Genomic DNA, 72,089 nt, shown 5'->3' with positions numbered 1-72,089 from the left:
AGCAGACACAGTGCTAAGCTGGAAACATGCAGTTTACTAGGCTTTGTGCCAGCATCATACTTCAAAACCTTTGAATACTGATGTAAAAGCTGAATTCCTTCCTATTCATTTTCTTCTTCACAACCAAATATATTTTGATCAATGTTAGAACTCTAAAGAGCCAACCATTTTTTACTCATTAAAATCAAATGTTGCTGTCGAGTGACCCTGAAAGTAACCACTGAAAGCATACTGTTCATGTTTTCAGCTCCTCATAAAGTTTGAAAAATGCATATTGTTGACATACTTCCAGATCTATTTAAAATTACACGAGGGAACTGACACATTCTCATTTTGCCCCACTAGCGGCAAGATAGTCAATAATCTGTCACTTTACATGGTGTATAAACCAATTCTGCATTACAAATGTGTTCAATAGCATTTGAAACGGCAACATGGTACTTTCGGTAGTAAAAAGTGATACACTACAGCTTCTTGCATCAAGTTGGAGAAAGCAGATCACAGAGACATAAATAAAAAGGGATGGTGCAATGTTATTCTGACAGGTCCTGGCTCTCAGTGCAACTATGAGAACAAGAGCAGCCTCGTATAACATTTATGATGCACACATGGCATATTCCATGAAATTCAATGCTGTATTGGGGGTGTAACAGATAATATATTCTGAAATAATGCAAAAGCAGTTACCATGGAAAAGCATTCAACCACATTTCCAGATATTAATCTTCAGTTCATTTCTCAAAACTGTTGCCCCCCCCCCCCCCCCCCCCCCCATGGCTATGGATGCTTGATACACATTCATCCTGCAATAAAGACCCTAAAGGCCATATTACATGCCAGGTATGCATGGCCCTATATGATTGTTGTGTGATGAAATACAAATTTGAGGTTTCTCCTCACTGAATAACAACAACATTCTATAACTATTAAAGCAAGCCCAACTAGCTTGAGTATCTTCAAGAGTGTACTCAGATCAGTTTGTAGGATATCTTTTATATTTCATCTCCTCTTAGCCAAATGTATGAACACATACTGCTTTCCATCTTTAAACCAGACAACTCTGGTTCAGTTTGCTTTTCACATGAGAAACACACTCTTTGAATAGTAAGCATCCATAAGACCCTCCTTGTTATTTCACATACACAATACATATTTTGTCTCCCTGACTAAAACTTCTTTAACTTTGACAAGATAACTCTAGATGCAACTGATCTTGCATTCACTCCTTCATCTCCTCTTCCGACTTCCAGTTTGGAGGCGTATCCACGGCGTAGTAGTAGTGACCTTCGCCCCTTGCCCGCATCAATCGCCTGACCTCCCGCTCCTCTCCCCTAAATAGGAGAGATTAAAAAGAGAATAAACAATTTTTACAAAATGAACCAATTGACAATCAGTGTGAACAATTATGAGGACATGAGGAGGAAAATGCAACACTGCCATAGGAATGTGGTTAGTATGACAACTGATGCAGGGACTAATTACATCAGTGTTATTTTTCTGCTAAATACAAGCATAATCCGAGAGCTTTACGCCTACAAAGCACTGAGTTGGGAAAGTTTTGGGTCTACACTAGACTGATGGGGAGAAAAAGGTCAACTACAGTTTTTATGTCTTTCTAACGACTTCTGGTTTTTGGAAAGGTACATAGGTGTTAAATGTGATAAGAGTAATTCTAAACTCGTGTTTGAAATGAAAAGAAGAAGAAAGTGTAACTAGCTTCAATGTTACTGGATTTATGATTTATGCAGGGTTCGAAATTGGCGATGGTCCGCTGGCCATTGGCCACCCAAATTCACGTCGGACTAGCTAAAAATCATAAAATTCTGAAGTTACTAGTCCGTCTGGCTAGCCAAAATATTGCTTCAGTTTTAAAAATTGATTCTAAGTAGTCCGCCTGGCTAGTTAAAAAAAAAAAGTTAAATGCGACCCCTGAATTTTATGAAGCACATACATTGCATGTGCGGAAAAAGGGAAGGGTGAACTATAAATGGGGCTTACCGCATGTAAAACTCACTGTAGCAGTAACTTCATGAGCAACAAACAGTCTGTCTCTAAGTGATTATTGATATGGTACTCTGGAAGTGGAAGTACTTGCATGATAAACTTTACAAGTTTAGCTATAAACCATGCTGAATTTCACACGATTCTGTCGTTGAAGCCATTGAGCACGCTACATTGTATTCCTATAGCTCACCATGACAATAGTGTGGTGTAAATACAGAAGCACATTCTGTGCCTGCCAACACCTTTTCATGTGCAGAAAACAGAGATGAGCTTCCACACCTTTCCACCATTCCATGCTGCGTGAAATACATGTACAAGTACCATGGGTTACAGAAAGTCTTGTCAACAGTAAGAACCAGGGGCCTGTGTCATTTACAATCCCTGCCAGCTGCAATAATTGCAGTTACCATGACAGCAACCAGGAAACAACCAATCAGAGCCCCATTTCATACAAGATGTTAGGATAGCAACTCGTTTGCTGGAACGACAACTTCCAATAGCAACAGCCAATCAGGAAGCTGGATTCTTGTCGTTATCATGACAATTACCTTTCAAGCAAGAGTTGCTATCATGTCAACATTTTTATGAAATAGAGTACAGATGAGAGCTCTCATTGTGTTGCCACATTATTCAACAGCATTTGTTGCAACTCACGATCATTACTGCACACACACTTTGAAGCAGGCCCTTGGTTTTCAAGAGAGGAAAACTTTCGGCTTACCTAGCCTTCATCTTCTCCCCTTCAATCTCCATGTAGTGGGCCATCTTCTCGTAATCCTGCTGGGGGCTAGGATACAGATTTCTTGATAGCCATCGGGTTATCGGATGCTGTCGAAAAAGAGAAACTCTAATTTAGTGTACACGCAATGGTAGAAATGATGAATTTGTGCGCTGTTTAGATATTTCACAAAACACAACCACACCAATACAGTCACATCAAATGAATATTTTACATCAAAGAGATATATTGATGGTGATTATGATAATGACAATCAGCATTATTTCCAATCATCATATTGAAACATAAACATACAGCAACAGCCAAAGAAAGCTTTGTTCCAGCATCACTGTCCATGGTAGTTTTCACCATAATCGCCTCACCAGGGCTCACTCACTTTAAGTTTCCATTCAGGGTTCTGCAGCTCCTAATATTCAGTAGTCTAATCGGTTTGTTGGTTAGGCTGGAAATGTACACTGTCCACATGCCAATACAAGAGATGTTCTTCATTTGTTAGGAGTGTCTTCTTGTTTCTTATATCAAGTTCATAGAGACCTTGCCAGATGCATAATGCACTATACCAGAAAGATTACACTATCATCATCCAGATCAGAAGAGCTGCTGGTAGCATGTAGTTTGTGAATGCTTCCCATGCACCATTTCTTAAGCCCCAGAGGTCCTTCTGCAAGCAGACATAATCTTTACCTTGTGGTATTCCCAGTGCTTTGGCTCATATCCCTCAGGAATTTCTGCATACTCTGCTTCTCCTGCAAAATGAGGCAAAGATCAGTTGTAGTGCATGGTACACAATAGGTATGCTGGACTTTAGCCAAGGCTTGGTGCTGCTTTTCCCTAAAAATGTGCTTGAATCCATGGACTTAAAGGAATATGAAACCTGAATACAAATGTGGATTGAGTGAATGCAGCAATATTAGCAGAAACCATTACTAAAAGTTTGAGGAAAAAATCTGACAATCCATTTACCAAAATGTTACGAATTTGTAAAGTTTCTGTGCTGCCATTGCTGGGTGAAAAGATTGCAACAAATTGTTAGGTCACGTATGGAAAATTATATACAGAAAATCAAGAAAATTCTGACAGCATATTTTTACTTTTCTAGAATAAAGAGCACTTGGCTTTCCTGACCTCTTACATAAAGCAGGGGAAATTACATCCACCATCACACACTAACGTCAGTAACAGAGCCAGGGAATATATACTTTTCATCTTTCTTTCTTTTTTTTTTTCCAAAAAAAAAATTGCAGTAAAACAAGAAGAAAATAGCAAGCCTTGGTAGCCTTGGGCTTTACCATCTCCCAAGTAAGGTGCTTCGGCATATACAAATATCATTTTAAGTTGCACATGTCTCATCTCAGTCCTCACAAAAAGAAAGAAAAAAAAAAGAAGATGATAAGACCTCCCAATATTTGCTGATGTACAATATTGTATAGCTACACCAATGCTGGGATCACACCCAATGTACAGCAAAAGGTTTGTATGGTAATTAATAGGAGTAGATAAAGGCCTACTGGTGAAATATTTACGCCATGCACCAACATTAACATAAAATGAGTACAGTGGACTCCCATTATAATGAAGTCCTTGGGACAGTCAATTTTCTTTTGTTATATTGAAATTTCATTATGACCAAACAAATAAACAATAAAAATACATTGAGTGGATAATGTTGTGGCCTGAAATTTCACTTCGTTGTAACCGGGATTTTGTTATAATCATGTTCGCTATATTTGTATAACGGGAGTGCACTGTACTGTGTTTGCTGGTATGATCTTACCAATGAAGACATTGACCAATGTTGCAAATGTGAGGACTGGTACACCAGTCAGCAGAAAATAGAATCTCTGTGGAGACAAAACAGAAATTATGAGAAATATCAGGCATGGTGAGGGCTTGGGGTTTGGGAAGGGTTAATTTACAATGTCAGTCTGCTTGTCACATAGGCCTGAAAATTCAAAAGTATCCAGGTAGGAGCCACACAAGCAATACAAATGGTGTGAGAAGACAGACAAGAAGAAAAGAAGCATAGCAATGCATGTTGTATGAAGACCCATCACTAATTCTACAAAGTAATTCTTGTTTGTTAGACTGCATTACAGATTATATACCATTCTCATCAATATTTACAAGATTTTGCAATGGCCTTCTGTTGTGCACGCCTGGGAAATCACATAATCAGCAAAGAGAGTATCCAGCAAACAAATCTAAGTTAAATTTTGCTAAACTATTTCTTTTCTCATTTGGTCAAAGCACTTTAGGTCTATCAGGTCATAGCATCTACTTTCACTTCCAGAAACACCAGCATTACTGCCTACACTGACCACTTTGGATCAGCAAAGGAATTTCAACTGACATCATAGTTTGCTGCAACTGAATAGACTTGCTTGTAAACTTCATCTGTCATTATTTCTGCCACTGTCACTGACCTTTACTATGACATTTCACCAGCCTCTATAGTTTGCAAATACACAAGAATAAAAAATAATAATAATAATAAGATATTGTCACAATAACACAAAAACAGCACCAATTCCTGGATGGCTATAAAGCTAATTGCACTCCTTTGAATAATGACAGCATGCAGAAAAAATATGGGGATATTTTCAAAGACTGATAGTTGTGACGGTGAGTATACAGACACTTATTAAGTACATGTAAAATTTCATACACAAAGAGTACAGCTGCTCTATATTTCTTACCGCTGCTCTGAGAAACCTAGTGTCTGTGTATCTGGAAGATTTGATGTACATTTTTGGAGTTCCGCCACCTGCCATCCCTCGAACGACAATGTCGTACACTGGAAAAGACACATAATGAAAACACAACAATATTAATAAGTAACATTCAATAACTGACCTACATTTCCAAAAACATGGATATAGATTTGACCATTTACTCAGGGGCCTACCTTTGACAATACTGCATACCTTCCTTATATTTTGAGCTTTTTAATACTAGCAACAAGCCAGGGTGGTTCACAGAAAACATACGGTATGTAAATGTATGGAAGGATGCATCAGTATTTGAAGAGGGTGAAGTGTCTTTGGGGGGTCCTTTCACTCCTTTTCCTACAGTATTTCAGGTTCCTGGAAACTCTATGGCCCGAATTCACGAGGGTGGTACAAATGAAACCATGGTTTAAACCATGGAGCGCCAAGTGTCGCATGGAATATTTCATTAAGAAATTGGTCATTTCATCGACAAAATGACCGTTTCGTTAACAAAATCATCATTTCGTGGACGAAATGTTCATTTAGTTACAAAATGTTGTCATTCGGTTACAAAATAATCATTTCATCGACGAAATGACTGATTTCGTAACGAAATATTCCATGCGACACTTGGCGCTCCATGGTTTTTGTCCATGGTTTAAACCATGGTTTCATTTGTACCACCTTCGTGAATACGGGCCTATGACTCCACATGGTCTCTGGTACCAGCTATACACGCCTTTGAATATTTCATTTGACCACAGTGAATGAGCTGTAACTAATGGATGGTCAGGTCTAGTGCATTTGCAGCAACATTTGACTCACTTGCTAATTTCCTGTATTCAGTATTATTATATAATTTTTTTGCATGGTGCCTGAAATATTCCATTTCTTTTCTTTCTTTTTTGAGGATGTTGGGCAAAAGTCTGAGTATGTTTCTATGACATGCTAAAACCCCTCATGGAATAGCTCTGGGGCCTGAAGTCTCGTGCATCACATGGATTCAGAATTGCACATCTCATTACCTTGAAGCTTTGACTCATTACTTTTACATTTAGAGTACAATGTACATGACATCATAAGGGTTGGACTAGATATGCATTGCCAACTGTAATTGTAGGTGCATAGGGCAAGGATAAAATAAATAATCAATTACAATGATGGTTTTATTGATGAGTATTGCACTGACCTCACCAGACATGTACTTGACAGGTGTCATAATCAAATATCTCTAAAGTAAAGTTCAAGTTCTTTCAATTTTAAAATGGGCCTAAAGTCGGTTGAGAAATGCATGCCATCTGTCTGTCTGTATGTTTGTGTGTGCGCTCTAGGAACATCATTTCTCAACCAACTTCATCTTCATTTAACTTGCCATGAATCATTCGTACATTGATATTTACTTTTACTCACAGTGTAGCTCCCACTGCACTAACTAACATGGCATGGAAGATATGCCATACGCCGCAATCATGACCGCTACACAACACGACGATCCACGGAGTAGTGAATCTCGCACACCGCTCTGTGCGGTGAAGCAGATGGCCGGGTGATCAGCCAATCAGCACGTCAGTTCACGGCTTTCTATGGCCAAGTATGGGGATTTTTCTACGTGTGGCTATGACAAAATGAATGACAGTGAATGGTGGGAGCTGGAGCATGGAGTCAGCTCAGGATAATGCCTCGATCATAATAATCATGCCACATTCATCGACATAAAACACACACACACACACACACACACACAAACATAGCATAGCACCGTGGCAGGTCGTATATAGCAGATAGCCTGGGCCTGGCCCAGCACTTGGCAAAGGCAAAGCCCTCTGCTCTGGCTTGGCAAGCACAAATTCAAAGAAAACATGAATCCCAATATGTGGGACCGATATATGCAGGGATAAAGAAGAAGTTCACCGATTTGTTACCGCTAGAATTACTACAACCCATTTAACCGAAACTACAGAAAGAGAATTACTCGAAGAATTACCTTGAGAATTTGATGTTTTGCATTTTGGATGGATTGCACTTCGTATAACAGGTGAATTTGTGCGTGCAATCAGCAGGTTTCGACACAACATTCGTCCACCAACGAGCGCCATCTTGAAAATGTGAATGGAGTTAGTCTTGGTTTCAAACCTTTCCTTTTGTTCGCTTACGGAGTTTTGTATCGCATGGTGGTACTTGAAGACCACAAAAATAATAATAATACAAAAAAAGGGGGTGAAAAAGAGCATCGCGCATGTAACAAATACATTCAATAAGAACACGAAAGTATGTCAGTCCTTGTTAAATTTCATTGTCATATTACAGAGTAAAGTAATTCAAACACAGAGAACATTGAAAATTTCTTCGTAGTGCCTCAGGACAATAAAGGAAGTAGGCCTAATTACGCTACATAGTATGATGAATATACACTGAAAGTAAAATTCACCTGTCTTTGATAATGAAATGCACAGTTGGTCACCAAAATCTAAAGTAAGTCATTTTCATGGTCAGTGTTTTTAGATATTCCCCATTCCCTTTGAAAATTACCATGTATCAACCATTACCTTTCAAATGTGAGAGTAATATCTCTGCTCTATGTGGTCAATGCATACATCAGACAAGAAACTATCAAATGTTTTTGAATATGTACCCCCAACCCTTTGGAATTCCTCATTATTCCACCATTTCAATATATACAAATTCAAAGACTGTTCCAACCCACCCCCCACCCTGTGAAATGTTATAAGAAAAGGAAGTTTTATTAATTTATGTGCTAGTATACATTTTAGATCTATCTATCTCTCTTTCTTTCTTTCATTATTTCCTTCTTTCTTTCTTTCCTTCTTCCTTCCTTTCTTTCTTTCTTTCTTTCTTTTTTCACCTCTATACTAAGTCAAAACTTGAGTCTAGAGAATTCTTATGCAGTATGTCGCCCTCCGCCCGCAGTTTGAAACTGGCCATAACTGGTATAGAAAAAAAAAATGTAACTGATTAGTGTTCTTATACCAATAGTTCCTGACAGAAATATATATGGAACATGTAAAACTGGTATGTAGCAAGCTGAAATTATACTGTGATTTCAGTGCACATAATGTATATTATACTATAATGTTCACATATGTATGAATGTAGATATATAATTATATAATGAAAAGTTTGATCTCAAAACAAGTCAACTTCATTCCTGTTGCTTTAATTGAGATATTTGCAATTAAACCTGCAAAGAGAAAATAACATTTTGGATATTTGCAACCGTAACTTCATATTCCTTGTTATATAACAAGTGGGGTATCCCTGTAAAGGTTTTTTGTCCTATCTGATGACGGGCATACTATAAAATGTATTTTAAAAAATGAATGAACTTACCTGTTTTGCAATCAAATTCTTCACATTTTATATAAATATGAAGAGTTTGTTCGCAAAAACCAAAGTCCATTTTTGAAGATTTTGAAGTACGGTCTCTGTCATAAAGTACATATTGGTCTCTACATATAAAGGAACATTTTTGAAGTTATGGTCAAAAGAAGCAAAAATTTTCTTATTATTCTCTTTGTTTTTCTTGACCTTTAATCGCAAATATCCCCATTTGGCAAATATGGACTTATCGGTTTTTGCAAACAAACTCTTCGTATATAAATGTAAATGTATAAATATATGAATATATATATATATATATATATATATATATATATATATATATATATATATATATATATATATATATATATATATCGTCGTGCGCATGGCAGATTGTCGTTAGCGCGCTTCCCTGCGCCTGGCAGATTGTCGTTACAGCGTGGGAGTGCGCATGGCAGATTGTCATTAGGGTGTGGGAGTGCGCGTAGGGTTAACAACATTCTGCCATGCGCACGGAAGTGCTCTAACAACAATCTGCCATGCGCACGGAAGCGCGCTAACGACAATCTGCCATGCGCACGACGATATATATATACATACTTACATACATACATACATACATACATACATACATACATACATACATACATACATACATAAATGCACACACATTTTCATACACACCTGTGCATAGAAGTCACAAACTCTAGTCCAGGTCCATTTGTCATCATACTACATAGCTTATGAAATACACCTTATACCTTGCATATTCTCTCACTCATATGATATGGCCTTTTTAAAAGAGCAAGAAAACGGAGACAAAACACTTAAGGTGCACATTTCCATTTCTGAAATGTATTTTTTTATATATACATTTGCGATAATAGGAATACCTGACCAAGTCTTTTAAGGTGAAAAAAATAAATGTGGTTTAGAAATATATGAACTATTCTAGATAATTTGCCCATCTTGATAAAAACCCCTAGTTTTGTTTTCTCCAAATTGTAAGGGAAATGCTACTTCACCAGTACGTGTGTAATATGATATCAGTATATACCTTCAGTTTGTTTTTGTTTTTGTTTTGTTTTGTTTTTGTTCAATTTTATGCATGTACCCGATATAAACAATTTTTTTCCCCTAATGGAGCAAATTTCTTTCTTTGTTTTGGCTACTAAAATCAAAATACGCCACACAAACTAAACAATGTATCCCATTGCCATGCATGTATCATACTGTACGACTTTCCACTGTTCTTTTTTATCTTGCTATGTGTATGCATGTTACATGAAATCTACATGAACTGTACATTTGTATAAACCACACATCACAATCACCCAGAGCACTATGACACCAAACTATGAAATACAAGACATGCCAGCTATCTGTGAAATATATTCAAATAATTTACTTGAGTAATATACACACATTTAGAAAAGGGAAAACGTACTGGAGAACTCCAGGAAAAAAAAAAAGAAAAAAGAATGGAATGTTGTCGAAAGGCCAAAGAAATGTTCTGAAACTTGACCATCATTCAAAGTGATATACATGTATGCCATACTTTCCATCATTGATCACCATTTAAATGAGGTCTGACATTGTTGTGAAAAGTCCTCTTCTCCCGTTATAGATATAATCATATGTACACATACTCCATTCTTTGTTCCCCCTCTCTCTCTCTCTCTCTCTCTCATTCTTTGTTCCCCCTCTCTCTCTCTCTCCCTCTCTCTACCTCATTCTCACTGCCTCCAGTCAGTCAGTCTGTCACTTTCACATCATTACTTTTGGTGATACACACAATATTCAATCATCCCCAAATGACAGAGAGAATTACAGGCATTACAATAGTGTGAAAATAATTAAATAAATATACATCAGTTGAGATGAGTGAAATCATGCTATCAATGTACACGATGATACTGCTCTCTAAACATCTATAGATCAAGGCTTCATTATTATTATAGTAAATATCACTGGCTACTGATCTACATGCTGGCATTGCTCTAACGAGAATTCTTAATCATCTTTGCAGCATTGCAAACATTTCTTATGAACAGTTATATAATCATAAATAAACTATTATACATTCCTTTTCTCAGGAGAGCAAATTTCCAAGAAATATAACGTCGCTGTGGCGACAAGACCTTGTATCTACAAAATGTCAAATGTTCAGGAGAGCCAAAAAACATGGCTGCCAAAGCACTGTGGCGAATGGGATAGCCTTTCCTTTGACATGCCGTGGTGGCTTCATTTTTGGAGTAAGACAGTTGGGATTTGGACAGGACATCACTTAACACATCATTTGACCATTAATCCAAAAAAGTCATTTTCGGCAAAATTGCAGATACAAGGTCTTGTCATCCCAACGACGATAGGCATGTGACATACAGCGTATACAACTGTTACTCTCTTAAAATGTCTACCGCCAAGTATAAGTTAATAAGAATGAATAGTACTCGAAGCAGTAATTTGATGGGTTCACAGCTTTGTGTGATATGAATAAAGCGCAATGGGCACTACCACACACGTTAATCATGACACAAAGCCATTATGCAAAGGCTCACTTTGATGGCAAGCACTTGTTTCAAATACTGTAAAAGTGGATATATTCGCGCTCGGACGGGTAAGATGAGTTTCACGTGTTTTTAATTCCGCGGAATCGGGTCAAAAAATACTGGGACGTGCGGTATACAAAAATATTTGAGTGCCCTTATTTTTTTTTTTTTTGCACTAGCTTCTGGTTGCGCGAAATGCATGAAAATTTCCACATCGCGAAAATTCCCACTTTCACAGTAGTTTGGGGTCATGCAGAGAGTATATGAACGAACACATACATGTACAGAGCTCTTTGATAAAGTTCATGACTAGCTTTTCTTTGTTCATTAATTCATCAATTAATACTGGCATAAAATCATTGTACCATCTACCACAATTCGTCTGTTCAGCTGTATCCTGTTTTTGCATCTTGGTTTGCCCCTCTATACAAATTTTTCTTTCCAAAAATTCAACATCATAGATAATCCTTGGATTTCATTTTTCAATGTCTGTTGCCATGCAATTGATCACAAACTGTATTGTGTGCATGAGACATACAGAGCTAATAGGATTGGGGAGCTCCTAAGTCCATCTAAAGAAAAGAGAGAGTATCCCATTGTATGTATTTGCCCCTCAGTTATTTCCAACTGCATGAAGGATCAGCATCCACAACAGCCACCTATACTACACATAATATTTACGAGCTCTTAACAAAAATAATGTGCAGACATACATGGAAACCCCCTTGTAACAGGTCACAAGAACCTCCAAATTGTATCTATTTATAACTGGTACCTCGCTGTAACTGTATTGAGAGACCAGCTAAATACAGTTATAATGTCATATCTGCCAACATTTCAAGATGAAATATCTTACTCGTGGATTGCAAAAATCTTATTTTATATGCAAACTGAAGTTAAAAATCTTACTTTCAGTCAAATCTTCAGAAAATACACATGAAAGGTATATCTAAGTATTTTTTCAAAATCTTATTTCTCTGACAGAAAATCTTATTTTGCTATTTTTAATGTAAAAAATCTTACTGAATCTGATAAAATCTAATTACTTGGCAGGTATGCAATGTGTGATTGGGGCCACAAAGTTCACCTCCTTAAAAGCGTTTACCTCGTTGCAAGTAAGCATGATTATATGACGGGGTTTCCAGTATACGCACTGGAAGGATCGAACAGATACGGAATGACTGTTCTATGCATCTGAACATTTCTACATCCCTTTTTGACTGATAGCTCCAGTGCCTTTCAAAAACTCTGTATCACACAATGCTGTCTGAAAGAGATTGCTTGGTTTAAATTGTCATAGCGGCATTTGAAAAAAAACTAGAAATGTCGCTACGGCGACTGATGCCTCCGCCATAATGCATGATTCTCCCAATAGGTGTATAGTACAATGTCTTGACAATGTGTGATGACGGTTTCACATAACTGGCAAAATATTGAAATAACAGGTTTGTCAGAAATATCTTGAATGTTCACTTTCCACGAACTGGGTTTGCTATAATTGTCTATTAAAGAGCGCAGGTACACATATTTGGGGAATTGAAAATTTTTACTTGACTTCTGACCGACCTCATTATAAGTTTATGCATTGAGTATAATTTTCAAGGTATGAAGAAAGAGTGTAATTACAGTACAAAATATTTTTTTTTTCATTTAAACCTGACCTTTGACCCTTAACCTTTGACTTTTGACCTTCTGGCTGGAAATTTCCAAGAGAATCTCCATCAAGTAATACATGTACATATATTAAACACTTTTAAAACTAATAATGCAATCATTGCATATACTAGTATGAGGGAAATACAGAAGTAACATTTTGAGGAGTTGACCTTGACCTTTGAACCCCTGACTATTGACCCATGACCCCTAAATTCCCTAGATAATCCCTGCCAGTCAGTACATGCATATGTACCATGTTCCATGAAGATACATTGAACCATTTGCGAGAAAAGTGATATTGCAACATTTTCACCTAACCTTTGACCTTTTGACCTTTGACCTTATGACATGAAACTCTCTCTGGAGAATCCTTACGCAGTAGTACATGTCTACACTAAGTTTCAAGAAAATAACTGCGGGCATTGCATAGATATGGGGGAAATAGCAACATTTTTAGCATTTGACCTCGACCTTTTGACCTTTGACCTCTTGTCAATGTCACTAGAATCTACTCAACTAATTGTCCCATCATACATCATCCTTGGACCAAGTTTGGTGAAAGCTGCTTCATCCAGTTTTGAGTTATCACATAAACAGATAAATTTTAGGATTTGACCTTGATCTTTGACCTTTGACCTCTGTCCGATTTCACTGAAAAACTAATCAAGTAATTGTCCCATCATACATCATCCTCCAACAAAGTTTGGTGAAATTTGCTCCATACAGTCTTGAGTTATCGCGTAGACGGATACAATTTCATGATTTGACCTTGACCTTTGACCTTTGACCTTTAGCCGATTTCACCCAAAATCTTATCAAATCGTTGCCCCATCATACTTCATACTTGGACCAAGTTTGGTAAAATTCCAGTAAATATTACTCAAGTTATCGCGTAAATGAAAGCGGACGGACGTACGGACGTACGGACGTACAGACGTACGGACGTACAGACGTACGGACGTACGGACGTACGTACGGACATACGTACGTACGGACGGACAACCCGAAAACATAATGCCTCCGGCACCACTTCGTGGCGGAGGCATAAAAATCAAATTCAAGAGGCAAATGAGGTCTTTGCTAGATGGTCAACAATACTTGAATCAAAATACTGTACAACCACAAATTTTTGTGTACATGAAACTTTCCTGGATTTTGCAAGCATAAATCCCGAAAGGTACCAGTCCCCAATTTACACAAGTTTCATGCCGCCAATGTTTCTCGATTTACAGTACAAATGGCAGTGAATGCAGTACTCATGCGTACACCAAATTGTGAATATATCAAGTCAAAACAAAGGGAGATATATTGCACGGGCAACATTTTGAATATTGCTCCAGCAGTTATCAGGCATTGATATTGCGGATGCCAAAGTCAGTAATCTTTCAACTAGCGCCATTACATTTATGAATCATGACCCCTGAGAAAGTCATACAACAGCAACACTGAAAATTACTCTACATTCAGCATCTGGAATGAGCATGTTGATGAGTAATGATATTGATGAGAAGCAAAGATAATGTCACTTGACTAAACCTGGATGACCTTGTTCTTTTTATTTTGTTTGAAAAGAAATATAATAACCGAAACGTAAGCATTTGAAGCCATCAGAGTCATTATGTGATTTCTAACACAAAGCCACAAATCCATCTTCTCGGCCATGGAGTCAAAACCAAAGGTTTGAGAGAATAAAAAAGCAAACAAGACAATAATAGAAAGAAAATTTGTAGACCAATTCTTGTGGTAGTACTTGGTACTCTCCAGTAGAGAACGTTGAGAGTGCATCGTATTAAATTGTATATCATGTAATTTAAAGGCTCTCACACACAGAATATGCAATCCTATCATATTTGTCACCTTCAATATTAGCAACATTTCAGCGTGCTTAGAGTCACCCGTATAAAGCCCCATATAAATGCTTAGTATTATTATTAAAAACAAAAAACAAAAACAAAAATGAGTTGATTCGGGTGGGCGTAGTTATCCTTCAGTAAAGTGACCATTGCAAGAGTATGCTCACATTTCCTTAAGGCCAATGCAGTAGTTTGGTCTATTTTCCTTTTTCTTTTCCTTTTTTTTTTGTTCAAAATAATTTTGATTACAGTTATAACCCTTTTGCATACAATACTATGTCCAAGGTGAGAACAAATAAAAGGTGAATCATGGCCCCAAACCCTTCCATACTAACACTAAGAGCAAAGTACATTTCAACATGCATGTAGTTTATACTCAAAATCACTACTTTATGCTACAGTATACAACAACATTGCCTCTATGGAGAGTAATAATCATTGTAACTCACTTTTAACTTGTCATTTCAATACATCCACATTATATATGTCATACATGCTTCAAATCAATGTAATAAGGTAAAAGATTAAATCATTACATAAACCAACATTTCGTTTTTAATGCAGCATGTTTGAGAAATTATGGTCATTACGCTAATCTGCAACAAATACCTTTAAAATGCTGTTTCACTTTCTAATCAGTGAGCTCTGGTTATGATCTCACAAAGTACAGTTGTAGTTGTTCATCTTTGATTTCAGTCAAAATTATCTCTACCTCCGATCTCCGAGCATGACTCAACACTCAGCTGGGAGACAATCTTTATTCATTCAAGTTCTATACACCATCTGCCATCTATGTGGAGTGTGAGATATACAGGGACTAAAAAGAGGTTTCTAGCGAATAATTCTCCTGGTATCACATCACAATTTGCTATGAATTTTCATATAACTGCTAAACAAATCATCATTATTTTTATTATTATTATTATTTTTTTTTTTGTGTGTAGCAGTTTTTTTCCATAGATGTGTACACGACACCATTTGAAATATCACTCATCAGCTGAAATTGGTAATCAAATTCGAGCTTGAAAATTATTCCCTGGGTCTCAATTCTTGAGTACAGTAAGTCTGATATTGATTTCTAGCAAAGGATGTGTAATCCCACCTAATCTAACCCTCTTAGAACTCAATGGCACTGCATGCAACCTAATTGCCATACACTGTAAGTTACGTCGAGTTAACCATCTAATTTTATACAGATTGGCCTCAATGATTCAGTAGTTTACACGTTCATCCCACAGGTTAGCATACATTGCAACAGAATGAATATGCTCATACCTCAAGTACCTCTGGATATATTTGAAAAAATCATAAACTACAATTATAAAAAAAAAAAAGTTTATTTGAAGATTATAAAAGTACAAAGATATGGCACATCTGCGTTGATCATTTCCTGAGAAGCATTCCCTAATACCAGACATTCTACACTCTTTGACAAGATAAAACAATGTCAATGAAATGAGCTGAATCATGAAATCAAAACTTCCACTCAGTCATTATAAAATTGTGTTTGATATAAAAGTATAAAAAATCAGATTTGTAATTCAAAGATCTCTTAGGTTTAATAACCCCAAGCATAATTCTCTCCATATAAAAGAAAAAGTTATGTCTTACAAATTCATTGACTTATTTCCACTCTCAATTTGCTATGTTGACAGGATGAAACTGACTACAGTGTATGTTTGAAGATGTCACTCACAAGTACTTTAAAAAAAGGGATTATAAAAAACGCAAATAACAATTTTTGGATCAATTTGATGTCATGGGCAAAACTAAAATCACAGTTCAAGAAGCCAGTCTCTGTGTTTTTACTGATGAAAGTTCAATCAATGGAAGCCCTGCAGTAGCACACTCTACCGAACTCAGTGTGCAAGTGGGTCCTTCTAAACAGGCAGATATGAATTGGGGCACAGACTCCAAGCACTGAATTCTCTGTGATGCCAATATATGATTCCTTCTATTTGCCATAGATGGTATAACATGGTAAAGGATTGTGGTGTGATCAATTCTAGGGTATGTCTTATTGTCCATATCATTATTGCCATCAAACAAAATGTGATTACAGCCTCACAAAATCACTAATTTTCATTGAAATACATTTGTAGCTGCAATGCATAAAAAGAAATTGCACTTTTGTGTACATGCTCCTGCCACAATCACTCTTTGCCAATGTAAGGTCGGCTTTCTCAAAGAAATTACTGTACTTGAGTAATTTCCTGATACACAGACTGTACATCTCACCACATTATGAGAGTCTTATCACATTCATATAAATTGTACAGTAATGCAGAGTTTCTAATTCTGACTTCAGCAGACTCACAACCTAACAGTGCAATGTCTGTAGCCAGGTGCCACAGGCTACATTAAGAGGTGAATTCACGATGAATGATGGTTAGGAAAACCCACTTGCAGGACCAAGACATTGGTTGATGTCCAATAAACGCTTTACAGTCATGGATCACATAGGATGTGCTTAAAAATCTAAAATATCCATCTGGAAATCTCTCTTGGAATTGATCATAGAATAATTGTACTTTATGAGCTAAAGAGTTACAGGGCGAGGGAAATGTAAGACTTTAAGGCGTTGCATCAAAATTATGACCAGCAGGATCCCTCAGGATTCTGAGGGATCCTGCTGGTCATAATTTTGATGCAAAGACTAACAAGACTTTTGAGGTATCCCAAGGTTATCTGTTTGTCTATTAACTTTTGTTATTGCATTTTCCAGTTCATTGAGCCCAAGAAATCATAAATTAATCCTGTCAAATGTTCATAATGGCTCCACATCTTTGGGCTACCTACAAAATACAAATAATTATATGCTGCAAACAGAAGCAAAATGGCATTTAAAATGAGAAAGGTTACTGGTAATCATACATCACTTGGTGCATTCTCAAGTAGTATTCGTATGGGTTTATTTCCTGTAGGACTGGATAGAGTGGCGGCATCACTTATACTACAAATTACACATAATATACATAATTATTACATTATACATTATACATAAACAATATCAGTACTATTGCAGGCAGACTACCGTATGTTTAATATCAAATGCAACAACAGTACAACTGTGTTGACACCAGGCAGAAAATGTCATCTGTCCTTGTTTTTCAAAACATATGCCAACTGAGTTGTGTATGTATCATATAAAAATGTATTCTGGAACATGAGGTGAATGGCTTTGTGTGTCCAGGCACTAAGCATAACTTGCAAAGCTTTTTTTCATCAATAACCCGTCCAAACTTGGACTTCTGGTAGTTAAAGGAGGGCCATGGTGACACAATAGGGATTAAGGGATTAGGTAATCTCTTTTCATTGACAATTACTAGTTTCCAAACATGTGTGCCAATCTGACATTAAAGAAAACACTCCAGCTTGTGTACCTACAGGTGAACAAAGCACAGTAAAAAGGATAAGGAAGGGAGACTAGTTGCAGTGTTTTCATATTAGTGATCCAAAACCTGCGCCTATACAATTTCCTCCGCAGGAACTACATGTATGACAGTGACTTCAGCACTGGAGTAAAATAAAACAAACTTTTATCTTGCTATGTTGTTACATGCAAAATTCATCAGATGGTGATTGCATAGTCTTGCCAGCAAAAACAACAAATCTGGTACAGACTGGCCCTGAAGAAACAACAAAAAAAAGTGACCGCTGTGGAAATGTGGTCATTACAGAAAGACAGAAATGCATAGTTTTTCTCTCTATCAAAAGATATGTAGTGACCCCACTCATGCATGACTGGGAGAGACATCTGGCTGCTGACACAGCCCTAACTGTGTAACACTATTTTGTGTATTACTGTGATAAAGTCTAGAGTACTATGGAAACATAAGTTGCACTTTGGAATAAGAAACAGCACAGCACAGCACACATAGAGGAACATGGCACGGAAGAAGATGTGTACTAGATAACTTCAAGTACAAAATTCCTAGACAAAAGATAAACGTATGGAAATACTATTGCATAGAAATTCAAACAAGTAGGTAACAATATTGCTATGTAGTCTATAAAATCATGCAGGCAAAATGAGAACAATGATGGAATACCCATTATTGGAGTAAGCCCACCATACCAGGGTTCAGACATTGACCGGCAGTGAAAAAGAATTTAAATAAGGTTAAGGTAACCATCTTCACAAGCAGAAATGGCCACCATTACTACCATCACAATTTTAGAATGGTGAATCAGCTATGCATACTTATTAATCCGAAATGCACCACTGATATTTCATTGAGATGTTGTGTCTTGGAGGAAAAATATGTGCTCCCTTCAGAACAAACTGGCATAAAAAATTGATGATGATCATCAGTTAAGTGCACACTGGCCTGAAGTTCTTGTACACCTGGTAAAGAGATGTCCCCGAACTTCTTCTAAAAATGATTTGAGCATATTCCATATACGTCACACAGTGAGTTTTCTTACTCTAGTATCTACTGGGCACTTGGAATAAACAAGGAGAAAATTAAGCAGGCATAAAAGTATTTGTTATGAACAGTTGTCAATATTAAATAAATATATCTCACCCTCCTACACTGTACCTTTAATTAATTACTTGTCTTTATTGCTGAATTTGGAAGCTCAAATTTTACTCACATCTCATTCCAGTCAAGCTATGAGTTTCACTCATCAAACATTGCTACAGCCAGCTTTGACTAAGCTTTGTAATGCTAGGATTATTCCTCACTTCAACCCTTTTCTGTGACTTTGACTTATCCATCACAGCACCTTTACTATGCAATCTTTTGTTCTCTCTGGCATTGCCCACCCCCTCCTGAGGGGTGCTTTGACTAGCTTTACTGGGAGGGGTCTCATGCACAAACACCGCATTGCTGGCTGCAGCGCTATTCGGATCGATGCCATGGTACTTATTGAGGAGCGGTGTGGATGGATGTTGATCCTGGCTGGTGCGTTGGAACATCTGGAGCTTGAATTCGGGTGTGGCCAACTTTTTCCTCCATTCCTCATCATTCCAGAGAGTCAACATTTCAAACTCTGGTTCAGCAGCTGTCGAGGTCTTTTGGGCTCTCACTGGTGATCTGCCCTTGGACCGTCCAACCTTCTCCTTGCTAGATCTTGACCGATTGTTCTGCTTTGGTGTATGGTCTGAGTCATCCAATTCAGAGATGTATTTCACGTCCGCATCGGTGGGACTTCCCTTGTGACTAGCACCACTAGGAGAATGCGTTGTGTCATTGGTTTTGATGGAAACTCTGCTCTCTGGCTTGCTCAACTCGGTGTGGGGCATTCCAGCAGTAATCGGAGGGGTAAAGTCCTGCTTGGTGGACTCACGACCTCTCTTGGATACTTCTGGTATGGGGCTAACTTTCCGAGCATGCCTCGGGGAACGGGGAGACCGGCTACCAGCTGAAGCGGACCGATCAGTCTCGTCCACACACTCAACTACTATAATGGGTACAGGGCTGGTCACTTCACGCAATGGTATTTCAGACGTGGGGGTCTTTGAACTACTGGTTCTCTGATCTCCTTCTTTCTTTCCTACAGCGTCCAGAAGTGTCCTCCTTGGTTTCAATGCCAGCTGATCATGTTTCATAGCACCCTGAACATCATACATCTTCTTCCCACGCTTCAGTTCCGTAACTTGGTCTGCAGAAGCAACAGTGATGACCATTTCTTTCTGGCGGTCATTATGGCTTGATACCGATGTATCCTTGGTTCTGCTGTCTATTGTGGAATCATTTCTTTTGTCAGCAAAGACAGCATCTGCTTCCTCGTCAGATAAAATCTCAAGCATCTCCAGGTCCTGCTGTCCCTTTTTACCTCTGCTACCACCAAAGTCTCCTATAAGGCTCCTGTGGCCAGTTCTCATGTCTACAACATATCCTGGGTTATCTATGCCATCCCCCTTTCCTTTCTTCTGCTTAGATTTCTTCTTGAATAATTGTCCTCTGAATCCTTTCTTTTTACCCTTCTCCCCCGGATCTTGACTGCTACTGCTCAGGTCGATGACCTCATCCCTAAGCCCTTTCCTTCCATCCAGTTTGTCAATTGACACCTCAAATTCATCACTATCTGCATCATCTACAATCGTAATGTGAGGATTTGCAAACCCATGCTTGACACCAGCGCGCAGCTTCTTGGCCGAAGGTGTGGACGACCCAATGGGGGAAATGGCATCTCTGTCCAGATTAATTGTCTCTAGGCCATCCATATCCACAACGGCACTGTCAGGACTATGACATGACGATGAGACAATACTCACATCAGTCAGTTCACCATCTTCAGTGATGCCAGGTAGGGGGCTTTGGGACGGGCGTGGTATCTCGTGGACATCCACAACAGTCACCTTCTGGTCACTCCGATTGCTGTCACTGTGCACCGACACTTCCAAGAGGTCATCCAGGGAGGTTTCCCTCTGGCCTTTCTGAATGTCCACCACAGTGGACGGCATGCTCTCTACAGAGTGGGAGCGGACTGCTTTGAGGTTGATGTCGCTTGATGCCCGGGGGTTGGTCTCCTCCAGTTCCAGGCTCACTCGTGACTTAGTTCGCAATGTTGGGTGGCTGGTCGTCCGGTTGCTGTACATCCCCTCGGAGATGATGACAATGTCATGGGGATCATATGCGTGAATATTGTCTGGCATGGAATAGTTGATACAGGAATGGAGTGGGTGCTTCTCTTTCAGCAGCTTGCGCACAGCGACTTTCATTTCGAGTTGGACGTTTGCGACAGGGATGGTTTTAGTGCTGTAACGTTGCTTCACGCACACGGCAATGTGGACCATCTTGCTCTTGACCATATCCTGGGTGACGTTCTGGTACTCAAGGCCTTTGCTGAACTTAAAGGTGGACGGCAAAAACACCGCCTTAAAACTGTCACGCATTCCCTTCCTCCTCAGAGTTACAAGATTGCTGTCCAACTTTGTCGGGTCTTCAATCTTTATCTCATCAGTTTTACGTTTCGTTTCCCCTTTCTTGTCTGGCAGCAGGTGACTCCTGATATACAGCCTCGACAGATTGGAAAATTCAGCTGGATCAAACAAAATGAGTGAAAAATCCACAATGAGTACAGTATCACATTTCAAAGTACAATAACACATTCAAAACAATGGTGCTGCCAGAATGTATCAAACCATGCGTAATCATTCTGTAATACGTGGCTCATATTTCAAACTCTACATATATCGTTATCAAAAAGAAATGCTGGTGTTTCTACACATTTTAGGACACCTATTAGGATTATGGCTTTGTCACTCAATACATTCCCATTCAAACGACTCTGCTGAGGCAAGCATAAATTTCATGCTTGAATGACATAAGCCTCTACTTGGCTGTTACCCTTGTATGACAGTTAGTGTTGGCTGGCTTGAACAAATGGCTTCAGAGGTCAATTTTGCTGACAAAAGGAGAGACATGGCTTTAAATCATTCGTCTACCAGACCCTTTGTCTGGTCATTTGCCCACAAGCCTATAAGCCCTCAAAATAGCCTACTCACAACACAATGGATGTCTCTGAGCAATGACCATGAATGAAACCCTGCCCTCTCCCCCATTCTCTATTCACATCAATAACAGTCACTTGCCCATGATGCAAATCCCTTGTAAACCACTTAGGCCGTAATCCGGATACACAAAAGCCTGCACAACAAAGGAGTGCACTTGATCAAGATTGAAAGAGTACAGGAAGGTGAGAACTGCCCTCAGACTGAATAGCAAGTGAAAATGGGACCCTGTCCTCCCCCTTTTCCTCTTTCCCTCCCCACACTTACCAGGAGGAAGCAGAATGTCTTGCAGGGACCATACGCGGATTTTGAATGTCTTGGCCTTGGAGTTGTATTCAAATGACAGCTGCAGGGTTCCTGTGACTGCACGAATGAAATGAGACAGAGAAACTCAGAAAACATTGAACTGGTATTAAAACAGGGTCTTGTAATATCTGACATTTCACACTTTACTAGCATTAAATTGCTTTGAGTGGCCACTATCTACATTTAGAAGTTTCTCTGTTTGATTTTAAAATGAACTGCTCACAGAGGTGGAAGTATTAAAAGCAATGTAATCCGATATCGCGATTGTTTCCAATAACATGGAAAGGTATATGCGGATTGTGCAAGTATAAACAACACAATACGCATGTATCCTCTTGTCTTCGTTTATCCAGGTAAAAAAAAAATAATCTCACACAATATCCTCAGTTGATGGGACTGTTTGATGTTTCTACCCAACAAATCAATTACTTATCATATGATTCCCTTGAATTTTAGTGTCTGAAGTCTACTTAAGTGATAGAGAGTATAACTGATTTTGATTGAGTTATTTTACTGATATTTTTTATCTTATTTCAATCAATATGACACACGTATAAATACAAAGATGTCTGATATATGGCTGTCACCCTCCTCACGTCACAAAAACGTACCAATATTCACACAAATCAAAACAAAGTCTGAAGGAAAAATATGATTCCTCTAAAAAAAAAGGAATTTATAAGAATAAAGAAAGTCATAAAGCTTGAGCATACTAAATCACATTTCAGAAAAGAAAATCATTTCAAAAACATACTTTTCCAATCCTTTTCTTTTAGTAAAAAAAAGAAACAGAATAAAACAAAACAAAGCCAAGCAAAACTAAACTTAACAAAACAAAACAAACCCCCCCCCCACACACAGCATTATCCCGCTGAGGACGGACTAATTTCGCTACAACATGCATTTCCCATAGACACCTGCCCGAGTATACTCAGGACTCGTCCTCAACGGGTTAAAAATGCAATTTGGCACTCCTGACAGAATGCAGTGGTATGAACATTTACATCGTCCTATACAGAATTCAAACCATTGCTTCTTGTAGGACCGTAGGCAATATGCAGTTTGTAGTACTCACTGGACTCTTTCCCTGCATCTTTGGGGCTCTCCAGCACCTTGATGGTGTTCCAGGCTCGTGGAGTTATCCCACCGACCACCTCCCGAGGGCTGTCAATGTCCCCCGAGGTCTCGGCTGATGACCTTCGACCATCTGGCTTTCCGGACGACCCATGGGAAGGCACCTTCTGCTTGGAAATTGTGATGCGGGCCATGTCCAATGTCATGTTGAGGTAATCCTTGGTTTCTGCAATTAAGAAACAAAATGGAATCATATTTATGGTATGGTATATTCATGAGACTTGTGGTATTTAAAGAAGACAAACCCTGCTTAGTTTTGTACCTTAAATGACAAGTTCACCTTCATAGACATGTGGGTTGAGATAATGTAGTGATATTAGTAGAACACATTAGTGAGAGTTTGAGAAAAATCGGATAATCCGTTCAAAAGTTATGAATTTTTGAAGTTTCTGCTCAGTCACAAGTGGATGAGAAGACTACTATAGCTTGTGATGTCACATGTGTACAACGATATACAGAAAGAATAAAGAAAAATCAATGTATTTTCACTTTTCTCGCAAAACAAAAGAATACTCGTCTTCTCTCTTTCGGAAGGCAGGGGGAATAATATTACCCTTAACCCTATTCTAACTGGGGGGGTCAAATTGACCCCCCCTCGACGTTTTGCGCCACGATTCCACAACGCGCAAAGATTTTGCCGCGTCGTTTCATGACTTTTTTCATTGAAGTCTCCCGCATATTTTGAGGCCAAATTTGCGACGTCCGGGTACACCGTTCTGAAGTTATGCAATGTTTTGCATATGCATGTCAACCCGAAAACCGCTCAAATTCATGATTTCGTGTGCAAATCCAATGCAAACTGTGTTTTTTTGTTTAATTGATATAAATTAGATTATTTCAACTTTTAACCATTGAAATAAATCAATTCTAATGTAGATAAGCTTGAAAAAGTGCCTCCAACAAATTTTGGCAAAAAAACAATAGAAAACAAAAGATCGAAAAAACAATAAAATACAAAAGAAATTAACAAAACAATAAAAAACAAAAGAAAATGATTTTGATTGTACTATTTTTTTACAAGAAAATTGTTTGATGTGTCTTGAGGAACTCTGACACAAAAATTTAATAATCCTTCAGTCTTTTTGATGGAGTTATAGGTGAAAATATGATTTCATGCGTTAATTTGCATAATTAATTTATCAAAAAATATGAAATCAACATTTTTCTATTGTATGACCATGTAATCTTGTAGTTGACATCCGGCTTTATGTTCAGGAAAAATTTTGCGGCGATCGCGCGATCGGCGGCCGAGATCTGAAGGGGGGGTCAAATTGACCCCCCCCCCCCCCCCCAGTAAAAACTTGGTCTCAAGTAGCCCAGTTAGAATAGGGTTAACATACCTCAGTTACAAGTCGAAGAAATGTGCACTTTATTCAAAAAGTAACATTTTGTGAAATTCTCTTTTTATTTTCCTTATATCGTTGTACACACGTGACATCATACACTGTAGTAGTCCAGCAGTGACTGCGCAGATACTGTAAAAAAATCATAACTTTTAAACGGAATGTCCGATTTTCCCCAAATTTTCACTGATTTGTTCTACTAATATTGTCGCATTCACTCAATTCACATGTCTACGAAGGTGAACTTGTCCTTTAACATTTGCCTTCAAACTTTCAAACCATAAAACATGCTATCACAAATTTGCCATGGCCATGATAAATTTGTTTACATTACTTTTAACCTACCGTACTGTACTTTACAAGATGAGATTTATAAATATAACTTTGTTTTATCTCCATTTTTTTGGGGGGGGGGGGCAGAGGAGGAAGGGCTCACATACTGACATTACCTATGATTGATGTAACACAGTGGATGTTACATAAAATTTGCTGCATACTCTTAATACAAAGATCAAAACAAAATCAAATGCAGTAACTTACTCTCTTTGTCCAGGATGTGCCTGCATTCTTCGGCTGCCTCTTCCAGCACAGATTTGCCGCTGTTGTTTTCCACATCATACCGTCCTCCTGCTTTCAGGAGGGCTCGCAGGCACTCGACATGACCCTCCCTGGCAGCATAGTGCAGCGGCGTGCACCCTTCTATGTCGTCACAGAAGTTGGGATCACCTTTAATGCAGGCAAAATGAATCATGGGCATATAATTGGTAGGTGTCAGATGTATAAAAAAAATCTTTTTTTTTTTCATTTGTTTCATATATTTTTTCACTGGGATACCTGAATGGGGGAGGAGTAAATTGAAGCTTTCAGACAGCATATTAAAGGCTTCTTCATGAGATAAAAGTATGGTGTACAGTAAATATTACTGCATATGCCGTAATTTTACTTGTTCTTTATTATACTGGTCATTCAGTTGCAACGGTCCTGAAAGCACCTTACAATAAACTTTTTTTTTTTGGGGGGGGGGGGCAGGTTTGACATATTTCCACACACCTTTTTATTAAAATACATCTAAGCAATTATCTGACAATAGCATACGTGTACATGTACATTTAATTTAGTTTCTACTGATACATACTATGCACTCTTATCCTGGATGGAAAAGGCAGTACATTAGTATCTTACTACTGACACCATACTTGATATCTACAGTAAAATTTCACAGTCAGCACTTCAAGTCAATATGGAGAAAAAACAAATCTATAAATGTGACATGGCCACTGCATTATATTCCACTTAATACAGGTGCACAAGCCTCTCATAGTGAGCGCCCAAAATGAAAACCAACAACTGTGTAAACACCCTGAATGGATGGATAAATTAATTAATCAATTAATCAATTTATTAATTTATTATCCAATGCAATGATGGTCATTGTACATGTTTACGGATATGCAGTCACATGGAAAAAGCAAGGAAAACAGGAACCAGAAAACAGAACAGATGCTAATTGAGTCAAGACCCTTGAAAATAGCAGTTACAAAGTATTTCTTTATTGTTTTGTTTTGTTTTGTTTTTATGGTTCAGTAAGGTGTTACTGTTAGATAGTAATCACAAAGATATATATTCTAGTGCTGCGAAAAATAAATAAATAAATGAGAAAATTTGATTATGTGATGTATCTCCTGATATATGTATGTCACAAACAATGACCACTTCATACAAAAACAAAAAGTATTTACATTAATAAGATAAATATATGTTAACAATATCTCATGAGTACATTAACTTTCTAACAGAAGTTCTATGACGGCGTTATGAAAACTCCACCTTGATGTTTTCTCCCTAATTTTGGCTGGTAGATAATTAAAAAAAAAAAAAAATATATATATATATATATATATATATATATATACCTTGGTACATAACTTAAGATGAACACTTTTTTTCCCAAACTTGTCTTAAATTTTGGCATAGAAAGATTCTCATCTTCTTTTTGCCTTGAAATGAAAGATCTCACCATTGTACTGGAGAAGGAGCTCCAGGATTTCCAGGTCTCCGTTGGAGGCAGCCTCATGCATGGGGCTCCAGCCATAGAGACCGATGGCATTTGGATCCAGGCCATCCTCCAGGGAACTCTCCACCAGGTTAGAGTCGCCATAGCGGACACCCTCGTGCAGCTTACTATCTGCTGCCATCCTGCACTCACGTTAACCCACTGTGGAAACGGTCGTCATCGGGTACATCCGCTGGCGGCACTCTTCAACTGCCATCATTGTTCTTTTCAGTTCCAAGACATTCTGTTTAACACAAAATGCCATGTGGTGAAAATAGAATGTGAGCACTTCTACATAATTTTGCAAGTGTCTGATACAATCAAAACATTTTACACTTTTCATTTTACAATACTCCAAACTAACTTGTTAACCTGCCAAATTGCGTCCGCCTGACAAGTTTCTTGGTAGACCCTCTCAATGTACCGGTACTTAAAAGCAAATTCCAAATGGCAGAAAATGAATTGTGAGAACTTCTATTAAGAACTGTTTTGGCTTTTGTTAGAAAACAGAAGACTTTGTATGTTGGAGAACAAGCATTGTGAAATTTAGTATTCTAGATGATTTTACTGACCATCCTTTTTTTAAACAGAAAGGTAAGTGTGAAAGAAAACAAAATATAAAAAATGACACATTGTCATTAAACTGTGTATAGTCTACAAAGAATCAGATTTGAAAGTTAAAATCAAAGATAAAAATCAAGATCAATATCGAACATACAACATTAATATTTCTTGTATAGATGGAAGTTGTACCACTTTGCCTGTTATAGTATCTTATACACTGTAATAACAATCATATATAAATGTGGAATTACACTTCACTTTACTATCTTTAGCAATGATCTGAAATTCCCAATTTCTCAGCTAAACCTATAACATACATAGCCTCTCATGTATCATGACATCAAAATATCAAGTTAGGTGACTTCAGATATGATCATATTTATACAGACAGAACAGAATGAATGTGTGACAAATAAATGCATGATATACTGTACTATATACAAAAATTTATACACAATTTATACACAACTTCACAACCTGCTATGTGCCTCCTAATACCAACTATATCTACACTGCAGTTTAGATCATTACATTAGGCATTAGGCTGACCAAATAGGAATAAATAAAGTTAAAACATCACACATAGATCTAGTAGTTCTCACAAGGGTGGAAAATTCATTTTCCACCATTTGGAATTTGCTTGCATGTGTACATGTACATTGTGCATCAAGTCTCTACCAAGTCAGGTCCAAGAACCTTGTCTGGCTGATATGATTTGCCAGGATATTAACAAGTTGTTTTGGAGTAGACTCTATTTGTGAAACAATAAAGTCAAGGTAGGCCTACCCAACTTTTATTTCTGAAGCATCCTTCCCATTCAGTAGTAGGTAGGTAGAGCTACATGTAGTTTCTATAGAAATATTAAAATATTTACTTGCATATCAATATAAGCTGCATAGACCCATATGTGTGATTCACTCTTATGTCATGGATATTGCTATGGTCCTTCCGCGATATGGACAATGGTGTAATATAGTTGATGTAATGAATTTTAAACATCAGGAAGCATCCAAAATTGAGAGATTGCAATATTTTTGCTGTAGTGTAGGACCTATCTTTCGGGTAATATTTCACATTTTTGTCACTCCCCAACTGTATAGACTATAGATCTACACAACATCGTAGATTCTATGTACAATGTAATTTGTAGATCCAAGATCCTGTTTTAGAATTGTGTTACCGTGCCTGTTGAGTGTTAGTTAAGTCAAGATCAGAAATTTGTAAACCGTAACGTTAGCTCTGATGCAATGTTCTATACTATTGTTAGTTGTACTGTTTCTATGAACAACATTGTGATTTTGTCACTGACGTTAGTCATCAGGTCATTTCAATCAATAGTGTTAGATCTAACGTGTTAGACCTTAGATTCAAATTCATTAACTTCTCATGTATTGTCATCACTGACACTAACTACACGCAGCGCTGTCTTAATCGACTAACAGTGTCTGGTCAGGCTACACTGACACATGACACTGGTCATAAACATGACTCTAACGTTAGACACGTTCACACGTCACATAGCCGAGCATAGGCCTATCTAACGTTAAAAAAAAATGTCTAATGTTAAGTTACTCTAATGTTACTCATAGTAAACTTAAATAGGGCCTCCTGTTAATGTGTTAATAGACATGCAAATTACAATCATCCATAGCGACATAGACAGGCCATTCATATTAACAACATTTTACATTTTAAAACAAGTCTGCAGTGCAGCCTGCTGGCAGGTTTTCTTTGTAATTTACAGGCAAATTATGTTGAGCTCCCACACAGGTCACGTCACACATAACTATCTATGCACATTCATCTGCATTCGACATGAAGTGATACCGTGGCGTGGTGCGTAGCGTAGCAGAAGAGTATACACACGATTGATTCAGAGACATCCAGCAATGCAGCATTGTGTTGCAGGGGATCGCGCTGCGCTGCGTTACCGGCTGCATGCACTGCACTGCCTGCCCGGCCGGCCGGCCCGGCATTTGTACACAACATAGGGTGGGTAGCCTACAGTGTAAGTGAAGTGCGGCACTCGCTCGGAAGAACCAAACCTTTTAAACTGAATTTCCAACATCACTATTTGAAAGGCGGACTATTACAATTCGCCAGTCTGTGTCTAAGGCCAAAAATAAAAGAGAAAACTCAACACACTATAATCTTACCTGTATTGTAAGTGTAATGGTGACTAAAATCTCAACCGTATTTACTCACTTCCGTGGCAACATAACGCCTTTTCTCGCTTACTGAGTTGTTGCATGATGGGAAGGATCTAGGACGGGTCAAGGGTCATGGGACCTCGTCAGTCGCGCACAGAGTAGGCAGTGTACTGCCGAAACCACCTAATGAATGGTGTGATGCGAGAGGGGAAGCGTGAGAACATGCCGCACACACACTCCTTTACTATGCGCAGTGCATGCCGTGGAGCTTGAACGTACATTGTACACTACCGCTTTGCTGCCGCGGAGCCATCCCTAGCCTCATTGCACTTTACACACACTCGTTCGCTTTCGTATCCGGATACTGCAGCTCGACGAGCATAGATGCTGCATAGAGATGCGGATGCGCACTACTTCTGTGCATGTGTGGTGTACATGGTGGGAAGTACGGTGACAATTAGTGTGTAGTTGGGACTTATTTTGCTCAAACGCGCAAGTGGAGTCATATCTCTCCTATCTCGGAAGTTTTTGAGACTAAAAGTGTCTAGGTCTACTGTGTGAGGTGCTCAAGTCAACATTAACGGAGAATCCTACTTTCAGCAACGTTTTGTCATCTGCTGCCAAGCTGGTAAAATAAAATCCGTGAAGCTTAGAGTGTGGAAGGTCTTGCGATTTCCTGCGAAGGAAGTTGGAAAGATTCTCCACTCGCCTTCCGATGCCGTCATTTGTCCCAATGGGGTTTCGAACGGTCATTTTGATCGTATCAAAGATATGGGAGTTTATTTGCTACTTGATACGAAAGAACACACGAAAGGTAATTGTAATTTTATGCCGTCAGGCCTTCTAGTTCGGTCTCATTGGCATAGAAATCAATTCTCAATTCAGTCTCATGTTCCATGCATTGTCATGATTGTGGTTGTAACGTTGTTAGATATAGCTAACGTTAGACACTTGCTAGTTTCAAAGGCAAAACCAGTCATTTCAGTCAAGTCAGTCACACAGTCAGTCTGAGCAGTGTCCACAGTGTAGGGTTGGACCTACTACTAATCGACCGCCTAATGTTTATTTGCTTGATAAGAATATTTAACACTGAAATTCACGTACAAAACTTGACCTACGTGATTGAGAAAATCCAGCTCTATCAAATGCCGTTGTTCCCTTTTCGATTCGAAGTTTCAGTGCAAAAATATCGCCGACGAACTTGCGTGGCCTTGTTTCAGCTCCCCGCGGTAAATCGCGTTTTTAGGATCGACCGCTGATTTTGCATTGACAATGCATGCAAACCGAGTTGTATTGAACACAGTGTTGTACGAAGCTTTTTAGAAGCCTTTTAGAAACTTCCATAGACATTACATTGTGCTGTCATTACGATTCGGTGAAAAATTCATTCGAAATTTTGTCCTTGATTAAAACCATTAATGAACAGTGAATTATCGCGTTTTCCCACACCATCCTAATCTACATTCAAAGCCAATCCATTTTTATGTGCTTTGCGCACAGAGAAGTGCATACTAAGTGTTCAGTGCGCGAATTATACGCGGTCGGTTTCAATAAGGGTGGTCGATATGTAGTAGGGCTACTATACTGTCGTTACAAATTATGACGGTAGGGCCTACCATCTAACGACAAGGACCGTAAGGTTAATGTTAGGCCCTGAACGGTTAGACTGTCTAACACCAAAGCAAAACGTGCCTGAGCTGTGTACCAGGCAGGGAATCTTTCTCTTCCTCTATTAAACTAAACGAGGAGGAAGGGGGAGTGAGCAATGGTCTCTGTTAGTGTTAAGTTACGTGTAAATAGGTCTAACTGTTTTGTTGTAACATGAGCCTTGGTTACAGAAAAAAAAAAATTGACGTTTAAAAGTGTCATTGTTGACTCGTTAGTACATTGAAGGCCTAGCACTTTATGCTCTGGATGTCGGGTGGTAATGAGATCCAGTCCGTGATGGTACATGGAATATAGGACTTTGAGTTTTAGGAGTGTATGAAGGTGAAGTGCTCATATTTGGTGCGGTTGGAGTATTGGATGAAAGAGTTTCTGGAAGTGCATCTGCCCTGCGTCTGGTGGGTTTATGTAGCTGGAAGCAGCTGGTACATCTGTAGTCTGACACCGGCAGGGCCAAGTGTCCCCCCCTTGTAAATTCAGTGACAGTGGCTGTCAGTCAAATTTTGGACAACGTGGTTGAATGAATCATGGATGGCTTGTGTTTGACCTCCCAAACATCTGCAAAGTTTTAACTGGACGTATGTACGATTCATTCTTGCGTGATGGATAGGCAGAGAATCTGCTGCTAGTTGGTGCTGTAGTGCCATGGTCCATTCAGCGATGTATTCTAACTTATGCATTTACGGTTCTTGAGGCGCAAGGCATGATGGGACGGAATTCTAGTACGCTAGCACAGCGACAATTGGAATACATCATTACATGTATCGTGTACAGTGTAAACTCTCATCAATCTCACACTCGAGCTCAGCAAAGTATACTCCCACAAGTATACTCACACTGTATATCAATTGTCGCTGTGCTAGCGTACTAGAATTCCGTCCCATCATGCCTTGCGACGCAAGAACCGTAAATGCACATATTGATGTCTTAATAATCAATTTTAAGCTATCAAGGAGCAACCAAGATTAAGAATGCTCTGAAAGTAAGATTGCAACACTGAGCTGCCTTGTCTTTTTGTATTTTACATTATATTTCACATATATTTGTTGTTTGGTTTCTAGCTGAAATTGTGTTATCACAGCATCATTTCACACATTTATAGGCGTATGTCTCCAATTTATAGCAAAATGACATTTCTGCAGTCATATTGAAACTACATTGTATGCTTTACCTTTTAATCAGTGATTTAAATGATATTGTTTACTATCCCAATCAGACCCACTAGTAACATCAAGTGACAGTACATAATGTAGACTGTTTAGAGTATAAACAGTTGCCTTGTGAAATTGTTCATCACCTATGTACAGTATGTACATGTAGCATCATGCATTTTATTCAGTCATGATTATTCTGTGCAATATGATTTCAGGTGTGTGTCAGTCTTGTAAGTTGTAGTTTACAAGTTGTATTTCAGAACACAGTCAAAACAGTGATTGTAGATGTACAAAAAAGAATCAGCTTGTACCAATGATCTGCTAGATAGTATCCTTCAATTGAATATTTTTTATGACTTGTGCTACAATGTACTATGTCAATGACCTTGCCTAGCCTCTCATTTTCTGTTACTGAATATCAGCAGATGACTGCTTTGGAGTGCTAGCTTTGCTTCTTGTATGGTGATCTGTATTCCACAGTCATAGTCCGTGATTGGTATCAATTTTGTAATCTCCTGCTCCTAAGTTAGATGCAAAATAGTTGGCAGAACAGGATTTTTTTTTTTTTTTTCTTTTTCTTTTTAATAGAGGCTTGTACCTTTTGACACAGGTAAAAGGCAACCAGGTGTCCCATGTTCCTAATGGTAACAGTGCGGAACCGTAAATGCAATGTTCATTGTTACGTCCCTACATGTACGAGTATAATGTGGCATCAATCTAAAATATGTGTACAGTTAACAGCTGGGTTGTGCAGGATGGCCCTGAGAAAAAGCAGCATTACATCACCCATGAAGGAACAGTCACACAAGTCCCTTTAATACCACACTGATTTACAGATACAGAGCTAAAAGTACTGTACATGATGTACACTTTAACCTGCACAGAACTGTGATTATAGCATGTTTTGTATCCTGAACCCATGAAACCTGTGTGGTTCATGTTGTGATGTGTAATGACTCCATAATATGGTGGGGTATTGCTTTGGAACAGTGCCAATCTACACTTGTAGCTGAGCACTGTTTATGTCACACACACAATTGGGGGGGGGGGGGAGGGGGTGGACAGTGAAGCTCTCATCAGCTTATGACTGAACATACATTGTACACCAGTAGAGTGAGGTCAATGAACTTTGGGGACATTATTTGGCAAAGAAATAAAATTCAGAGGGATGCAAACAATGTATAATGTCTGCAAGTCTGAACAGTAGTTAAGAGTTAAATGTACACCTGTGTGTTGCACACAAATTTACAGGAATGAATCAAATGTGACACTTGTGGACCTATTATGAAGGGCTATGAATACTTAGAAGCCCTCATCTCCTATTCAAATAGTGTTAAAGTGGATATTTTTGCGTGACTAATTTTTCGCGCTCAGCCCAGTAAGAAGAGTTTCGCGTGTTTTTAATTCCGCGGAATCAAGACAGGATAGTACAGGAACATATTGCAAGCAAAAATATTTGTGTGCTTTTCAACACCACGAAAATTTCTACCTTTACAGTACATTTTAACACATGCATTTTAATCTAGATTTGTTTCTTTTTTTTCTTTTGTGACTATAATAGACTTATTAAAGATGCATGTCAATAATGATAATGTTGTTGTATTTAAAGTTCAGTTCTTTTTAACTGATATTGATATGGAGAAAGAAGGACAATAGAAAAAGAAGAAAGCAGGTAAATGAAGAAAGATACACAAGAAATATGCCGGAGGAAAATAAAAAGGATTACATTGTATGACGTTTGTAGGAAAACTTTCAGGATACCACCCCCCCCCCCCCCCCCTGTGCTGTCATCATTAGAAGGTCTCCTGTGCAAGTCAGTTCAAGAGATCATAAGAAATGCAAATTTGAATTTGAACGTCACCGTGATGAACCAAAGCAACCAGTGAATCTACACTACAGTGGTACAAACTGTATTTTTATATTATTTGCAAATTAAATCACTGCATCCTGTATTAGATTTCCATGGGATAATGACTCGGTCAAGCAGTCTGGTGAACTCTAAAAAGCAAAGGTCCTGAAATTTGAGCAGACCCTTTTTTTTTTTTTTTTCTTTTTTTTTTTTGTATTTGTTAAGTTACAGTTGTATGAATACCAGTGCTGTTTCTGGTTATTTTAAGCAGATATTAACATAGTAATGGTACATTTGAATACACATCAAAAGAGGACTTTAGCTCTTTATTTCTTTCTTCTTTTTTTCTTTTTTGGTCCACTTTTATGAATGCTGTGCTGTGTTTGGCACAAACTGTCATGAAGTTGCAAAAATGACATCAAGAAATGTTCAAGTCTCTACAGTGATGTTTGAAAGTGGCATTCAAGCAGCCATATTTTTGCGTGTCTTTAATTTCGCTAATAGCACCTGACTCGCGAAATTCGCGAAAATAAAAACCTCACGAAATATTTGGCATACAATGTATACAGTAAATTGTAATTGTGTTTGTACTCATATTGTCAATGGCTAATCAAAGGAAGTCTAGTGGCTTATCTAGAATATAAGCTATCAGAATTGGATACTTAATTTTTTTTTATTTTTTTTTTTACATCAGTTGCCTTGCTTTCCTACTGGTCTATCAGGAGATGTGAACTAAAGAAATGTGTAGTGTAACAAACGGCATGAAGCATGTACAATGTACACTTGAATGACGCTTAATGGTCTTTGTCTGCAGTTGATGTTCTAGTTCTGAATTGATTGAAGAGTGATTTTTGTTCCACCTTGATTTTAGAATACGTTTCAGTTCTTCAAGTTCTTCGCCGTGAAGAGTTAATTTGAAACTTGGGTTTGTTGTGCATTGATGGACATCAACAATGTATTGGTTTTAGTAGGTAGTGTCTGAAGTTCTATCCTGGTTATGATTTTTCTGCATTTACAGCGTGATTGCTGTCTTATCAGATTATACATTTGTTTTGATATTCCTCTACTTTCTGTCCCAACACAGGTACTTGAGTATCAGACCATCCGCTACTACACAGTTCCTTCCTCTCCACTTTCCAGTCACAAACTCTGTGAGTATCACCTTCAGTTCAGGTCCTTTGGCTGGACTTTGTATCAGCCCTTTTGCAAGTTACATGTATACAGCTTGTATGAGCAGTGATTTTGGCAAGGTTTGTTTTCAGCTAGCAGCCTAAATTTTTTACCGCATTAAATCAATACAAACATGTACACAGTAATAGGGAGGATATTTTTATCATTTTTATTAAATTTCTGTAACTAGCAATTCATTGGCTACTCAAATATCTAAACACTAAATTTAAGGCATAAATCTGCAGAGTAGCACTGAGTGCTTGGTATTGACATTTGGAGTATACCATAAACAGTTTAAGCAGTCATAATGCTTGAAAGGAAATGTGCAGCAACTAATGATATTATAAGGAAATTGGAGGAGTGCAGTTCGTTTGTCAGTGCTGATCATAAGCTGAGATGTGACAATGAGCTCTGCTGTTAACATTCATTTTTCCTAAATGCAAGTTTCAGTGCTGTGAACTTAAGTGCTCAGAAATAGGGATCCTTCTAATATATCTAGGCACATACAATTAAGGACTCAAAGATCTACGGATCGTTCTGAAATTCTTACATTACTTATCTGATCATGTAGATGTTTGTTCCTGTGGAATTGTTATTTTGTGCACACTTCTTAGCTTTTGGACTTTTGTACTCTTGTAAAGAAGCCGAGTGATGTCATTTCTTTGATTTCAGAAGCATGTCTTTACTTTCATGGCCTGTGGCTCACTTTCATAACCGATGTGTACAAACACAGAAATCAAGATCTGGCTCAGTGTCTGGTAGCAATTCAATTGCATGAAGCACACCAGAATATGGCAGTGATAATCACCTATAGATATGAAAACAAATGAACATATATATACATTATACTCCGTATATCATTTTTATAGAGGGCGTGTACATGTTTAAGCGAGAGAAATCATGAAATTGTAGTACACAAAACATGCTACTTACATACACTATGTACACTCATCTGAAAGGATGAACAGAGTACACCACAAACTCTAGCAATATTCCACTAATTACTTTCATGAGTTTCTGTGCACACTAGTTCATACGAGAGCTGAAAACATTTGTGAGGCTAAACAACCATAATATTATGTGTGATAGTAATGATCTCATTATTCTACAGAGCCATTGAGAAAACTTGGTTGTAGAGCACAATGAAGGCAGTGTACTATAAAAATGAAATATCTCATGTGTGTTAACAATTAATGCTTGTTTATTCTTTACACGAATTTTGTTCTTTGTTTATTGCTGTTATTAAACCAGTCTAGTGTTTGTGCTGTAAAACAGATTGAAATATGTCCCTCATGCATGTTTCTAACCCTATTTGAAAAACAATAAGAACTCAAAATTCTGGCATGGAGACTAAAAGCTACAGGTATACAGTTCATTGGTCCCTACAGTGTATGCTGCTTGCTTTGAGCATTTATTGTTCCTTGGTAGCCACATGAAAACAGTTCAACAGCGAACAAGAAATCATAATTCAAAGGCATCTGCTCGTGGACATTTTCAGATTCTCACTTCCTTAGTGTACACTAGGCATCATGACCTGATAGGAGCATGCAGTAAAATAGAATGGAAAGTTTGATGTGCCAATTCCTTCACAGGAAGTCGCCGATGGAAACGGGCCATTCAATGGCTTATTATTAAACTTCCGCAAGCTAGTCTGGGAGACTAAAGATACATTGTACCATTACATTGTAGCTGTTATTTTCGCGTACAGACATTTTCCCCGAATGAGGAGATCACAGACGGCTTTCGCGAGATGTTTTCACAAATTGACATTGGTGCTATTGTACAACTTGTGCTGCACTTTTACCCCAGTGCACATGGCGACATTCTATTATTTTATTTCATTATTTTACGTACAGGTAATTGTAATGGAAAGATAGACAAATGAAGTCTAAAATACATGTATCTGGTTTCAAAGATTATTGAAGCCTGCTGATTTCTTGCAAGTCGTAATTTGCACCCTCATGTCCACGTGTGTTTGAAAATGTATGTAGTATCAGTACCAACAGACAATAGATAAATGTGACCCGCTACAACAAAATGGTCTTAAAGTCGCGCACGGTCGAAGCCGTGAAAATCGAGTTTGAAGTTAGAGCATCAAAATTGGTCAAAACTTACGATTTTCTGAATTTGACATATTATTAGAGTCTGATATGTCTTCTATCATCTGTCGAAATTTTGAAGCAAAATGATGAAAGGAAAGACCAAAAAATAGCGTTTTTCTGGGCCATGTTTTTTGGCGTTTCAACGAAGCAGAAACTGGTTCGAACATTTGGATTGAGCGCCACACATAGGCTCCGCCCCTAACAACGACCAGAGTGATCTCATTGGTCAGCTTGCTGCTTGCCGCTAACCGAAGCGTGAAGCTCGCACACTGCCCAGTCGACTGGTGCGTGCGGGCGGGTTGCGCTATGCATGAGCATTGCGGAGGTCGCTAGGGCTTAACTTCTATTGTCCGGAGATGAATACAGACTTGCGTGTCTCTTGATTGTGATTGCGTCGCAAGGAGAACTTTTAGGGCGCTTTTCTCGAAACAGTGATTTCCCAGACGTCTTGACATGCTCTCATTTAAACATCGATGTCTCCGCAGCCGATTATTTTTATAAGACGTGTTATATATCAATTTAAAGCAGAAAGATTAGGGAATTGTGTCATGCAATTTTCAAATAATCGACCTCGCCCGACTTTTGGATCATTTTGTTGTAGCGGGTCACAAATGCATTATTTTTTTTTTTCTTTTTATAGAACACTGGGAAGCATGTTCTAAAGTTGACTTGCATAATATACGTACATGTACCCATGCATTGTAGTATGAGAGATTTGCTCATTATTGATTCTTTGGAAGCAATGCATTGTGAGGTATGGCACGTCGTATCAAGTTCATGATGCTGAATGCCACTTATTAGATACAATTTTGTAGCAGAGAAAATGTATGTCTTATGATTCGTACATGGCTGAGTCTCCGGGGGGTTACATGTGCAAATTGTTTTTTCCATGGACCCAAGATCGCAGAAAAAAAGGTGCTATCCTCTTGCTTACATTATTGGATACATTTTTTTTTTCTTCCAAGGATTACAATGTCTCTTAATTGATGAGCCTTGTGATTACAGGTTTGTTGACCTTTGTGCACTTTCCAATTACATCATAAATCCTGGAGTTTATAGACTAGTACTGCTGATTTTCAAATTTCCCCTTGTATTGCATGTAATGTGAAGAGACAAGTCTACAGAATTAAGTACCACATAGATGCCACGTAGACTGAAATATTTGTTTCTCTTATTTGGATGTATTGTTGTCAAGGCTCATTTGAGTCATCCAGGAACATTAGAAGCTTTGAGTTTTGGCTGCCCCAGGCATGCAGGCATGTTACTGCCATTACATGCATGCTGTTCATGAAGACTGCATGATAGGCACTGGACTATCACTCTGTGAAACAAAACTCTGTAAAGCACATTTTATAAATGAGTTGATGATTTGAATGTGTTATTGCGGTATTGCATTTTAAAGGGTATGGAGATGAATAACTCCACTATTTAAACATCAGTGAGACAGATGTCACTGATTTGAGAGTGCCAAGACCCCTTCTTTTTTTTTTGAGATGAAAGATCTTTACCCCGGTATATTTCTTTGCTCTAGATATATTTGCCCAGTTGATTATAATCGTGTCTGGATTTTAAAGGGATCGTATAGTTTTGGTTGAGACCCAATTTCAGGTTTCTAACATTTTTGGTGAGATAATGAGAAACCTTTTATGAAATACATATGTATGAAAGAGCATGTAATTCCATGAGGAATTCAATGTTTATTTGATGAAAACTGGTCTTGAAATGGCTGAGATATCCAAAACAGAGCATTTCTAATAAAAGTGTGGGACCCACACAACATTACGATTGCTTTGTTTTACTTTGTTTTTTGATGTTTCAGTCATTCCAAACCCAATCTTCATCAAATAAACTTGAATTCCTCTTAAAATGGTATGCTCTGTACTATTTCATAAGTGTTTTCTTGGTATCTTGCAAAAACTTAAAAGCCTAATTCTCATTTCCACCAATACTGTACCATCCCTTTAACCTTTCTGTCCTTATTTTCTCCTACTTTATACAGTGTCCCTTCTTTCCGGTTATGTCTGTCATTACACCTGTATGATCAATTTGCCCCCAATTTTCTGCTTCCTCTCCAGCATTGGTCAGGCGGAAAGTTCTGGTCCTGGATCTAGATGAAACCCTAGTCCATTCTCAGCATGCCAGTCCAACGATGCGGCCAAATAGACCAAGTATACCACCAGATTTTGTCCTGCTGGTAAGCATGATCTGTATAATGTACAGTAACCTGAAGTACCGGTACACTGTACATACAGGACACTGTGGAAGTTTGCATGCAGCATGCAAGAATAACCTTGCTCTTGTGTTGAAAGAATACACTATGTGCCCCATCGGTATTGATTTTGTCAGCATCATACACAATATTTGTCTTACCGTGCATTGTGGGAAGGGGTCAAAGGTTTAGAAGGGTAAAGGAAGCATTCGCTGCCAAGTCTCCCAGATTTTGCTGGAGGCTGCCTGAAAACTTTGTTTCTTCATGTCTTGATACAATAGAACAGAAAAATCCCCTGAGTTTGTAATTCATTTTGTCCAGTGAAATGCATGAAACAAACAATTATCTCCCTGATTAGTCCTTGGAATCTCTGTGATTTTAGAATGTTGGCAGCCCTGAGGAAGAGATGGGGAGGAGGTGGGGTAGCCCTTATTGAATGAGTGACTCTGTATGCAACTTTCTGATTACTCTTGAGGGCCTAGGGAAGGAGCAAAGGAATTGGTTCAGGAGTTGAAATGTAAACATTGTCTGTGTTTTGTGTCGGTGACTGGAATTAGTTTGCAGTAATTGTCCTACCCTGTGCATATTATATGAATGTCTTAATTTGGTATTTTGCACTGAGAAGGTTGCAAGTTTTATAAACATTTTATTCATCCACTGCACATTGTACAAGTAATAGGCAGAGTTTTCAGGGTTTCTCTGTGCTTTAATAATGAAGGGCCTGCATTGCATTTTGCAATGTTATACGGTGCATGAACTAGCACTCTGTATTGAATGTATGAACTGATGATGAAAATTGATTTGGGGAAAGATCGACTGATACACTGTATTTTCCCTCTAGTTTTGGGGGGATGAAGAAGATGGCAATTGAATTTATGATTCCTATGTGATCATGGTGCACTGTAGATAGAGGAAGAGAAAAGTACACAATGAACACTTGATGCCAAAGTGACCTTCCCTGTAAACTATAGAGATTTACAATGCCAGCCTGTACATGTGTAGAGCCTACAATGAATGCTGCTTTCATTGAGCAATGGACTTGACTTTCATTAGAGAACTCATACACTGTATAGTATATGTACACGTTGTATGGTACAAGTGGTTGCTTCATCATATGAGGTCTTATTTGATTTCGGGCAAGTCTGCCTCTATCCTCAGTTTACACATACCATAGGGTTACCTACTGTCCCTGCCAGTGAAGGATACTGACATGACCAAGGCTAGCTGTAAAGTCTGAATGCCAACAGTTTTATTGCCAAACAAACCACTCAGCCATGCAAGCAGCTCACTGGGCAGATGGAAACCACAAAGTATATATGTGGTGGTGTTTCCACCCCCACACCGCCTACCAACCACACAAAACAAACAGTTAAGGACAGAGAGACATATCAATGGCTGTGTTTATCAACTTTCCCATGTTTGAAACGTGTTTGCAATGCCTTTCCTATCAGTATGACATTTCTCAGTTGTTGTGTTTATCAACTCTGTGATGAGTCTATCACATTGGGAAGCGCCTTGTCACTGTGCAGTTCCTTTGCGCAGTTTGACCCAGAGGAGCTGAGATTTGTAATTGGTAGTGGTTAGCTGTACGTGGGCAGGTCCAAGCTATATTAAAATGCATTTTAAAAAAAGTTCATATTTATCATCACTACAGAAAAATGTTTCTGGCTCAAACATTTGCGATCACACTTTTTCAGTGTTTCAGATGTCTTTAACCCCACAAAACAGCTTTGCATTTTCAACTGCCCAAAACTCCTTGATAGTTGTTTGGAAACCATGATTCTGCACCAGAAGTAAGCTGATAAACATACCCTATGGCAGTTGGAGAGGGGCACAAAATACATCCATAGATCTTTGATAATCGTGAAAGTAATGCCCTTCTGCCACTGAACAGATGAATTGTTACAGTCACATCCACAGTGTTGGGACTTGTACACGTACATGTATGTAACGTTATGCAGAGAGGATGTTACCCTGCATTAATTCCAAAAGCATGATACTATACAAGCTTGTACGTGTATTTTCATCAGTTAATCTGTAATACAAACTACAAATGTACCAGTTAAGAAATAGGCAATTTTTGTTTTTGTTTTGTTTTGTTTTTTTCTTTTTGGCCCTCTCAACAAGAATTCATTGCATATCATTTGATTCAGTGCTGTTTGCAATGTACGTAAGCCTGCAGGGTAGAAGAATACAGAATTGGGCATATATTCAATTATAAATTTCAAAGGTTGATCCAAAGTGTGACTCTTCTTTGCTCTGCATGCTGTTATCATTACTCAATATCCTCTGGATTATCAATCATACTTGACTGTAACATTGGAGATGATTTATGTATACCCACTAACCTTGTGCAGTGTAGTCTGACTTCAAGACTGTCACTGTATAATCTGTTTGCCCTTTCATACTGTACCTTGACCTAATGTTCTGCTCAAATTCTTTTACCAGTCTTGGAGAGATTTCTGTGATATACATTTGTACACTACTCAAGATCTTTACTCGCCTCATAATTAAGACTTGTGTTGCATGAGAAGTCTCTGGAAACCGACAAAATATTTCAACTTTATTTCTTAAAGGTGCATGGTCCCGGTGTTTTAGTCAAATGCGTACGCGGGCGCACGGCGCAAGTTTCCTATAGAGACCTACGCTATCGACTTCTCTTTGACGCTTACGCTTTGGCCCACTTTCCCAAGTCCGAAGAAGTCCGATTCAGTGTAGTCAGTGGTCCGATCACAGTTCGGCTCATGAATCGGCTGAGGGGGATGACAGCTTTAGCAAACTTCTTTTGTGATGTCACAATAACAAGCACATATGCACGCACCTGGCATTACTACAGACTGCGCGATGTGTAAAGAAGACAACAAAGGCAACGTTACTTAGCAACACCTACGCACTTTACTCTTGATGACAGCTCAACTTCGGTAATCTTCGTATCAATGCTAACGCTGATCGGCAGTATCATCAACAGCGCCATCTACACTACCGGGACTATGCCCCTTTAAACAATGTACAATGTGTGTCTTATTCTTTATACAAAAGTATGTGTAATAAGGATACATAAAATGCTAGTAAAGACAGGTGAATATTCTTAGGATCAGAGTTGCCATGGTTAATTCACTTCAGCTTGTTTCTTGACCTTTAAAGGTAGGGGATACCTTTTACAGAACTCCCAAAATGCAGCAAAACATTAAATATGAACCTCAGGGGACTTGTTTAGGCCACTGCTTAGAAATTTGGAAGTCAACAGTTATCTACAATTTGAATAATGCACAAAACTCAACCACTCAGTAGTTCTGTGTGTCAGCCACACTTAAGCCTTTTTGTTGCAGTCTTCTGTATTCTTTTATCTATAAACACAAATCTAAAAGTATTGGAGCTGATGTAATAACATATAGAGTGTGTGGCAAGAATGTATTTAGAAATGTTTGTAAGTTTTGATGAACTTTATTCACAAAATATACATGATGGACACACACGCAGTGCATGGGTCTGCAAAGGTAGCCTAGTAATGTACTGGAATTTACGGTGAGCCCCGAAAAGAATTCAATTCAAAATCTAACAGTCAATAAAAATGTACTAAATGTTACCTTCCACTTTCAATATTTTATGGGAGTTTCTAAAATGATACTCTCTTCAACATACCACTGTGTTTATACAACTCTTCATTTAAGGCATGCAAATGGGATTCCCTACCTTTAAGAGGAAAGAAAGAAAAATGATAGCAACTGACGCAACACAACCGACGCAGCCAATGAAGCACATTTTTATTATAATCTTTCTCTTCTTCTTGTATTAAAAGCACAGTCCTCTATAAGGTTGTAGGCCTATCACTTTACTTGTGATGGCAGCCGTAGTGCAGAGTGTACATGTTAGAGTGTGTCTACAATTTCTGATGTAATTTGCTGCTAGGAACATCCTGGCCTGGTTAGAGTTGGATTCCCAGAACTGTGCAGTACCATGTTGGAATTGTGAAACACAATGTACACTATGTATGTCCCTCATGGGGCATGACTTCAAAAATACTTCACATGTATAATGTGTACCTTCATGTCCTGATCGTGACTCTCTAGAGTACTTGATTAGCCTTGTCTCAAGGCTAATGTAAGGTACATGTACATGTACTCCATAATCCACAGAGCACATTGGAAGAGAAGGGGATGAGATGCCCTGGGGAGCTATAATTGTAGGCTACAGAAAGCATACAGCTGACAACCAGTCCATGTCCCAGTCTTGGGAGAAATGTTGATCACACCAGGGTAGGGAGTATTGTTGAGTTGTACATCAGCAACATAAAAAGTGCAGGGCCATTAATTACATGGCAGTAATATTTTGTAGCCAGGAATGCATCATGAATTAAGAAATGTAACCATGTCTCCATCCCCCCCCCCTTTTTCCCCACCACAGCCTTTCACACAAATCATCCCCAAGGCTGACTTTGTGTCTGTATCATTCTGCCTTTAAACCTGTCATGCCTGAAGGCAAGGCTGTTGTGTGCAAGTTGGGATGAGAATTTCAAACAATGGTTGCAAGTGGGTTAATGCTGATTCTTTACACACATAGAGAAAGCGCTGGAAGACAGTCATTTTACAGTGTAAACCTAATAAACGAGATTTGCACTGAAAAATGTACATGTATGATTATCATAGCAGAGACTGTGCATGTTGACAGTCAGTTGGCTTTAATAGTTGACAATTCCAGAATTGAGGCACACTTTCTTTCCTTTGCTTAAATGAGATTTTTGTATCAAAGTAACTTGGACATATAGTTGTATGAGTTTTTGTTTGTTTTTGTTTTGTTTTTGTTTTGTTTTTGTGTTTTTGTGGGTTATTTTTTCTTTTTGTAAGGGCATAAAAGCAAATACCAGCAAAGAAGTGATGTGAGTTGCTTTCTCTCTATCTCTCTCTCTGGAGCTGGATCTGAAGGGGGGGGGGGGGGGGGGGTGTTCCTTCCCTTACCTACAGACTCCTTTAATACAGACTCACCCTTGGTATATAAAGACAGATCATATTTAGCCTTCCAGGTCTCTCATCCTTCACATTCCGTCCCAGCCATCATTAGAGTGGCTCAAAGAATGAACTATGATCCTTTGATCTTTTTCTCCTTCTCTTTTTCATTCTCTCTTTTAAAGCCATTTTCTTCCCTTTCCCTCTACTGTACCACCCTGTCCCCTCCTGTCCCCTCCCTCTCTCACCCAATCCCTCTCCTATCCCCTCCCTCTCCCCTCCCTCTCCCCTGCCTCTCCCCTGCCTCTCCCCTGCCTCTCCCCTGCCTCTCCCCTCACTCTCTCCACCCTCTCTCCTCCCTTTGCTCTCCCCTTCTTGTCCCCTCCCTCTCCCCTTCCATCTCTCCCTCTCCCTCCTGCCTTTCTCCTCCATTTTCCCCTTCTTCACCCCTCCCACTCCCCTCCCTTTCCCCTTGCCCTCCCCTCTCTCTCCCCTCCCTCTCCCCTCCCTCTCCCCTGCCTCTCCCTCCACCCTCTCTCCTCCCTTTGCTCTCCCCTTATTGTCCCCTCCCTCTCCCCTTCCATCTCTCCCTCTCCCTCCTGCCTTTCTCCTCCATTTTCCTCTTCTTCACCCCTCCCACTCCCCTCCCTTTCCCCTTGCCCTCCTCTCCTCGCCCTCTCCCCTCCCATCTTCCTTTCTTTCCCTTGCCTTTCTCGTCCCTTCTCCCCTCCTTCACCCCACCCACTCCCCTCCCTTTCCCCTTGCCCTTCCCTCCCTCTCCCCTCCCTCTCCTCACCCTCTCCCCTCCCATCTCTCTTTCTTTCCCCTGCCTTTCTCCTCCCTTCTCCCTTCCTTCACCCCTCCCACTCTCCTCCCTCTCCCCTCCCTCTCCCTCCCATCTCTTTCCCCTGCCTTTCTCCTCCCTTTTCCCCTCCTTCACCCCTCCCACTCCCCTCCCTCTCTCCGCCCTCTCCCTCCCATCTCTTTCCCCTGCCTTTCTCCTCCCTTTTCCCCTCCTTCACCCCTCCCACTCCCCTCCCTCTCCCCTCCCATCTCTTTCCCCTGCCTTTCTCCTCCCTTCTCCCCTCCTTCACCCCTCCCACTCCCCTCCCTCTCCCCTCCCTCTTCCCGCCCTCTCTCCTCCCATCTCTTTCCCCTGCCTTTCTCCTCCCTTCTCCCCTCCTTCACCCCACCCACTCCCCTCCCTTTCCCCTTGCCCTTCCCTCCCTCTCCCCTCCCTCTCCTCGCCCTCTCCCCTCCCATCTCTCTTTCTTTCCCCTGCCTTTCTCCTCCCTTCTCCCTTCCTTCACCCCTCCCACTCTCCTCCCTCTCCCCTCCCTCTCCCCCCTCTCCCCCCTCTCCCCTCCCATCTCTTTCCCCTGCCTTTCTCCTTTTTTATTTTGTTTCTGCCGACAACATTGACAATTTTCATTATCATGAATTGCAATGTAAAGGGGACATAAAACCCAGTATTCATACAGCGAGTAAAAATAGGTACAATGCAAAAGGGAATACAGTTTACTGTCTTTGCAGCATGAAATTTTCGTGAATTGGAGCTGATGGCTAGTTTCGGGGCATGAAATTTTCACAAATTGCTACTGACATTCAATGCCTATGGTGTAGACAAGAACTTTCGTGTGCGTTTTAATTTTGCAAGTTTTGGCTCTTGTGAAATTCGCAAAATTAAAATGCATGCAAACATTTCTGGTTTTACAGTAAGTAGGCCTGTGTCACTGCATGCACCCAGCAGTATGTAGACAGATATCAATCTCAGAGCCTGTCAGCTGACAATCTGTTTATTTTAAGGTTGATTTGGGGTCATTCTAGCACTCCCAAAATAAGTACATGATTTGATTGTGGCACAGGTCTGACAGCCAAATGTATGTCAAACAGTAATTCTGATTCTGAAGCATTGCCAAACTCTGGATGTTTCGACTTTCATCACTAGTACTTTCCCTAGTAGAAACTGAAATCATTGTTACTGTTACTGTAGACCTCACAGAACGTTTCTGATTAATTTTTAAATGATGTAATAGGTACATGTAAAGATGGATTTGTCCTCCTCATCTCACCAGCTTTTCCCAGCATTTTTTATTTGTTATTTAAATCTTCTGTCTCTGATGTCTCTCTGAGCCGTTCTACCATCTCTGTCTCTAGATATCAGTCAGGGTCTCTCTTGGTTTCCCTGGCCTCCCCTTTGCCTTCCTCTCTCATCCTTGTGTCTCTGTGTCCCATTCTGTCTGTCTGTCTGTCTACTCTTCACTCACATAGTCCTTCATTCTCTGCTTCTATTGTCTGCCTGTCTATGTGTCTGTCTGTCTGTGTGTATGTCATTACCATTGTTGCCACCTTCTTTCTCCTCCTTTGTGGTGATGTAAACCAAGGGTTGATTACTTTTCCAGTCTGTGCCTGCCTTCACGGGGGCCCTCTTGGTTCAAGCTTAGATTTCTTGTAACGACAAAAGGGCGGTAAGAGTGAATCTTCAGCTTGGCATCTGGTACACCACCAGCCAAGTGGGGTCATGCCATTCAAAGTGCACAAGGAGGTGAAGATTTCTGGGCCCCCAGTATAAAATTTGTTGGTGGATTATGGGAGAAGAAACCTGGTACTCTGTGGTGACATTTGTGTTATCTGAATGCATGAACACTTTGTGAAACATGAGAAACATCAGGCAAAGCCAAAACTAATGTCAATCTTAACTGCCTGTATTTTGTCTGCCGGGTTTACAGAATGCAAGCACCATCCTTTGTCATGTGATTGTTTGTATGTTCTACATGTATTATATTCGTGACCTGCCCAATAAACATTCTTGTTTATAGTGAACTTCTAAAAAAGCCTTTATTTCTTGACAGATAAAACCTATGCAGTGTATTTTCTGTGCCCCTTTGATCTACCAATGTATGTTGAGAACATTTTTTTTTCACATTTTCCAGGAGACATGAAGTTGATTCATTCATTCAGATGACATAAAAGAAACCATTTCATCTGTTTTTATTACTCTCCAGCTCACAAGTTTACAGTGCTCTATATATTACCGTAACATGTAAATCTGTCATACGTTGCGGGTATTATTACCATTCCCTGTAGAAAGAGGCAAGTCAAGTGCTCTTTTATAAAATGCGAAAGAAGTGAAAATATGTTGAATTTTCTTTACATTTCCTTTATACTGTTGTATTCATACAGTATATGACATCATGAGCCTTAGTAGTCTCTTCATCCAGCGGTTCCATCACAAAAATTTTAAAAATTCATAACTTTTGTACCGATTGTCCAATTTTCCTCAAACTTTCACTGATGTGTTCTAATATTGCTGCATTCTCTCAATCCTTATGTTTATGAAGGTGAACTTGTCCTTTAAGTATTCAACACTTGCCGTGTTGTTTCATCTCTGTATACATTGTACATGTACCATGCATTGTACCTTGTACCTGGTACCTGCGCAGAGCAATTGAAACTTGTGAATAATAAAACAAACTCTGAAAACTCGAGCCTGCCACTCTCACTTAGTTAATTTATCAAGAAAAAAGGGGCAATGTTTTGGCAATGACAAATGAATAAGTACTACATTCCAGCTAATCTTGATTCATGTTATCTTGATGTATCTTTTGCAGCTAATGTATTTCCAAGTTACGTGTGTACATGTACATACAAATGAAAATATGTACCGGGACATGTAGGCCTACATTTTGTACCTGTTAAAAAGAGTGTTTAATACATTGGAAAGGGACCAGGGTAATGGTTTTATATATCCTTGCCTTTATTAGGGTTATGAATGTTCATATGTTTATAATACGTGTACATGTGCAGTATGTTCATTAAAAGTATCTTGCCAAAAACCTAAATCGTTGATCTTTGGTCATCAGTGCTTGTATACTCTCACACTTGATGCACTCATTTTCTTTTGTTCTTTTGCAGGTCACCATAGACTCTGTTCCAGAAAGGTTTTACGTCTACAAGAGGCCGCATGTAGACTTCTTTCTCAGTGTAGTAAGTATGGCAGGCCAAGCGTCGCACATTTTCAGTAGCATATATTGCTTTGTATCAAAGGCAAGGCCATAGTGGTCTTGGGTTTGGTGTAACTTTACAGAGCAACAAACCACAAGTAGCTTGATATGCTACATGACCCTATTTACACTGAAATTTTAGTACAGAACCATTCAGGCAGTATGCCCGTATATGCCAATGCTGTTATACTGTAAAAGTGGATATTTTCGCACGACTAATTTTTCGCGCTTGGGAGGTTAAGAAGAGTTTTGCTTGTTTTTAATTCCGTGGAATCAAGACATCACGCACAGGAACATATGGCAAGCAAAAATATTTTTTCGTAATATATTTTTCGTGCTTTTATTTTCGCGCTAGTTTCTGGTTGTGCGAAATGCACGAAAATTTCAACACCGCGAAAATTTCCACTTTTACAGTAGTCAAGACAACCTTTTTCATAAAGTGTGAACACAGGCATTCTGTAAAGCAGTATAAAACTCTGTTTACAAGTGAAAGTCAACTTACTTTTGATTAACTTATTTCAATAGGTATGTTTACCTGGAAGAAATGTGAAGTGTAGTTGTAGTACTTTGACACTGCTCTATTTAATAGGTCATTGTATTGGTCTTTTAATGCTCCTTTATTTATTGTAAAACTCTTGAGATAAATATGACATGTGCATGCAGTGATTTTAAAAAAAGAATGCACTGTAGTCAAGTGCTGGGGAAAAAATGCACTGTAGTCAAGTGGGGAAAATAGAAATAAAATCTGTTCAGATATTATAACTTGTTAAATTGCGAGCTGTGAGCATTTGATATACAGGGATGTGAGAGTTCAGAGTTTAATCTGATTTCAGACTTTTTTCTACTAAGCCCAAAACCCATTTTGCAGACTTTATGGCAATTCAAACATATTGAAATATTCACAGTGTAATGCACTTCAGACCTTTTTATGCCTCCGCCAACAAAGTGGCCGGAGGCATTATGTTTTCGGGTCATCCGTCCATCCGTACGTACGTCCGTCCCGTTTTGTTTTTGTCAATATCTCAAGAACCGTGTGGTGGTTTTACATCAAATGCACTGTTTGTTTTTACATCAAATGCACTATCACACACACACACACACACACACACACACAAATCCAACTCAATAAATTGTTGATTGTTTTGCAAGCTCTGTTTGAAGCCAACTGTATGTTTTCCATCTGAAGAGGGCTGCATACCTCTACAGAGTTCATAATAACAAGCATTGAGTCATTGAACTGTACCTTTCAAGTATTGTTCAATGGTGTGATCTTTCTCCATTGGCTGGTTCAATCAAGTAGCATACTGTACACATGAATGTATGCCATTTATACATGCATAAAATTTGCTATGAATGACTGCAGATCCGACACCGTAACAGAATGCCTGATCACATTTATATATTCATATATATTCATTGTATATATTCATATATTCATATATTCATATAGTCCTATATGTAGTATGGACCTGTTGATCATTTGTGATTATTTGTAATTATTTGTAATTATACAGTTACAGACAAGCCTGATTTCACATAGACCGTGTACAAAGTACAGCCGGGCCAAAGGCGGGGCCTAAGGCCGGACCCAAGGCCACGGGCCTTAGCCCGGAACCAGGGGCCCAGAGCCCAAGTGGGCCCAGGCCCAGGGGCCCATATCCCAAGTGGGCCCAGGCCCAGTGGCCCAGGGGGCCCCAGTGCCCCAGGGGCTCACGGGGCCCAAGGCCGGGCCGAGGCCAGGAGCCTAAGTGCTGGCCCAAGGCAGGGGGCCCAGCCAGGGGCCACCAGACTGAGACCACTAAGAGTACCAGTCATGACTTGCTGTGATAATGATGTGACAGGCCTGTGCATACACATATTATGTATACACTGTACAGGGCTGTGCATATTATGTAAGTACACTGTACACTAACTATACACAGTCATGACTTGCTGTGATAATGATGTGACAGGCCTGTGCATACACATATGTGACCCGCGACAACGGTTTCAGGCAAAAGTCGGGAATTTTGAAAATTCATTTTTTCACTGAATCACATTGCCCATTTCCTAAGCTTTGCATTGATATAAAACACTCGTATACTTCGGCACCATAAGTGGGCATAGGAAGAATAATAAAATGCACTTTTTAACTTGTTAGCATGACAAAATTGCGAGAAAACAGGCTTTGAAGATTCACCTCTTTTTCAAAGACAATGTCCGAGCGGCGATGCGAGGGGAGAATCACCCATCCGTACGATGGTGCCAATCGATGTTAAGCTCCGCCTTTAGCAACCACATCGCCTTCTGATTGGCTCACTGAGAGAGTCAAATTTCCCGGGCACCTTCCTCGGAGCTCAGCGTATGGAGCCGAAAAACAATGCGTTCCGCTCGGGTTTGTTTACAGCACGTCTTTCAAGATGGCGAATACGATAATTGCACGTATGGTGTACATGTACTCATGTGTATGGTGCACGCATTACGCAATGGCATCCACACACCATGACCGTGTGCATGTAACAGGAGCGGTGGCGAATCCACACATTTACAAATCGCGTTTTCATTGTAGTTGATTTGTCTTTATCATTGGCGACCCTTTTGAAGGCAGAAAATTGCTAGTGCTGGCAAGGGTCACGCTTCCAGTTTGTTTTGCTTTTACAAGACATGCGTAATGCATTATGTTGCTTTGTTCGGTGGTGCTAATTAAATTAAAACAAACAAACAGACAAACACGACTCGTTAGTTTGGTGCGATCTTGACATGTAGTATTTAAATATAATTAGTCACATGTGACCGCTCCTTTCCTCTCATCTACCTTCCATTGAGTCAGTCTGCTGTCATAATTTTTGCTACATGTACAAGTAGACAAATTTGAGAGTATCTAGTTTTCTTTTCACACGATTATGTCATGCTACATGATTTTTGTTTCACTTCCGTTGTCGAAATTTGCGGTAGAATAGTTTGGATAGAAAGCCAAAAGAAGAGCACGCACTACAGAGCGAGCGTATAAACCACGATAGCAAGAACAATGGAGCATGTACAGTAATCGTGCACGCGTGGACAAAGCAACGCTGCAACTGGTGTCTCCGAAAGCCGACTTATGTAAATGAATGCGACGCACCAGCCAATCGCATGCGAGACCCTGCGCCGTAGCAACACTGGGGATATTGGCGCGGCGTTCGAAAGAAGCTCGAAACTGACGAGTGCGATCCAACATAGGGTGCTTAAAATTCCATTTTCGATAGGAAAAACTTAGTCTTATGCTATGAAATTTAGTGTAGATGTAGAAAACATATCAAAGATTAGATATCTGCAAAAAACCTAAATCGACAAAAGTTATGGTCAAAATCTTTGTACCCCGCCTAGGAGGGAATTTTCTCTTGCGACTTTTGCCTGAAACCGTTGTCGCGGGTCACATATTATGTAAATACACTGTACAGGGCTGTGCATATTATGTAAATACACTGTACACTAACTATACACAGCCCAGTCGCTGTATAAATCGCGACAGGGCTGTACCTGAGCAGCCCACAACACAGAGCAAACACAAAGCAAATTTTACGATTGCATTTAGTTTTGATACCTGACATCATTTTTTGTCACCTCAAACGCATCAAAGACAATCTTTATTAATAAGACTTCATACCGTACCTGTTTTCCTGGGGTTATTTGTAGGAATTCTGCGATCTGGGTACTATTCGCAAATCTAACAACATGTGAAAATATCAACTCCTGATCATGTAACGTGCATGTGTACATTTCTGTGTTCACTGCTGTATTCCATGAACATGAATTCATGAGAGGAATAGGTAACGTTTTGAAGTTTGGATTTGAATGTTTCTGTAGATGACAATTATTGCTGTACACACAGAGAAAATGTTCCAGTTAAAGAGGAACGTAGTCATACAAAGTGTATGTATTTCACATTTTTCAGTATTTTCAATCTGTCATATCCATATATGCAATGGGCATAATGGACTCATTTGCATATCATTTGCATAGTATGCTGTCATGGGGTGTGAAAGTATGCTGAGTGTTGACATATAGGTCATCCACTCATTGTATCCCCCGAACAGAGTTCGGAGGATACTATGGATTTGGCCTCGTTGCGCCGCGTCCGCCGCAGAGATTTTCTTGTGAGCACTCTACTAGCTGTAGTTCTTCTTAGATCATCTTCAAATTTGGCATGAAGGTGTGTTATGGTAAAACGAAGACGCCTATTGTTTTTTGTGATGGTGCCCTCGCTTGTTCTGTCTTTATACATGAAAAAGTAAATTTAACAGGGTCTGTTTGTGTGTGCGACGCTGGCCTTGCTTCGTGACCAATTTTTTTTATGCCTCCGCCAACGAAGTGGCCGGAGGCATTATGTTTTCGGGTCGTCCGTCCGTCCGTACGTACGTCCGTCCCATTTTGTTTTTGTCGATATCTCAAGAACCGTGTGGTGGTTTTACATCAAACTTGGTATGAGGGTATATCCTGGGGGGATAATACTTTATTTGGATTTTAGGGTCATGGGGTCGAAGGTCAAAGGTCACAGGTTATTTTGTGAAAAAAAAAGGTTGAAAATTCATGTTTTTCTCCATATCTCGCAAATGGTTCGAGGTATCTTCATGGAACTTAGTATGCTTGTTCCAATGGGCAGTGATTATCTAGGAAAGTTGGGGGTCATGGTTCAAAGGTCAGGGGGTCAAAGGTCAAGGTCAACTCCTCAAAATATCACTACTTTCCTTATATTTATGCAATGCCTGAAGGTTTGGTTTTTTTTTTAACTTGATGTATGCATGTATTACCCGATATATATTCTGTGGGAAGTTTCTTGCCAAAAGGTCAAAGGTCAAAAGGTCAAAGGTCAAGTGAAAGTGTTGAATTGCACTTTTTCCTCCATATCTCAACAGTAACTCAAGGTATCATCATGAAACTTACATATTTATGCATGTTCAACCTAACAGTGATTCTCTTTGGAACTGTGAGGTCAAAGGTCAAAGGCCAGGTTTAGATAATGCTATTTTTCCATTTGATACTGAAATTATACTTTTTCTCAATACCTTGAAAATTACTGAATGCATAAACTTATAAAAGGGTCAAAAGTCAAGTAAAAATCATCAGTTCCCCAAATACCTGCACTCTGACATTTTTAATCATTCATCCAATTGAACCTAGTTCTAGGAAAGTGAACATTCAGCACATTTGTAGCAAACCTGTCATTTTAATATTTTGCCAATTGTGTGAAACTGTCATCACACATTGTCAAGACATTGTACTATAGACCTATTAGGAGAACCATGCATTATGGCGGAGGCATATCAGTCGCCGGAGCGATATATCTAGTTCCCCATAAGTTTCAGTTTTTTTTTCTCCAGATTTTTCTTTAAAATTACATTCAAATATATAATCTATATGTGTAGTTTTACAATACTGCAACCAAAAGTGTGACATTGTACTACAAATTAAATTCCACTAGAATGACCTCAAAATAAGCTTCATTTTAATGAATAGTGACTTCTTGATATTCAGGGTTGTACAGAGAGATAGTGCACAAAAAAGCTCTGTAAAAAATTAAATCAGAAAAATGTTATTTTGTGTACATTCCTATAGGGAAATCCATTGAAAATGCTTGGTGTCCTATGTAACATCCGTTACATAGAATATTGAAAATAATTTTAAACACATATTGTTGATCACAAAATATTTATGAACTTGATTTGTTAATAATGTAACTAATGTATTGTGATAACAGTGCAGAATTTTACTGTTTGTACTTATTTAGGCATTTTCCAAATATGCATAACGCGTGTCGCAACGCGCGTCGCGATTGGACACTAAAGAGAAAGAGGCAAATAGTTTCTTCCCAAATATTTTATATAATTTATATTCTTTTCTTTTGGATACCTATCCTGGAAAGGAACTCAGAAAAATCAGAAAGGCCAGTAAATAGTATTGGAAATGTACAAAATAAAAGATCAAATCTTCATGTGTAACGGTGGTTACATTGGACACCAAAAAATTGTTGATTTACCATTGTTAATTTTGACATAAAGATGTAAATATTTTGGAACAAAAGTCACATATTTTTCATCCCCCATTGAGCTCATTAAAACAGCAAAAATGCATTGATTTTCAGAATTCCGATCAACCTTTTCTAGGATCTCTGTGTAACGGTTGTCGCGTGGACACCAAGCGTAACACGCGTTACGCACTGTTTATAATGGCATTTTAGGAATGAAAAAGGTTTATTAACAGGATTTTCTTTACATGTCATTCCAAATAGGCATGTTCTGGAATAAGATCAGTCAAAAACACTTATAGAAATATATAATTTAGTTGAGTGTGATGCATTTGATCTTAGGGGTACTAATCATGTCACAAATTTGGTGTCCAAAAATGGCCAATTTTTAAGGCATATTGTTTAAAATATACATGAAAAATGTAAGGTTTCATATGATTTTATCTCCACTGTCTCTCATATATGTGGGCTACATATCCTGAAAGTTTTAAGTCTTAATTATGTTTAATTTTTGAAATAGGGCTAATCAAACTTAATCACCTTAAATCTCTGCAGTATTGGAAAAATACACATATACCATCTACTAAACTACCCCTTAAAGCCAGCATAAATGCATATAACATGTACATACAGTTTTTATGGATACACACACATTGAAAGATAGAGAGAAAGAAAGAGATAAGGTTATAACAATGAACAAATGTGCATGTACCTGTCCGCCCAACCTTTTAAAGTAAATACATCAATCCAACGTTAGATAAGAAAATTTGATGATGATGGAAATAGTACAGTGTAGTTTGCAAAACAGACAGAATGTAATTTACTCCTGTGTAATATCTGCAGTACCCACAGCAATGTCTGATATCTAGACTACTGTATCTCGGCAAGTCATTAGACGTACCCCTGCCTCGAATTTCCAAGAAATCCTGAATTGTTCGTCTTGAATTTTGATTTGATTTGGCAGAGAGCGTAATAGCACAAATATTCTGTCCTGTGAAACTCTTATACAAATGTGTAATTTGTTCTCTACACTTGGTATGTACATTGAAAGAAAGAAGAAGGAAGAAAAAAGAGAAATCTACCTGTATATAATATTTTGATATCTCCCGGTAAGCATTACATCAACCTTCTGAATTTTACTTCATGTATATGCCCCTTTCCAGTGTTTATTCCTCCTCCTTCCAGTGATTTGAAGGGCATGACAACATAGCAAGGAAGCAGTTTCAAGTTGTAAATGTTGGATTGCAGTAGATAAAGCCACAAATGGACTGAATATTGTAAAAATGAGATTACAACACACACAAAAATATTTGCCATGGCAAGTGTACTTTTTCCATCCCATAAACATATTACTATTTTCATGGTATACATTCTGTTGTGTATTGAACACTTGACATAAGCTAGATTGATAGACATTTGGAGATTTGCAAACATTAAAAGGTCCAGTCGTGGTAAGTTGATTGTGCTCGTCTTCAGGAGGGTGTAATTCCAACAAATATATCCAATGTTCAATATTGAGCTCACTGCGAAAAGTGGGATCATGTGATCCCATCGTGACTCAGGCAGTTACATAGAAATAATTACTCAGGAAGCTTTGACTGGGTGATATCAGGAATTTCTAGGATTTGGAGTGGTTTTTGTTGTTGTTGTTTTTGTTATCTTCACCAACACCAGCACAGGAAGTAGCTATAAATTTCGCAGACTGCCTTGTTGCCGGTACAGTCGGCAGACGTCGGTGCTGTCTGTTTTGCCGACAGCCTCATAGCAATATCCATTTTGCACGTGGTCTGATGGAATTGGGGGAAGTTGTACGGTCATGCACACAAGGACTTAACCTCCATAAACAAGAAAACACATTTTTTCTGATGCAATCCTGTACAGGGGAGGGGGAGGGGGGTGGGCATTGGCTAAAACACAAAATGAAAACATGCAAAACTCTCGACTGAGCAAAAAATATAAAATATAAAATACTATTACAAAAATATCAAATTAAAACATTCAGCAATGTCATCATGTTAAACTTTTTCAATTTTTTGTACATTATTGGTCAGGATATTTTCCATGGGTGGGTTCTACATGTAGAACAATGACCCCCTGGACAATTACCCCAGACCCTTCTCCTTACCCTAACCCTAATCCTAAATGGAAAAACCTGAACATAATCCTAACCTAACCTGAACTTTGATTAATCCTAACCCTAACCCTAATTTTTACTGTAACCCTATCACTATTAAACTGGTATATAGCCCGTTTGAAGAGGGGGGGGGGGGGGGTAATTATCCTGAAATGATATGGTTGCCTTGTTACTCTTGTACACGTACATATGATCCGTCCCAGTATTCCACCTGAAAACAGGATGAAACATTCTTGACACTAGTTGTCATACCTGGGATGAATTAGCAAGAATTACAGTAAGAAATGATGGTTTTGCAAGTGTTTTAAAGGTGAAATGCTCGTGACATTACAATCACTGTGATTTCAGGTCTTACATGTACATACACAGACTCATTCCTTCACAATTGCTCTTTCAAGTAGCATAGAGTCTTATAATCTGCAATGTAATATGGTTCTAGCTGTGAATGCGAACAATTTAATAATTCAGCAAAATGTGTGATAACATGCATACACGGAACTAGCAGATGTTAGAAAGTGAAAGTTTTTTTCTTTTTGAGTTTTTCTTGTGGGATCACATTACAGTTGTTCTGTAGATTGGTCATCATGAGATGTCTGAAGTGAAAGCGATGGTGTGTCTGTAATCCGCCAGATTTCAAAGGAGGAAATACTTAGAAGCTAAATGGCACGTCCATTGTGACCTGGGAATGTGTGGATACAAGAGTATCACGTGTAGAGCACTGTTGTGGTTTTTCGAGGACAGTATAGCATTGGGAGATGACGAAAGCAAAAGACATCAAACTAAATGTACAGAAAATCAGCACAATGTAATCAATACAACCAGTCAATAATGGCTTGAGAGCATTTTAAAGGCTGTTAAATGGCATTTGGGACACTTGTGAACATTGGTGAATCACCTGCATTATATGTGTATGGCACCACTGTATTGATCAGCATTGTCACTTGACCATTACGTCTCTGACCAGAGAAATCATGAGATCAGAAAAGACTAATGTATGTGGATTTTGTTTTGGTTCATTTTGTTAGGAAAAACAACAAAAACAGAAATACATTTGAGTGTTGAGTGTATACATGTGAAAAAGTTCTCAGATATTGGGGCTGCAAATCGCAGTTTGCTATTTTTTTTTTTTTTTTTGCTTTTTTGTTAGCATTATAGCTCAGATGCATTTGTAGAGTCTCTACTATAATACATAAGAGACAATTTTTTACTTATTACGTCATGAGCTATCTTTTTTGTTGTTGTTGTTCAATTATACAAAAGAAAATGATGTTATTAATGCAAGTTTGCAAGTTTATAGCAGTCATTGGTAGATCCAGTGATTCAGGTTCAACAATGGTTTCCTCCATTTTTACCAGTGATGTATCACATGAAAGTGTGCAAGAAAACAGCAAAGAAGCTTAAACACAGCAGTACAGTAGCTGATAAGTGATATATTTTTGTGTGTACTACTACACAAGGGAAAAGAGGAGTGGGATGAAACATTCACTGAATCTATGCATCATTTGCTGCTGTTCAAATAATACATGCCACAATGTCATTTGTTTCACACATACAGGAGATATTGCTCCTTTCAGTGCAAACACGAGTGTCTGCTTGCTTAGAAAGAAGTTTAACTATGTCAAAGTCCAGATAAACCGAGTATGCACATCTCCTGTACATAACACGCCATGTCAAGAACACTACCACGTGGCGTTTATTAGCACACTGATCTCTTAAAAGTGTTTGTTGGGTAAATTTATCTTTCCTAATCATATCTGATATGCAGAATGATGATTCTGCTTGTTGCCATCATTCAAGTAGTAGAAGTAAAAATAGAAGTATTACCATCATCATTTCAACTGTTATTGCTGCCAAAAGTAAAGTAAGTATTTAAGCAGTAGACGTAGGAAGGTTGCTATCACTGTGCTGATTGTTACTTGTAGTAGAAGTTTGGTCAGCGATATCTCTGTTCTGTGCAAAAATATAAACCTTTAAATTCTCTAACTGCATTGTGCATCACATCTGATTTTGCTGAAATTTCTTTAGTTGTTTGTTTGAGGTCACTGTATTATACTGTTGCACTCCGCTTATAAATTATGCCTGACACATTTTTCCTCTTCTTATTTTCTCTGTCTACCCTCAGGTTAGCCAGTGGTACGAGTTGGTAGTGTTTACAGCCAGCATGGAGATCTACGGATCGCCGGTCGTAGAAAAATTAGACAACGGTAGAGGTCTTTTACAGAGAAGATACTACAGACAAGTAAGCCCAAACGTCTGATGAGTGTGCAAGCTGGGAGTAATTCAGTCCATGAAGTTATTTTCTGGTGATCATTGAGATATATATAAACAGATATATTTTGCTCTTTACAAACCAAGAAAGAAAACAAAACAAAAATGGAAAAAAAAAAAACCTAATGAATTACACTTCCATACCCCAATTCCCTTTTTCTAGAAAACTTGCCGCAACTTGTGTGTGTGCTTGTGTATGCGTATGTTTAATGCATATCTATGTAAATTGATAAGTATATATCTTTAGATTGATGGTTTGAGTTTAAAAGTAATTTTTGAATATTTGATATTACTTGTTTGGATGCATTTAATTAATGATTAAAATGTGATCTGGGGAGAAAATAGGGTATACTCAGAAGTTTACTTTAAATATCAAGGATGTTACATGAATTTTGTTTTTCTCCCTCTCAGTTTCTTGCAATGTACAGTGCATGTATGTAAATCACTTCTGTGGAACGACTTGATTTCAAAGAAATTAATGTGTGCCAAGTGCTTTACAGATGACCTAGAAAACAGAGATTTTATGCTTGCAAGTTTGCAAGCAGTGACCTGTGCATGTATTATTATTGGGTCTAGGGCAATTACCCCCTGGGTAATTACCCCGGACCCTTCCCCTGGCCCTAATCCTAATCCTAATCGTGAACCTAATCCTAACCCTAACCCAAACTCCTAACCCTAAACCTAACCCTAACCCTAATCTTTACTCTAACCTTATCACTAACCAGTATTTACCCGGGGGGTAATTGCCCTCAGGGGGTAATTGCCCGGATACGATTATTATTGACTTCTGGTAGCTTTTACTTTCTCCTGTTGTACCACCTCAAAGGCTTTGCGAAATCTTATGTGTTGTGTTTGAGACCTGAATTAGAAACATTCACAGTCACAACAAATATGTACTATGTAGACGTTTAACAGTTAGGAGGGGAAAAGTGTCTTTCAATAGTAAAAAGTAATATGATACATCTTACTGAGTATTCAATTAGCAGGTATTTTGAGACATGTTTTATACAATCCTCCATCCTTCTGTCCTCAGATTTTTGTAAACGTAGGATCTGTCTATTCTCTGTTTCAGCACTGCACGCTAGACTCAGGTAGCTACACAAAAGACCTCTCGGCGGTACATCCAGACCTCAGCAGTATATTCATCGTGGATAACTCGCCGGGAGCATACCGCTTGTTTCCAGGTATTCAGGCATCTTTTCTCTCCCTTTTCGTCCATGTTTTTTTTCCTCTCTCTCTCTCTTTATTTTTCTGAATCTTTTCCTTCCCACGTAGCATTTATGTAGATAGACACACACACATTTTTTTTTCTTTTTTACATGGACGCCAATCAAACATTCAAAATGAAATTATTAAATGCTTCTCCCTTTTGTGGGACTTGTATAGGTATCCTACTGTACTTGTGTCTTCTGCTTCCCACACCGATATATTTTGTGAACTACGTACAATTTGTTGTGTAGAAGGAAGCAAAAGGAGCAAAATTCTTGATGAAACAACACAGTTTGTGAGACAGTAATAGTACATTTTAAGTACAGGAGATACTTAATTTCATTATTGAAAGGTCTGTCATGTATAAAAACTGTTTTTCCACATTTAGATGCCAGTGTGTACTCTCTCTCTCTCTCCTCAACAGATCATGGGGGTTGCAATTGCTGGCTGTTTCTTTAATTTTTACACCTAGTCTGAATACTCCTGAAAGTTATTGACATTATATTGTAGTTGATACCAGGAATAAAGCACTTGTCATTTATAGTGCTACCTGCAGGCATGACTTCAGCTTGAAGTCAGGATTAATAGCAACAATTCAAGGCTTAAAATTCAAATTCATTGAATGTCTGGAAATAGTACCAATTGCCGTGAAACAGCATCACTTCTCTATACATGCTTGTTCTGTGGGGCAAGGAAATATTTGGAATTTGCTTCAGTATGTGCTCTGCAGAAAAATGTGGACTGTAGCTGTATGAACTGTAACAGTGGCATGATACCTGATGATGAACTACAGTGACAAACAAAGTAAATCACCAATCTGCACAAGTTAATACAAATTTAGTATATTAGTGTATTCATTTTTAAATCATAGTGAAGATAATGTTCATGAGAATTTTGATATTCATGACAAGGCCTCAACCACTTCTTCTTCGCCTTCCTCTCCAGATAACGGTATCCCCATCAAGTCGTGGATGTCTGATCCAGCCGACGCGGGCCTCCTCAACCTTCTTCCCTTCCTCGACGCGCTGCGCTTCACCAGCGACGTGCGCTCCGTTCTCAGGCGAAACGTCAGCCACTCCGCCCCGCCCACGTTACTGTCCTCCTCGCCCAGTTCCGCGGGAACACCTCTCTCGGCAGTCCTTCGGAGGACGTAGCATTGTCACCAGAAGTAGTATTAGTCCAGATTCTACCCCCCCCCCATTTCCCTTTGTGCTTTTTCCTATCCTCCTCCGTTTTCTTTATTGTAAAGCTATTGTCTTCACAGAGAAAAAAGGCTTTCTGTCATATTGTCTTTTTCTTTTGTCTAAGATTTGTACATTTGTATATATTATGAATTTTGGGTTCGTTTCACTTTAATATTGCGTGCGTGATTTTTGTCATGTCGCTATGATTTGATGCAAATTGAGTCAGAGCTTCAGAGCCTAGCTCTCGTAGATTTCTTGTCATATGTTATTCAGTAGAGAAGAGTGAAATTATGTTGGTATAAATACGTGAAGAGAAACACCGGAAGCAGATATTTGATGGGCTATGTTAACATTGCAGCTTCTCTCTTGACCCTTGTGTGGAGTATTATTTGTTTTGATGATCATTTATCCATTTTTGATCGTATATCTCAGGAGTGAAAAGGAGAAATTCCTTTGTCCAGGGCGATACAGTGAAATGCACTTTCATTACCTGTCATAGACACGCTCCTACTGTCCACTACTGCAGATTAGAAGGGGAAAAAAAAAGAAGATGAAAATGAAACATTGACAAAAACCAGCAGGCTTGAACAGTCTCCATTCTAAAGTAAGCTACAAATTTCCAGTGTTGATGGTCATACGTGCACATGTCCCATGCAAGCTGTGTTCTACGTGGATGCAGATGCCATTTTACCAATATGTACCATCTATGTGAACCATCACTATGAAAGCCTAATGAAGTCACTTCCCATCGACTCCCTATTACTAGTATTTTACAATTTTCCAGACTCTGGAGCTTTCCAGCACTGTATAATTCTGCCCCAGTCTATATTTTCCAAAGCCTACGTGTACCTCTCCAAAGAGTATGGTTGCCGGCCGCCATATACTATAAAAGCTGCTATTTTTGAAATTTTTGGAAACTTAGCAAATCACTGATGGACCGTGAATTTAGCAACATGCAAAAATATCGCCACCTGATCTTGATACACATTAAATTTGCAGAGCGAATAGATTATGGTGTCAGCCTTGGTGTCAAATCGCGAAAAATAGCATCTTTCAAAAATGTCTATGAAAAATCAAATTCATTGAAATTTTTCTGGCCTTGGGAGTCTAAAACTTCATCAGGTTAGGTGATGAGTGTATTGTGTATCAAAATATGGTCAACTACTAAAAAAGAAGAAAAGCTGAAGATAGTCTAGTGTTCAGCATTCATGATGTTTCGTGTACATTTGATCTGCATTTTTGAAGTGCAGTGACCGACTGGCCATTCATTGCTAGCTTGGCATTTCTGTGGTATTTGGTGACACCATTAATATGGAAAATTCATGCCTGATGAAACTTTCACGCAAACAATGGAAAACAAAAAATTCATTACTTTCCTTTTTATCCTGGTCCGGCAGATTGTGAAAAATTTTCTGGTGACAAGATATTCCACATCTTGGGAATCTGTTTCTAGTTCCCTTGGAGGAGGAAAACTGCATTAAAGAGTGTTTCATTTTTGAGTATATAATCTCACAGTCCCTGTTTAGGTGTAGCTGAAATATAATTGCAAAGAAGGGGCTCCATCACCCAAGATTCTGAAGCAGCTAATTTTTTATTGGTTTGTTTTTCCCGCAATGTAAATATGAAAGAGGAAGGCAGACTTTCATAGGAGTGAGTCTCTCATGGTACAATGTGAAGGATAGAACGCACCCACATCATTCCACATGCTGACTTTACACCTAGAATGACTAATGCGGGCACTACATAGGACCATTCGCACACACTGAAAACAAAATAAACGAGAACGCAACTTGAATCGCGATTCAGATCATGCTATTTTTTGTGCTCTTCACGCATACACAGGCAAAAAATAATAGTCACCATCTTTATCGCACCGGTTCTAGGCTAGGCCAAACTGTATGTGAGCAAGTCATGGAGTTTGACCCAAATTTGACCTGACTGTCCCCTTCGCACCTTGCATTATGGGAATTTTTAAAAATTGTGTGATTTCTCACACTGTTTATACATATTTTGCACAGCAAATAATTACATTGTATGACTACTTACATAAAAAACAACAACAAACAAGCAAACAAAAACCCTGAATATTTCAGAAACATAGCACACCACAATTTGGATCTTGCTAATATTTGCAATTATTATGTCCACACACATGGAAAACAACGTAATTGTGAATATTTGTGGCTTTGTGAATGGGCCTACTGTGATTTTAATAGCTTGTGTCTGTACCGGACAAGGTAATGGTATTCCACAAGTACAAGATCGTGGATGAATAAATGGTGTTCCAGCGTATGTTCAGCACAGTGACCATGAAGAAAATGATATGCAAAGAGGTCACTGAAAGTTCAACTAAATCCTTCAGTTTCTGCAAACTTTATCATCTATTTCAGGATAATTTCATTTTTTTTGTTGTTTTTTTTTTTTTTCTCTTGTGGCCACATTTGTGCTCAAATTATTTAAATGGCTAAGTTGGTCAGATATCTATCAATTGAATGTGAAAGACATATATTTTGTATCAAAAATGTATGTATCAGCTGAACTCTTAAAAAAAAATGTCTATTCTTTAACCAGTGAACTCTTTCAAGACAATGAATATAAAGTCAACTCAGAGGCATGGATTGTTTTCCTTTCTGCTTCAGACTCTATATTCTGAGAGAAATTCTATTGGAAATGTAGATTATGTCAAGTCGTGGCCGTATTTTCCCTGAAGGCCATGTTTGTGCGTCAATACCGTCATTCATATACTCGGTGTGAAGTGAACTGCAGCAGTAGCGCAATCCTGCAATACTTTTTTGTTTGCTCATGCATATTCTCGCAATTGATTCAACGCAATTCTGTTCCAAGCTGTTTCCCGTGCATTAAACATATTTGGCAATACTGGGAGCATTAAAAAGTGCAACAGCTGATAGCATCAGCGGCATTGAGAGCGAATCCATTCCATAATTTTGAGCCTACGTATCCCCCTTAACGTGACGAGTTTATTTGTAGCCTAGAACCTTGTATCAGATAGCTCTGTATCAGTGAGGTAAGGCAATGGAAATGTGGGAATACGCAATGCCCATACCTTGTTATCAAGCACCGTCCGCATTCTTGCGCCTTCGGGCTGCCGTGCACGACGTAAGTCTTTCTCGCAAGTGTTGCCATCCTTTCGGGGCCTACCTAACAGCGCGAGAAATCAGTTGCTTGAAGTACATGGATATTTGTCTGTGATTGACAGGCTGTGTGTGGGACTTACATTTTTTGTGTTTTGGTTGTTGTTTTTTTTTTTTTTTTTGCTCTTTCATTCCTTTTCATTCTGGCTGACCTTCCGGTTCTTTTATTAACCTTTAACTTTATAATGGACCCTGTAAATTGCACAAAGCAGCTGTGGGCAGGAGAGTATCGCAGTGAATTACCACCTTTTGTGTTGTCTTATATGCTGCACATAATTAAGCGAAACAGAAACATATTTTTCTTGATGTGTCACATTTACAGACATAACATCTCCCTGCCCTCAGGAGTCATTGTGTAACAAACATGCCTCCTTGAAGGAAAGTAGGAGGTAGAATTTTACTGATCATTGCGTGGCCATTTCTAATGCAATCATTGATATACTATAATATATGATTTTACAAGAAAAAAGGAAATCATATTTGTCAAAAATACTTTTCTGCCTGTCAAAAACTTCGAAGAGGATTCGTGCATGATTAAAGCTGCAAGTGAATTATTTTGCATGGTGATTTTAGCAAGATGTAATCTTGGCAAATAATATAACACACCAGTGCCAACAAAAAGCAAAACTAGGGAAACGTTTCCTGAAACATGATTATCGTATGTGTTAAAATTCCCATATATCATGAAAAAACATGAAGACAAAACTGCAGGATGATAGAGATCATATTTTCATAAGCTCAGTCATATCATGTGTCCTTTGTGCATATTTTTTATGTTTATTCAATGTTGTCTCTAATCGAATAAAGAATTTCAATTATCTTTCAAAATACTGACATAGATAGTGCAGTGAAAGTATGTATCGGGTATATTCTAGCAATAACAATTTAAACTGCAAAGCTCTGACAAAGCTTTGAAGAATTTGCTTTCTGGCTTGCCCTTGCTTGTTACCTTTCTGAGTAGGCAGATGGCTTTTGAATAAGAATATGTCCCTTGACAGGAAATGTGTGAAGGTAATCTTTTCACTCAGAGTAGAATCTTGCATGCTCCTGGAAAGACGACAAGTTTATTGTCTGCGTTGACAGTAATACCCCATTTATGTGTGGCCAAATTTTGGAGCCTCCTCAAACCATTTTGAGAACCCTTTTGAAAAAGCAGTCTCTTGTCTGTTTAAACTGCACGGGCTGCCTGCCCACACAAGCCCTGACTGGCTCCATTTTCATGGTAATCAAGTTCCCCTCCAATGAACGGCACAGGCTTTTGAATTTCTTATGTAATTGCAAATGTGATTGAGAGCAAAAGTGTGCAAGTTGTGCAGTGTTATCAGTGGCAGTTGGTCGTGACGGGTGGTTTGCTTACATTAACTGGTGGTGATCTTCAGTGATTGACTTCCGGGTTGACAAAAAGGTTCCTTCTCGAACCAGGAGCGTTTATACTGCAGCTGAAGCTCCTTGAGGCTGCTATAGGATCCTCTGAAACCACCCCTACAGCTGATTTCAGAACCTGATCGGATTGGATCGGATCTCCTTTTCTGAATTCTCTTTGTGTATACTGAACTGAAAGGCTGCTCGAGGAGACTCCTGAACCCGCTTTTTGCTTAGTAAAATTGAGGCAGTGCCATATATAAAGAGAGTCTGGCCAACATTGTTTTTGGTTTATGAGTTTTGAAGCCTATGATTGGTCAAAACTGGTCCCGTGATCTTTGTGGAGCCATGTCGTTACCAAAGTGCGCTCATACTCGGTGCCCATTGCTCACTACCCCTTATTTGGCTTGCTTTTATTATTGCGTCTGAGCATACACGCTAACCCTCTATGGCATAATACGCTGAGTAACGGCATGGCATCCAATTTTGCAGTTGTCCAGACTCCCTTTATATACGGCACTGAATTGGGGTATAAGATGTGTGTTATGTGCTGTGTGAATTATCAGGTCATCTGTTTATCATGGCACATTGCCTTGATATTTGATCCACCAGGGCCGAAAAACCACATTTCTGGAGTTTGAAGCTATGTGTCTGTTTTATTTTTATTGCTTTTCTTCATTGCCTGTATAACATACTATGGGATAAAAATGTCCCTCTCAGTCTCAGTGTAGTCCTACTTTGGTCATATGTATTCCATTGTTTGTTTCAGTTGCCAAATTATCACAAGCCTCCAGACAGCTTGATTCATAGATGATCCCCAAATTGGCAACACCTGTAAGAAAGTTACACATAAAGCATCTGTTTCACTTTGGCAATTATTTGTATTTAAATCTTGACTTAGGACAGATGTTATGTATTCGACCAGTTCCATCTGAATTTTCTCCGATATCAACTATGCAGTAGATTTAAGTGTTGCTAATTTGATGAGGATAGATAATAGTTTTCATTATAATTTCTGCAATAGTTTAAGACCCGGTAATGTGGGGAGACTGTATTGCGAATTTTGTCCCAACTATATATTAAACTATATTTGGGCATCCCCATAAGGAATTGTGTACAGATTTATAGGCAGCACACACACACGCAGCCGAAGCATCTTGTCTGAAATTGAACGTTAGCGATGAGCACATGCCTCTGTGCACACATTCACTAATGGGAAATTCTGCCCTACATGTAGCTTGTCGAATTTTTTGAATGTTTCCCAGTGGGAAGCGTATGTCTCCTTTACATAACTGGGTCTTCAACACCGACTCACAGCTGCTGTCAGCAGTCAGAGTGTGTTATCTTTTGTCGTCCGAGTTTGTTCGGGCAAGCTTCACAGAGGCCTCTCGACTTATTTCTGTATGCTGCCCTCTATAGGCGAGCACAATGTAGTTAATGCTTGGACACCTTCAAACATTGGAGGAAAAAACATAAGCCAAGACAGAGATGATGGTAATTTCATGTGGAGACCTCTATGCTCCGAATGCTTAGAGCCACTTTATCCAGATTACATGACCATTAGTGTGTTGACTGCTTTAGCACAGAGCGTAATACATGCTTGGAATTTTGGGTCCATTTTGGGTCCTTTCTGTGCACATGAATGGATATTACTATTGAGGAGGAATGTATTGTGCGTTTTGAAATGTCTTTCCACCCGTCTGGAGTTATACGACTTCAGGTCGGATGAAGTGCGTATCCCAGTCTAGTTGAGAGTGATGCGTCAGAGGGTCGCTGTCATGCATGAATTTCACTGCATTCTGTACAAGAGTATTCAAATGAATTTTCTGACATTTTGCCAAAACTCTTGCACACCCGCAACAGACTCTATGCCCAAGAACGGGGATTTCAACTCGCGTAGCTCTGAGAGATTTGTAGGAAGCAATCGATGATTTTGCACTCACTCGTATGTATGAAATAATTTGTGTTATTTTGTCATAGAAAAGCAGCTGTACATTTGAGATGCTGGTGGAATTCAGCCACCGATTCTTTGTGAATTCAAAAGGCTTTTATATAGTGTATAATTTGATTTATGTTCTTACACAGCTTTATTTGTTATTCCTTTTTAATGATAGTGGAGATTTTGTTAATACTGCTGTAAAAAAACAAAAAACAAAACAAAACAAAAAAACAGATGTGATAACATTTATTGTATGATACACTCACTGTATAGCAAGATACCCAAACATAGTTTTGTATGTACGTCGTGTTGCCAATTTCAGGCAAAGTTGTGTCTATTCAACGATGGTGAGATGAAGTATTTTTACCCTTCAGAACATAGTGGTTGGATCAGATTCGAGAGTCAATGCATATGTATCATCATTTATATTGTTCAGTAGGTTATATTACAGTGTGAACTTGCGAGAAATGGTACAGCCCCTTCTTTCCCATCTAAGATTTTTAAAAAAAGAAACATATAATAGACAGAGAGAAATGACTGCGTTGGGGTATTTTTGTGCACTTGTTTGTTTGTAATTTGGTTCATACGTAAAGGGACTTCAAGCAAAAGGAAGAGAAGCTACACATGCATCCTGCCCCACCCCCTTCCCACCCCAACCCCAGCCCCGCAGAGCAGAGTGTGGGTAGATGCTGGTCAAAGTGTGTGAAAGATGTGCACAAGTTAAAGGATAAAGAGTATTTGCATGTGTCTGATAATGGCAATTATAATTTTCCCTGGTTTAGTTGGGTATCAAAAAGTTTTCTCTCAGAGATGTCATTGAAACTGTCATATTTTCTTCTTGCTCTTCTTCTTCTTCTTCTTCTTCGTCGTCGTCGTCGTCATCGTCGTCGTCGTCATCGTCTTCTTCTTTTGTGCTTAAAAGATTCTATGTAATGATTTTACCTTTTTTTTAATATCAGTATTATTCCCAATAGTGTTATACACTGTATGTCAATCTATGAATGGTAGATAGTGGGACTTGTAATAGATTTACATGAACAAAGCCATCACACGTTTTTCTTCCTTCTTTTTGTGAGAGTTGTCTCCAGTTTTCAGAACAAATAGTTATAATATAACTTCTCTGAATTTGTGTTTTTGTGAGTTTTGTTCCAAGTGAATTAAAAATCTTTTCTAGTAGAAATTGTTTTATGATTCCCTACAACTGTATAGCATACAATTCTTGTTTCTGTGTAATTGCTGGATCATTTCATGGACAACATTGCTTTATAGAATTTGTATGTGTTTTTATTATTGATAATGACAGCATAATGATGTGATTTTTTTAGTAGTAGTAGTCCCTTCTTTTTAACCACTCAATATGACTGTTTTTGCCCCAGCGTTAATCAATCATGGGTAGAAAGCCAGGTAGGCGTAAATTGCAATTGAACCCGTACATGGTGTGTTGGTAATTGTCCTGCTTTCAGGCTCAGGGTTCAAAACCCTGAAATGGCACATGTGTCCTTTTAATTGCAAGATGCATAGTCTACAGTATTCCCCTACATATAAATTCAAAAGTGTGAAAGGGCAGGTGCCTTGTAGCGGATATTTTGAATGCTTTTAGACTTGTGATTTAACCTATAAACACAATGTGCACTCAAAATTTGCCGCCCCGTCTGGGATGATCCCAGTAAAATGGAGTAATGATGCTGTAAAGCTGGGATGATCCCAGTAAAATGGAGTAATGATGCTGTAAAGCTGTTCTGACAGCACTGGGGCCGAGTCTAGTGAATATTGTGATGCATGATATGATGTTACATCAGTCATTAAGCTGGCAGACATTCATACAGCTCGTAAAAATTTTACCCAACCTTGATTGGAAAATTCCTCCCTTCTTTTATTCCCCCCCCCCCCCCCCAAGTAAGTGGGTCCTTAAGACATGATTTTTTTCTTCTTCTTCTTCATTTTTTTTTTTCTCCTGAAAATTGAATGAGCCAAGATTAAAATGGACAAACAAAGTAGGTCTCTGTCATAGTTGGTATTTCTTGAATAATCTTTTGCCATATGGACTAGTTTGATAATACAATATGTTCAAACAATAGATTTGATTTCCCAAAGTAAGAATGACTAGATATTCGTCTGTTCCCCCATTTCTTTCAACTGTGTGTCGTAGCTAGAATTTTCAAAAAAATTGAATTCTTCTCCAGTAGGCACACGGCTGGGCAAGCTGCAAGCAAATCTTGCTCCCATTTTGGGTTTGCCTGAGACCGCCCCAAGTGTGCAGAAGGCTTGCTCGAGGTCTAGATATTTTATAGTCAGCCGGGCTATTATTGCTAGTTAGTTTTCGTCTGATTTTATACTGTACTTTCTTTCTTCTTCGGAGAAACATGGAGCTCGCGTTAAGCTCTCAGTTTGTTTGAACATCATTTTATACTAAAGTGTAAGCCCAATCAAGTAGATTCAAGTTTAATCCTTTCACTTCCACTGATGATAATAAAGCCAGCACTATGTGCTTAATGGGTCAAAGTCCCTGAGAGGCATGCAGAGACTTAATACAGGAGATGAACCACCCTGCCAGGATGTCTGCATGAACAGTATCATAGTCGGCAAGACACACGACAGGTTTCAGTGAAGTTTATGTTTGTAATAAAGCAGGGATATGTTGTTTTTTTTTCCATTGGAAAAAAAAAATAAAACAAATGATGACAACTTTGTTGCTGATACTCGTTTCTGTTTTCTTGTTGGTTATAATGCCCACTGCTTAGTTGTAAAATTAGGGCTTTAGAAAGCTATTGAGTGTTGGTATGTATTCATCTGTATGTTTGTGTTCGTCTGTTTGTGTTTGTTTGTTAGTGTGTGCATGTCATTTGTGTGGGTTTGTGTGTATGTGAATGGTTTGTATTCAAAGCAGCAGGGCCTGGATTACATGTACCATGATCATCTGTGATTATGAAGTTATTGACCGAAAGATCAGTCTGCATCTCGTCATCGGGGATATGTTCCGCAGAGACTGTGTTTGGTTTCACGGAATCCCCTCCTACAGAGGAGAGCCAAAAAAGTAAGAAAATGGAAGAAAAAAAAATCCTCCGGACAGACAAATAATTGTTCTAATAAAGTTTTTGCAGTATGCAACACAATCCAAGTACAAAAGATCTATAATGCACCATCTCAATCTAAGATGCTGTAGCTCTGTGGTGCAAGCTTTCCTAATTTTGTCACACATACTATATGCACAACACACTCAATCACTCTCGCACATATGGACACGGCATACACCGTAATGAGTGACACAAGGAAAGACTTACATATGTAATTCACAGGAAGGTTGAATTTATTCAAGAGCAAATGTTTTGGTCACCGTCACCTCCACTGCACAATATAGCTCTGTAAGTACTAGTGCTGTCAGTAGTAGAATGCAACCTTTGAGAATATGTTGCTACATGATCGTCAGTAGGAGGATGGAATGTACAAGGGCCTATCTCACTGGAGGAGACATTGCCACGATAGATCAGTCACTGCAACTAGTGTAAAGAAATGTCTGGTGCTCTCACCAAGTAGGAAACTTTAGGGCAAAATGGCAATTCCACGATGTCTCCACATTGTTGCTGGTAGGTCACCATTGGTATCCACGTCTCCACAAAATCGCAGAGACCTTTCAAAGACATCGCATACAATATTTGTCTCTGTAACTTGGCCACAACTAAGGCGACATCACAGAGATGTTCCTGAGACCAGCTGGAAACTGGAAAAAATCTTTAAAAAAATTTGAATGGTTCAATTCTCTCCCGACTCCCTAGAGACCAGGCTGGTCACCAGGAGACATCGCGGAGATATCTCCACAAGCAGCAAGACTCACATTACCACCAGGTCGCCACCTATTCCTTGAAGTCTCCAAGCCAGTGAGATACTAGTACCCATTT

The 72,089-nt window shown here is 38.8% G+C and overlaps 3 protein-coding genes across 3 annotated transcripts; 1 reads left to right on the top strand and 2 right to left on the bottom strand.

The window, feature by feature from the left end:
* Positions 1-758: 758 nt before the first annotated feature.
* Positions 759-7,552, bottom strand: LOC140238427 (NADH dehydrogenase [ubiquinone] 1 beta subcomplex subunit 5, mitochondrial-like). The gene is made up of 6 exons (XM_072318336.1): positions 7,436-7,552; positions 5,440-5,537; positions 4,518-4,584; positions 3,428-3,489; positions 2,726-2,832; positions 759-1,331 (listed from the first exon to the last, which is right to left on the bottom strand). Exons 1-6 carry the CDS (start codon positions 7,545-7,547, stop codon positions 1,220-1,222), a joined length of 558 nt encoding a protein of 185 aa, XP_072174437.1. The 5' UTR covers positions 7,548-7,552; the 3' UTR covers positions 759-1,219.
* Positions 7,553-19,493: 11,941 nt separating this feature from the next.
* Positions 19,494-27,294, bottom strand: LOC140238498 (uncharacterized). The gene is made up of 5 exons (XM_072318403.1): positions 27,117-27,294; positions 25,640-25,825; positions 23,698-23,922; positions 22,584-22,679; positions 19,494-21,844 (listed from the first exon to the last, which is right to left on the bottom strand). The coding sequence occupies exons 1-5, from the start codon at positions 27,292-27,294 to the stop codon at positions 19,494-19,496; spliced, it is 3,036 nt and encodes a 1,011-aa protein (XP_072174504.1).
* Positions 27,295-30,442: 3,148 nt separating this feature from the next.
* LOC140238797 (CTD nuclear envelope phosphatase 1A-like) lies at positions 30,443-64,126 on the top strand. The gene is made up of 7 exons (XM_072318694.1): positions 30,443-30,680; positions 35,619-35,685; positions 39,882-40,000; positions 48,874-48,945; positions 59,202-59,318; positions 60,420-60,531; positions 61,502-64,126. The coding sequence occupies exons 1-7, from the start codon at positions 30,582-30,584 to the stop codon at positions 61,708-61,710; spliced, it is 795 nt and encodes a 264-aa protein (XP_072174795.1). The 5' UTR covers positions 30,443-30,581; the 3' UTR covers positions 61,711-64,126.
* The last annotated feature ends 7,963 nt before the right edge of the window (positions 64,127-72,089 follow it).

This window comes from Diadema setosum, chromosome 15 (genome assembly GCF_964275005.1).
Source record: "Diadema setosum chromosome 15, eeDiaSeto1, whole genome shotgun sequence".
In the NCBI taxonomy this organism is placed as follows: Eukaryota; Metazoa; Echinodermata; class Echinoidea; order Diadematoida; family Diadematidae; genus Diadema; species Diadema setosum.
Note: the sequence above shows the minus strand (reverse complement) of the source record. Positions and strands in the feature narration are given on the sequence as shown.

Excerpts from the sequence above, each read along its gene's own strand:
- LOC140238427 (XM_072318336.1), bottom strand. The coding sequence starts at position 7,547 with ATGGCGCTCGTTGGTGGACGAATGTTGTGTCGAAACCTGCTGATTGCA. Across the intron at positions 4,585-5,439 it reads CTAGGTTTCTCAGAGCAGCG|AGATTCTATTTTCTGCTGAC; the intron begins GTAAGAAATATA and ends TTGTCTCCACAG. Across the intron at positions 2,833-3,427 it reads AGCACTGGGAATACCACAAG|CATCCGATAACCCGATGGCT; the intron begins GTAAAGATTATG and ends CTTTTTCGACAG.
- LOC140238498 (XM_072318403.1), bottom strand. The coding sequence starts at position 27,294 with ATGGCAGCAGATAGTAAGCTGCACGAGGGTGTCCGCTATGGCGACTCT. Across the intron at positions 25,826-27,116 it reads GCTCCTTCTCCAGTACAATG|GTGATCCCAACTTCTGTGAC; the intron begins GTGAGATCTTTC and ends CCTGCATTAAAG. Across the intron at positions 21,845-22,583 it reads AGACATTCTGCTTCCTCCTG|CTGAATTTTCCAATCTGTCG; the intron begins GTAAGTGTGGGG and ends TGTTTGATCCAG.
- LOC140238797 (XM_072318694.1), top strand. The coding sequence starts at position 30,582 with ATGCCGTCATTTGTCCCAATGGGGTTTCGAACGGTCATTTTGATCGTA. Across the intron at positions 35,686-39,881 it reads ACTTTCCAGTCACAAACTCT|CATTGGTCAGGCGGAAAGTT; the intron begins GTGAGTATCACC and ends CTTCCTCTCCAG. Across the intron at positions 40,001-48,873 it reads CACCAGATTTTGTCCTGCTG|GTCACCATAGACTCTGTTCC; the intron begins GTAAGCATGATC and ends GTTCTTTTGCAG.